General features: G+C 45.4%; 1 protein-coding gene and 2 long non-coding RNA genes across 4 annotated transcripts; 2 read left to right on the top strand and 1 right to left on the bottom strand.

Moving 5' to 3' along the window:
- Positions 1 to 425: 425 nt before the first annotated feature.
- Positions 426 to 13585, bottom strand: RCN1 (reticulocalbin 1). The gene is made up of 6 exons (XM_043481317.1): positions 12918 to 13585; positions 8139 to 8332; positions 6966 to 7144; positions 5245 to 5305; positions 2492 to 2691; positions 426 to 1614 (listed from the first exon to the last, which is right to left on the bottom strand). Exons 1-6 carry the CDS (start codon positions 13169 to 13171, stop codon positions 1507 to 1509), a joined length of 996 nt encoding a protein of 331 aa, XP_043337252.1. The 5' UTR covers positions 13172 to 13585; the 3' UTR covers positions 426 to 1506.
- A 2968-nt stretch (positions 13586 to 16553) lies between these two features.
- LOC122449574 lies at positions 16554 to 39977 on the top strand. Of its 2 annotated transcripts, none has more exons than XR_006271974.1 (3): positions 16554 to 18131; positions 32514 to 32653; positions 38492 to 39977. It is a non-coding gene; the product is annotated as an uncharacterized LOC122449574 (long non-coding RNA). The 2 variants fall into 2 exon arrangements; XR_006271973.1 differs by lacking the exon at positions 16554 to 18131 and adding an exon at positions 30090 to 30469.
- Positions 39978 to 40044: 67 nt separating this feature from the next.
- LOC122449575 lies at positions 40045 to 44089 on the top strand. The gene is made up of 3 exons (XR_006271975.1): positions 40045 to 40101; positions 41426 to 41526; positions 42096 to 44089. It is a non-coding gene; the product is annotated as an uncharacterized LOC122449575 (long non-coding RNA).
- Positions 44090 to 60948: the final 16859 nt, after the last annotated feature.

Genomic DNA, 60948 nt, shown 5'->3' with positions numbered 1-60948 from the left:
GGGACAACAGAGGATGAGATGGTTGGATGGCATCACCAGTACAATGGACATGAACTTAGACAAACTCCGGGAGATAGTGAAGGACAGGGAAGGCTGGCATGCTGCAGTTCATGGAGTGGTAAAGAGTCACCAGGTACAACGTGGCAACTGAACAACAGGCCTTCATAAGAAGCCTAGATTTCCTTCCAGCTGAAACTTGTCTCTGAAAGGTCTTACAGTTAAGATGACCTGCAGTTTCTCTAATTATCATAGAGAAGTATATGTTAAATAAGTAAATATTAGTATGTCCTGAACATTCTAGTAGCTGGATTTTTAAAATGTAGAACTTCTTTAACCTTACTCACGTCATCTCATCCCTCTGTTAAATTCTCTATCAGTAGAGAATAATGTCACAAATGGTACGTGTGAAGTCAAACACCACAGGACACAGTAGAAAATCCTCAGTGGGATCCTTTATTCATTCACTTTCTACTTATAAGGTGGAATTTCAACCTGTGAAAGTTCTTTCTTACAGTTTAGCCAGTGACTTGGAACACTACTTTGTCAACTCCGTGGTGTAAGTGGTCCCAGGGTAGGTTGGAAGGCTGTGGATTCACCGGACTGGAAGAGATGGGTTCCAGAGCTCCACTAGGCAGGCTTCCCCAGGACCCCACTCTCTATTCCTGTCAGAGATCAGCGAGGAAATGGATTGGATTTCTAGTCACTTTTTCAAAGATCAGATCTACTTCATTTGAATGTCAAAAAGAATTTCTCAAGTATAATAAAGTGTTTACCATTTTCCTATAGTTCTTGACATTCATCTTTCCTGACATTCATCTTTTCTCCCTACCTTTAAAATTCCTTTCTTTTTCACATTATCTTTCTTAATTGCTTCTTATTGTAAAAAAAAAACAAAGACAAAAAACAAAAGATGGGTGGATCTGTTGTGCACATTAGCAGGTTCATACAGAAAAATGCACAGAGGTTTATATGCCATTTACAGTAACAGCTCAGAGTACAGTCAAGAAGGAAGAATTTGAAATAATCAGCCTTGCTCTGAAAGCAGCCTGTGTAGGAAGAGATACCACTGAAGCTTAATCAGAATTTTCCCTTACCAACTATTAACAGTGGAAATGCAAAAAATCTGCAGTTAAAATGCATAGCAGTCACTCCATATACTGCCCTCTCCCCACCTACCCAACTTCTGAATAACAGGGCTTTTCAAATTTCATTCTTCTTTAGTTCAAATTTCATGGAAAAAGCTAAAAAGTCATGTTTTAGTAATGTATCCCCATAAAGCATTGCAATTTACCAAGATTTTAATGTGTTTGAAGAGAAATGTTACTCAAAGAATAGTGGTGAGTAATTTCCAGCAAATATTGAGTAAAAAACAATTTTAACCCCAATCTGAGGCGATAAATTTGCTTTCTGTGGGGACATAACTGCTGTAAGTGAGACAATTGTAGCAACCATCCAGGACAATAAAAGAAAGCCTATGACAGTCTATCATGATATGGTGAGCGTGCATCAGAGCTCATCATGGTTTTTGGTGAGGTCTTCCCCATAATTGGTAGCTTGGCTTCCAACAAACATGTTCCAGTTGTCTAAGATCTCCTCTTTAGTGAGCTTTTCATCCTAGAGGAGAGAAGAAAGTACTTTGTCACAGAAACTCCTGAGTAAATAGCTCAGCCTGACACTCATGTTATTTCATTGATCTGCAACATTTAAAATATTACAATTCATAATTAAGAAACTGCTGGGTACCTCTTTCATCTACCATCATTGCTCTGCAAAACCCTAAATGGAGCAGCCTCCTGCTATAAACACTGAGCTGAAATATATCGGAAAAGTCCTCAAGGAATTCAGAAGCCAGAGTCTGGTTATGTCTACATGCAGTGCTGGCGTTCCCAAAACAGGCCCTGAAGAATTCCACTTCCCTTTTATGGCCTGACTGCAGAACCTGACTGTCTCCAGAGAATTCGGAGCAGTGATCAAAATGGGAAGAGGCAGGACTTCTTTCTACATCTTGTACATTTGCATATTGACCAGTGGATATTGGCATTGGAGCCGGCACGGTGAGCTGGCCTGAGGATGCCTGGGCCTTCATGTGATGGGATCCCTTCTGCCTCACATGCTGCAGATGTCTGATGAGAGTCTGCTGAAGGAATGAATGGATGAAAAACTGGTCCTAGGGCGATGCAGGGCATACCTCTTAAATCCGTGCCTGCCTACAGCCAACAAAGTGACCAGCTCTGCGATCCTAGGAGATGTTAGCGAACCTCAGTGCAACCCACAATGTACTCTCTAGGAATAGGAACCTCTGGCCTAATGAGCTCACTGTGGGTGATCGCGATGTCGGCCAAGTTCACAGGTCTCAGATGCAGGGCAGGAATGAGAGAGGTCAATAAGGGCACGGCCGCACGGGCCAAGGCAAACATCAAAGAAGCAAACAGAACTGATCTTATGTAAACTGTCTCCCTTCAAGCAAAGGTTCCAGAAGACTGCGAAATACCTTGTTTTTGTCTGACTCGTACACCAGGTGCCTGGCCTCGGCCTGCGCGTGGTCGTAGTCTTCGGGGAGGATCCAGTGACGAATCTCATCTTTGTCCAGCTTCCCGTCCTTGTTCAGATCCCTGAATTCATTAAACTGCTCCCGTTCTGACAGCACCCAGTCTGGCTCAGGGCCACTCTCCTCGTGGGAAAACATATCAGCTAGAAGGGAAGGCTGTTCTTGGTTATGAAGACCAGTGGGAAGGTAAATCTAAGAAAACCTGACCTCCAGCAGTCACGAGACCTAACCAGATACCTGGGGGGCAGTCTCCTCTTAGGTAAAGAATACAATGATTTATCCACTCTAAAGGCTACTGAGTGGAAGAGAAAGAGCTGCGCTTGGAAGCCAGAAGGTGAATTCTGGCCTTTGACTTAGTCCAGTGCCTTGTCTAAAGTGGAGATGGTAATTTATTATTCAAAAGGTTATTATCAAGGTCAAATGGGACATTTCTGTGAAAGTCCTCTACAACCCAGCCTGGAACTATACAAGTGAAAACTAATAATAATGACCAATACCAGCACTTTCTATGGTCCAGATGCTGTATAGAATGCATACTTTTTAAATTTGAGTTTTCATTACAATCCTATAAAGTAGGTGTTGTTATTCCCACTTTATACATGAGAACACTGAGGCACAGCCTTAACCCAAGGAGGACCCACAGCTAGCATGAGAATGTAGTTGACTATACAGGAACACGAGCACTCGGCTTCCAACCCATAGTCTTAACCACTGTGTTTATTACTGTCACTGTTTATATCATTTCCCGAGGGCTTTCACATATATTTTACTTCACCCTTAAAGCAATTTTATAAGTCAGATCAATAACCTTGTTTTACAAAATGGCAGGGAAAGGGAAAAAGAAGGCAAAGCTTACCCACTGTTTGCTAAGCCATTAGATTTTCCAGGAAAAGAAGTGGTAGAGAGAGTAGATAGTGAATGAAGGAAAAAGAAAGGCAAGACCCTGGCTGGGTTCAGCTACAAGTAGACCCACAGCATCTTGGAAACATGGGTGCTGTGCCTTCCTGTTTTACAGATGAGGCGACTGAGGCTTACAGGCTTATATGGAGTGATTACATGACTCCCACAGGTCCCAGAGTTAGTAAGTGGAGAAGCCAAGACTCTTAATTCCAGTGTTCTTCCCAGTGTACCATGTTACCGCTTGTCCCTGCCTGGAGAGAAGGCTCCCCCCTAAAGGAAGTAGCTTGCTAGACAAGACACCTGGTCTCTGACAGCAAGTCGCTCAGAATTCAGTTTTCAAGAAGAATGCCCCCACCAGCCTCTCTGCCAGTGTCCGGTGCAAAAAATGTTTCTTTTAGGCAACGTCACTCAAGAGTTTTGCCCCCCGCAATGCACCTTTTCAATGAGGACCAGGAAGAGAGTGAGGGAGAGCACACGCTTGAAATCTTGAAATCAGAAGAGCTACATTGTCTTAATCACCCTGCCTTCCCTTCAAGTCTAATTCCCTCACCACTGGGTGTGTGGGGCTCTGAAACTGCCCTCACACGCGTGTGCACCAGGCGTGAGACAGGCTGCCCTGTGCACACTGACGATGGGGCTGTCAGCGCTGACTGTTCCACAAAGGGAACGCCACCGAGATGGCTTCAGTTACTGAGGCGAGAGCTGCCGTTACCAGACACAGGAGAACAGCGTTTGCTGCTTCAGACCAGATAGAATTCCGAATGACTGGAACTCTGCTCTTCTTTCCAGCAGGCCCTTGTTCTCGTGTTTGGGGCGGCAGAGTTACACAAGCACGAACCAGAGGCTGATGGCAACGTGGGCGCTGCTTTTATTCAAGGTCACTGACTGCCTCTATTAAATATCTGCACAAAAGTTATATCCATCCCACCCCTCAAACGATTTCCCAGCTTTTACTTTACTGACATTTGGGAAGAGAAGAGCTATCCTGAGAAGGGGGCCTGCAGCTGGGGCCATGATCCTGCAGCTGAGGATCAAACGGAAATACCCGTGCTGCCTCCTCCAGTCCCTCAGGCTGGAAGGGCTCCTGGGCGGCTGAGAAGGGCTCTAACCAGGAGCAGTGGCTTCTGACCTGGGGGCTTAACTGGAGCCTCCTTCGACCAGGGCTCGGGTACCTGCAAACGCACTTCTGGATGTTGCTCAAGTGGAGCCCTTAAGAACAAAAAACTGTGAACAGTACTCCCAATGAAAGACCAAAATCCAGAGGCATAAAACAGCTGTATTTGGGGAAACCGTGCATTCTGTGAAAGGATTTACCTCTCTAAGAAGGAATCCCTTTCTGCAGACAGCTTGCGCCTGTAAACAGTTCTGCTGACCACAGCTCTGTCTATTCCGTTTCTAGGCCCCGCTGGCGAATAGTCTGCTGTAGAGTCTGTCCCCTGAGACTGTCTGATCCAGCCCGCCTTTCCATCTCTGGGATCTCCAGGCCCCTCTCGCAAAGGGAGAAACTCCGTAGTGTCATGAAGAGCGCCTCTCAGAGCCGTGCGGTCAATGGCTGACCTGGGCTCTTCTCCACCAGGAATGCCTCCCTGAGGCATTGTATTGCCTGCAATGCAGTGCATTGACCCTGCACCCCTAGGACTGGTGTAACAAGTCCCTCTCACTGGGAAGTCAGAGGAGCGACACCAACAGACTTGCAGCTGCTGCTAAAAGACATCTGAGGAAAAGTAGCCAGACATGTGGGTGGAGGACTGGTGCCCAGTTGGGACAGAGAAGCAAGACTCCAGGCCAGCACTCACCAATATATTCATCCTGATCCACAAAGCCATCCCCATTCTTGTCAATGTCCTCCAGCGTTTCCTAGGAAGCAAAAGGGGAAGAGATGCAAGATAGCTCCGTGCTTTCGGTAAATCTAACTACTGTCCTCCTTTGTCTGGCTTTTATGGCTGGAGGACTTCTGGCTCATCTCCTGACCTCCCTGGGCATCAGTTTGTGATCTGTAAAAAACAGGCAATGGCTTCTGTCCCTCCTCCCCCAGCCTTCAATTTTAAAAGCAAAACACTCTCTGCAAATGAAAATGTACCTATAAGCCCAGACGTTCTCTTATTATGAAGCCCTGCCAAGCTAACCACCTCCACTCTCCTGCCTAATCGTCTCTGTGTACTGTGAGGAATCCAGCTTTGAAAACCACTGGACTAAAATGATCACCAAGATAGATTCTACTGCTAACTGGACCAGGAACACCGAGGTGATGTCAGAAAATTATGGAACTGTGAAAAATTGGTAAATAAAAGTATATCTGACTTGAATACATTTGGGTGGCCAATAAGTAACAGCGTACAGCAAATCCTGAATGAACTTTTTGGCCACCCAATATTATGTTGTGTATTTAGTACATTTGACCTCTAAACTAGGGTTTTTGTTTTGCTCGGGTAAGTAATTAAATGAGTCTACTGTCCATTGTCACAGAAACTCAAAGGCATCTTGAAGAAAACAGCCAACCTGAGAATTGAGTCAATCCAGAAGCACATAATCCACTTCCCCATCTTCACTGTCTTCTGGCAAATTAGCCATCACTAAGTGGATGTTGGGTGTTAAAGGAATGGTTCTTAGAGCCATTGCCCAGTCCTCGGGGTCACTGTGGTCATAAGGATGCAGCATCCATGAGTGAACCCATCCATGACTGGAAAACTTAAATAGTCCAGGGCTGGTTGTTTCCCAGCAGTAAAACAACTGGAACTGCCTCAGGATGCCTGCCCTGAAAACAGGGGATCGGCATTTGCTTTAATGTCATGGAGAATGAAGACACTTGGGACCCGACAAGACACTATGGAAAGCAAATACACTCCAAGGGGAGCACTCTTTCTAGGCATGGTCTGACTTTAAGTTTCCATATGATCTCATGTGATTCAAGTTTTCATATGATTCCAGTGCATTCCATTTCTGAGTCTTTTTCTAGTTCCCTTAAAGCTGGCATGTGGGACAGAGGCTAGTTAGTTGCTCACCAAACTCATCTGCTCTTCCTGGGCACACATCTAAACTGTCAGTGTAGGAGCCCATGGAATGTAAAAGGAAAGGAGGTGTCATTTCCTGGCCAGAACAGTAAAGGCATATTGTGCCTTCTCCTTAGTCCTTCTCTTCTTCTGTCTATCAGAAGAATACAGGGGATCGGCCAAGATGACCTCAAAGCCACAGGATGGTGGGGGACAAGATGGAAATGGCTGGGGGGCCTGCCAGCACTTGAGAACCGCCCAGAAGATCCACTGATGGGGACCGTCTGTCCTGGACTCAGTATAAGCAAGAACTAACTTTTGGTTATTGTGTTGAATAGCTGGGATTGGGGGCTGCTTGTTACAGCAGCTACCCTCCCCTGACCCATCTCCTGAATACACAGGCCTTCCAGTGTATTCTACTGCAGAGTCCTTGTCGAGTTCCCCTTGGGCTGAAGAACATTCTCACTTTGCAAGAAAGTATAAGGTTTTGGTGCTGCTTCCCAGTTCAGGCTCTTTGGATATCTTACCAAAACCACAATTTCCTTCATATGCTCAAACTCCTCAGGATGCAGAAAGGCGGTGAACTCCTCCCGGGTGGCTGTCTGGTCACTATCGAGGTCTGCAGCCTTGAACCTTCTCTCGTCCCGTGGCAGCATCTTTTTAAAGGTGTGATGATCTGAGGTATCCTGAAACTCTGTGGGGTTTCCTGCAGCATGTGCACAGAAACGCGAACGCTGGCAAGGAAACTCAAGATCACACCCTCCAGTTCACGCCCAGAGGTATTTAATATGAAGGACAGAAGGTCCTGATGTGTCGAGTTTCTGAAACATTTTATTTCAGAATGCCTCCAGTGTCTGTCCCTCCAGGCCACCCTCCAGTCCAGGCCCTAAAGGCTTGTTAGGGGCATTATAGCAAGTGGTGGAAAACATAGGCTTGAGACCATATTAATATCCTACTTCACTTTGTAATACCCTACTTTCATCATATTCTTTGACACAGAACATACAAAGGCTCCCTCGTACCTGGGACATTTGTTCTAAGTTCCTGAGAATCTTTCAAGACCTCTCTTAATCTAGCTAGGAGTGTGTGTCTTTGGTTCTCCTCAGGCCTGTCCTGTTACGTATGGCCTCTACTAGGCAGCCATCTAGCAGGTCTGCACCCCATGCTGGGCACACACCCCTCCATCATTCCTCCCAAACAAGCATGTCTTATGTCCAAACCTTGCCCGCTGCTGAAGGCATCGTTGCACCTTTGTCCCTCCAGCTGACCCAGCTTCCCCACTTGTCTCCATCTCTCCAGATACAAATCCATTCTTTAAGGCCCAGTTCCCAAACCACCCTCCACCAGGAAGCCTTCTGAGACTGTTCTAGTTTACCCAGTCCTTGCTATCTGAAATTCAGGACACATGCTTCCTCTCTGCTTTGTTCCCTGGGTATGCCTCTGAGATTGTAAGCTCAGGTTGGAGAGCAGCTTATTTTTTAGTAGACCCTCACCCCCTTCCACCTACAAGTTCACTCAGAGTAAGTAGCCCGGTGTGTTGTTAGTAGGCAAAACAGGATGTTACACTGTTCTACTTAAGCAGGTTCTACTTGGAAGATTGTGACATCTCCCTGAAGTGGGTAGATATGATGAGAGAGTAATTTCCCATAAGCTTGTTACTCGGGCCCCAGCTGTGTAATCGCTCCTGCAGCACCACTTACCTAGGTAGTAACCATAGGTGGCTTGCTTGTATTCTTCCCAGGAAATTTTATCGTCTTTGTCCCGATCATAATCCTTCCAGACTTTGGCGACATTATCGTAGATGTACCTTTTCTGCACGCGTTTGATCCAGGTTTTCAGCTCCTCAGTGGTGACAAAGCCGTCTCCATCACTGTCGATTCGATCAACAATTTTCCTGTAGTTAAAAAAAAAAAACAAAACCCACGAGGCTATTACCAAGGCTTGTGTGATCCTGATCCAGAAAGAGATCAAACACCTGCAGAATCTAAAATGCTTAAGTGCTAAAATAAAATCAATGACCCGCTGATGCTTGAAAGGACCTTAAAGTTTAAGTTTTCCAAGGATGATATGCCTCTCTCCACCCACCCAGTGTCAACACCAGATGCTTGTGGATCAGGCCATTCTGTCCTCATAAACCGTGATGTGACCTCAGAATCCTTCTCAACACAGTGTTCTGCAGATAGACACTACCAACTGAGTGAGCTGATTTGTAAGAGGAAACCTAGCAGTTTTCCCTGATGTAGTTTAACTCCCTCATTTTAAAGTAATGAGGGAGTAATTGGTACCACTGGAGTCAGAGTCCATGTCCTCTGGCTCTAAACCCAATTCAAAAGATGGAAGAGTCTAGCTTTCTAGCTAACCCAACAAAAAATAAGTGAGATTTTTATTTTCCTTTATCTCACCACTTTGGATTCAAAGACTTGAAACTTAAAGCAGGAGGAGACCAGATCGCGGACAAAGCAAAAAATGTCAGGGATGAGAGGGCCTTGACATTGTGGAACCTCATCAAGAAACCTGAGCAGCTGCAGGAACCTCAGCCTCCTGCTCTTAGGGTGAAGGCCACTATGTCCACTGGCATCCCCTGCTCCACAGCTGGCCCGGGTTCCAGCAATTCCCCACTGGACTTCACTAGGGCACCGCATACCCCTGTGCAGAGCAAATGTCAAGCTGGGAACCTCAACAGAGTCCATCTCTTAGGCCAGAGGGCCCACGCTGGGGATGCCAGCCCTGAGAGGAACTTCAAAAACTCCTGAAAGCTACTTCCAGTGTTTAAGGAAGTTTTACCATAGTAGTTCATTTACCTGAAAAGAGGTCATATAGGCTAATTAGGGATTTGTTTTCTTTGCTTTGGGCTGGAATTTTATCAACTACAACTTCCTTACTGTGAACACAAGTTCAAATTGGCAATTACTCTTTGATCGGAAATGGAGATGAGTTCATTGGTACTTAAGTCTCCATCCCCTACCTGAACCTGGGTAGCCTTCTCAGGAACTTATCCCTTCCTTGCAACTTTGACAGGCCTCAAGACTAAAAGACTAAACCTCAAGTATCTTGCTTCCAGGAAATGACAGCCAAACACAGCAGAATTCTTTGAATACTGTGAAGTGTTTAGCCTACCTACTATGTGCCAGGCTCTACTCCAGTCCTGGCAGTGGTGACATGCCCATCAGTTATCCAAACCCAACTGAGAAGCAGAATCTCAAACCAGCAAAGACCAAATGACGTCAGACAGTATACAACCTGCTTTTTGGAAACGACAGCATCCAACGTATGCCAAAGAAAGATCCAGGACATCGCTCAGCCTGACACATAGTAGCAGCTCAATACATATTTGCTGGAAGCATAAATCATCTTAACTTCTCTCTTTAAAAATCTCAAACATGAGCTATAGGAAAAGGTAGCTATGATGTAGATAAACCAAATGCTACAATCAGAACACCAGGATCCTACTCCTGAGTGATCTCGGGTATATGACTTGACTCTCTGAGTCTCTGTTTCTCCATCTGTAAACTGGACACCTACTTTACAAGGAATGTTGGGAGGGTTAGAGGAGACAGTGTGCACCTTTCCTCACTAAGGACGATAATCCCGAACACAGGTGGGTGGAGAACTCAACAAACAGCTAACAGAAGTAAGCAAAACGTCCCAGGTGGTCTGGTGACTAAGACTCTCTGATGAGCTTCCAGAGTAGGGACCCTCAGTTTGATCCCTGATCAGGGAACTAAGATCCTGCAGGCCACAACTAAGACCCAGTGCAATCAAATAAATAAGATAAAAATGTAAAAAAAAGAAGCCAGTGAAGCATCGGGGGATCGCCCACCAGCTGCCAAACAAGGCTGCCCAGCTCTGCTCCAGACAATGACCTCCATATGGAATAACAGGCCATGGGTGTCAACAGAAACCAAAAATCGGGGTCAGTATGTGAAGTCACTCCGATGCTAAATGTTGGCAAGTAATTTAAATTTTTTTCTAAGACTCAGAAAAAAAGACTGTGTACATTTGCAACTGCCCGAAGCCTATGAGTCCCTACTTTTTTGTGTCTTTGGGGGCCTTAGATCTGCCACGTTTTCAGAATCTATGCGCAGATGGTGGTGACGAAGCTGCCTGGATCCAGCCATGCTCCCCCCTCTGCAGCCCAGACTTGGAGCTGTGGACAGAAAGATGGCTTCTCACACTCGGCCCAGCCCATACCGCGCCCACCCTTCATTTCCAGCCTTCCAACCCGCCCCCCACCCCACCTCTAGCCCAGATTTACTTTGTAGGTGAGCAGTATGTCCACTATCCATGCAGTGGCTCAGGCCAGAGACCAGATGCCACTCTAGATTGCTCCCTCCTCTCCCCGCCCCTGCCACGCTGAGCCAAGAGCAAGCACTGCCAATTCCACCTCCAACGTGGCTCTGGGTTCACCCTCTCCCACCGTGCCTGATTCAGGCACTCACGGCCACCCCATGCCCGGGTCTCCCCATCTGTGCCTTGGTTACATTCTCTGCCCTACTGCCAGTCCAACTTTTCTAATACATTTTGGAATAACATTTCTACCATGTACAGAATAATGTCTAATCCCCACCTCCCAAAGGTCCCTCAGTCCTGCCCTTGGCCTCCTCGCCACTCCCACCTCCCACTTCTCCTGCCCTGTCTCTTTACTGTCCCAACACCCGGAATCCAAAGGAACAGATTTTAAAACTGTCTATAAGCAGGCTGTTCTCTCTTCAGGAATGCCTTCCCCTGTTTGTCAGCCTGGTGACCTCTGAGTCATGCCACAAGCCCTGGTCAGATGACACCCCAACCCCCCAAGCCCCTGTCTCCAACCTGAAGCTTTAGGGGGCTCCTCCTAGATGTGGTCACTGTGGCTTTTACATGCCACCATCACAGCAATTATGCATAGCATCTGCTCCAATCTCTCTCCCCTGCATATGATTATAAGTACTTTATGGCCTAGAGCATAAGGTTTTATCTTTGTAGTTGTCAGGTATCTAACACCCTGCTGAGCACATAGTCATTCAAACTAATTTTCATTAGTAAATGAATGCAGCTAAGGTCTTCATACAAGGGTCAAATGCATCACCACTATGCTTACTTGTCCTCTCACCACTAGGCTTACTTGTCCTGATGAAGGCATTAAACTGGAAGTTTTAGGACGGAAAACTAGAGTTCCCTACTCCAGTTCCTCAAACCTCTCCTCCTCCTCACTGGTGACAAATGGCTGCCACCCAGGGCCCCTGAATAAATCAGCCTCCAAGTGCCTCAAAGCAATACAATGGACTGAACTCATCAATGGTCCCCATTGTTAAGGCTCAAACTAGAAGAGAAAGTACTTCTCTGCAGAATAAAAGGTGATTGTTAAGAGGTGACTTTGAAGTTCAAAGATCCTTTCTATCAGCGCAGGCAGATGGTGCACCTACACAATAGGTGTAATTTAGCCTCACAGTCTGTCCAATCACACTGGCCTTTGGTGGCCCCCATCAGCACAGGGATGGCTGTGTTCTTTTTCTATGTAGCAGGGCAGAAAGACCCTCCAACCCTGGGAAGCAGATTCCCGGAGGCCTGGTGCCCAGTAGGCAGGGCTCTCAGGACCCTCCCCAGCCAGGTCTCCATCAGGACTCAGGCTGGCTGTAGACTCATCTGTGGAAGGGTTTCCGGAGAACCTCTGACAGCGCTCAAGTGTCTCTCCAGGGCCTGTGGAGAGGGTGCACTGAGATGTACCCACGTTTTGTTTCCCAGGTTTGGTTCCTGACTCAGCTGCCTTCAAGGGTGAAATTCACAACCTGCCACCACACCACCCTCCAGCCTTTTGGCCTCGGCTGCCAACGGACTGGGTGCCTCTGCTGCAACAGAAGATGCTGGAGACAGAAACGAAGGGGCCAGTTTCCATTCCCACCCTTCCATCCCTATCTCCTAATGCCCCTCCCTTCTTAACAGCAGGATTCTTATACTCCCTACTTCAGATATGGGGGCGACTGAGCAGAAGACAAGAACACCTCAGTCCCAGCCCTGGGACACGGGCCAGGAATCAAGCCTCCGCCTGCCCCTTCCTCTTATCTATTAACGATCATCCTTGAGACCTTAGCAGTGTCTCCTGCCTCGCCTCTTGGAATGGGAGACGCGAGAAACCAGGAGGGTGGGGGAAGAACGCCTATCACTAAAAGGCCACCGTGGACAAATTCTTCTTTTGTACGCTCCCTCCCCTCCCTTCTGATGCAACCCGGGGGAGGGGGCGGGCCCTGGCCGTCCTGGCTCCGGAGACCGCTGCCACGTTCTCGCCTCCCCGCGGGAAACCACCCCGGCCCCAGGCGGTGATCTCCATGCAGGGTCCCGGCGCCCGCGGACAAACTTTGCTTCAGCCCCTCCGCCTGGCCCGCCCGGCCCACGCCCTCGGATCCCGGCGCCCGATTTCGCTTTCGCTTTGCGGCCGGTGGCCAGCGCGGCTCCGGCCCGAGGGGCCCCGCCGGCACCTGCGGCGTCCCCGAGCGCGGCCTCACCCCAGCCTCTCCTTGCTCTCCTCCGAGGTGAGCTGGTCGAAGGTCTTGGAGTCCTCCTTGCCCAGGAAGGCCTCGTGGTCGTACTGGAAGCTCTGGTTGTCCTCGGCCGGCCGCTCGCCCAGGTCCGAGTCGGGCCGCACCACGCGCTCCTTGCGCACGGTGGGCTTGGCCCGCAGCGCCGGAGGCGCCAGCAGCAGCGCCAGCAGCAGCCCCAGGGCCAGCCCCAGGTGGCGACCGCGGCCGCCGCGCGCCATCGTCCGGAGGAGAGCGCGGCCCGCGGGAAGGCTCCGAGCGGGCGACGAGCGGCGGCTCGGAAATGGGGGCTCAGAGCGCGCGCGGCGGCGGCGGGGCTGGGGCCAGGGCCGGCGCCGGGAGGGAGGGGACGGGCCGGCCCCTCGGCCAGCGCCCGCCCCGTGCCAGAGCGGAGGGGCGCGCCCCGGGCGGCGGGCAGGGGAGCGCCGGACGGTCCCGCTCACGCGCCCATTGGCCGCCGGGCTGCGGGGGGAGGCCGGGGCCGGGGAGCCACGTCGCCCGCCCGGGTGGTGGGCGCGGGGCTCGGGTTTCGCCTGGGCCCCTCCCCGCGATCTCGTCGCGAGGGGCGGGCCCAGGCGGACTGGGCCGGAGACTGGAGGGCTCCTAAGAAGACCGGGAAGTTCTTTGTCGAGCAACAGATGTTCGGGGTAAAACTCCCTCTCTCTTTTTCCAGTTCCGGAGAACTGAGAGGAGGGAGGCGCTGCCCACCCCCTGCCCAACTTCCAACTCAGCTCTAGACCCCGCCCCAGATGTGCTCTTAAGACAAACTCAACCGCACTTAACCAAACTTGGGGTTCCCTGGTGGCTCAGACGGTAAAGAATCCGCCTGCAATGCAGGAGACTGGGTTCGATCCCTGGGTTGGGAAGATCCCCTGGAGAAGGGAATGGCTACCCACTCCAGTGTTCTGGCCTGGAGAATTCCATGGACTGTATAGTCCATGGGGTCGCAAAGAGTCGGACAGGACTGAGCGACTTTTATTCTCTTAACCAAACTTGGAGGCTGGTTACAAATTCAAGAGACTGGAAGGAGACCCGGGTGGGTGAGGTCTTCTTGAAACCAGGGTCGCAAACCTGGTGCCGGAGGAGGGCCAGACAGATGACTTCAACATGACGCGGGGCCGTCTACTTTGAGCGGAAGTGCAGGTCCCAAGCAGATCTCCAAAGAAATCAGGCTCTTGGATGTCTGCTTTCATTTCTAAAGGATGGCAGCTCACCTTACAAATGTACCGCTTGTCTTGAACAAACCTTATCTTACCTTTTCATCACTGTGTGTAGTGATGAAAATGTTCTGTATCTGGGCTGCCCAATAGGGAATGGCTAGTGGTGACTCAGTGAAGAATCCGCCTGCAATGCGGGAGACCTGGGTTCCATCCCTGTGTTGGGAAAATCCCCTAGAGAAGGGACCAGCTATCCATCCACTCCAGTGTTCTTGCCTGGAGAATCCCATGGACAGAGGATCCTGGCAGGCTACAGTCCATGGGTTTGCAAAGAGTCGACACAACTGAGCGACTTTCAGTGACTGACTTTAGTGAGCACCAGACAGGTAGCTAGTGTAACTGAGGCATTGATAGTTGAACTTAAATAGCCACACGTGGCTAGTGGCTATCATACTGGACAGTTCAGGTAGAGCAATAATTCTTCATGTGTCACAGCCTTTTGAAGCTCATTGGAAACTGTGGACCTTCTTACAGAAAAATGTACCTAGAGTTGCTGGCTTGAATGTTTGATTAAAGTGACAGAGGATGCATGGCTCTTTGGAAGCCCCACTCGTGGGCCTCAGGTTAAGAATCCCTAGGAAACTAAACTTACTTGTGGTTGAAGAGGACCCCTCCCATTCCCACCACCCCCACCCCTGACAACTGTACTCCCAGAGCTTTTCTACCATCTTGCTCTGTCCCCCATCCCTGATTCTCCAGAATCCACTGGGCTGTGTTTCTTGCTCTTGCAATAAGGATGTCAGGACATTATCAACAGCAGTATAGATCCAAGTACCCATCTTTTGAAGGCTTCTTTCAATCGATTAGTGAATAATGATTGTGTGCCCTCCATGACCTGAGCACTGGACTGGCTGCTGAGGATACAAAAGGGGAACATGATAGTCATGGTTTCTGTAGAGCTGTAGTGTATGTGAACAAATATCCATTCACTCACTCACTCATTCATTCAATATACTGAGCAGTCAGGCCTAGGCTGGGTACTGAAATAGTGGGTAGCCACAGATTACAAATCAGCATGACAATTAGGAAAGTAGGCACTCGGTATCATGGACTATGGTGGAGGGGATGGATTAGGGAAGGCCTTCTGGAAGAAGGGACATTTAAACAGAGACAGAAGGTGAGAGGGATAAGCCAGACAGCAGGGGTCTGAATATATGAGAGGATAAGGTCTTGTGTGAATTGATAGCAGCAGAACTTGAGGAGATGTCCCTGTGATCCTGTACCTCCCATCAGCTGGAAGTGAGACCTGTCAGTGGGACATATTACTTGGTGCTTCACGCCACCAGCACTGCCTTTGCATGAGACAGGAAGTGCTATGCTTGAGTAGTGAGTCCCCCACTGCCTGTCCAGAGGTTAGGATTTCAAACAATAGAGAAGCCTTACTTCGGGTTTGTAAGAGCTCCCAATGAAAAGGCATGGCCTCTGAGGCAGGTAACTTAGTACCTTCTGTGCTCTTGGGACAGGCAAGATGAGATTTGTTGAGTGGGGAGTGGGGGGGTGGGGGTAGCGGTGGGTGGAGGCAGACCAAGAGGAGGAGTGGGAGGAAGCACAGAAAAAGATCAGAACTAGAGAAAGAGAAGGATAGTTCAGTGGAGTTCAGTCACTCAGTCGTGTCCGACTCTTTGAGACCCCATGGACTGTAGCACACCAGGCCTCCCTGTCCATCACCAACTCCCAGAGTTTACTCAAACTCATGTTCATTGAGTTGGTGATGCCATTCAACCATCTCATCCTCTGTCATCCACTTCTCCTCCTGCCTTCAATCTTTCCCAGCATCAGGGTCTTTTCAAATGAGTCAGTTCTTCACATCAGGTGGCCAAACTATTGGAGTTTCAGCTTCAACATCAGTCCTTCCAATGAACACCCAGGACTGATCTCCTTTAGGATGGACTGGTTGGATCTCCTTGCTGTCCAAGGGCCTCTCAAGAGTCTTCTCCAACACCACGGTAAGGAAGGAGGAAATGAGAAAGTGGGTGGAGACTGGAGACAGTCTTTACTTATTTGCAGCATTGCCAGCAATAGGCCCTGACCCCAGGGATTGAGAATTGCACATCCTTTGCCCCGATTCTAGTTGGTTTCCTGCCAGACACTAGTAGTTTCCAACAATTAGATTGTTCCAGAGGTAGTCTTGGCTCCCAGGGGAATTGCAAAAGAATTCCAACACTGCTATGCAGTGGGAAGTTTACATCATCTCCCCTGAGCTTGCCTACATTCTCTCTCTCTGTTTGGTATCCATTTATTATTTATTTATTTGGCTGCATAGGGTCTTAGTTGCATCATGGGGGATTTTTTGCTCCAGTGCACAGACTCTCTAGTTGTGGCATATTGGTTCAGTAGTTGGGGCACACAGGCTTAGTTCTTCACAGCTTGTGGGATCTTAGTTCCCCGAGCAGGGATTGAACCCATGGTCCCCTGCATTGCAAGACAGATTCTTAACCAGAGGACCAGCAGGGAAGTCCCCTGCATTCTCTTCTTTTATATTTTCATCCCTCTACTATCCTACGAGAGTTAAGTCCTCTCAACCAGAGGGTCAGGAGTAAGTGATGATATTAAATGGTCAAAGTATTTCACTGTGTAATTGCTTTCTTTCATCTTAAAAATTGCCTTCTCTTTCTTCCTATGTGCATGTTTGGCTAAGTATGCTGTCATTTTTAATCTTTATTCTTGATGAGGCAAAGGAACCAGAAGCAAGGGGAATGACATTTAACAGCACATTGTACCAGAGGAAAGGAAAAGCAAATTTCAAAAAGGTGAGCTGGTGTGCTGATCTGCTATTTCTGGCTGCGAATAATGTCATCAAAACAACAAAATCCAGCCAGAAGTTACTGAAACAATAGGAAAACCTTGTCATCTATGGAACAAGAAGTCTTATGTTAGATCAGTTTCAGAGTGTTTCATTCAAGTGGCTTGATGATATCAGTAAGGAACCAGTTTTCTGTTTTGTTTTTTTCTCTGAGAGGCATGGGGAAAAAAGTGTTTCCTCTCTTTATCGGGAAGAAGAATCTTCCAGCAGACATCCCTTCACATCTCATTGGCCAGAATTGTGTCACAGGCCTATGCCGGATCCAGTGACAGGCAAGGGGACTGGAATTTCCAGGGCCGATTTAGGCAAATCACGATTCACTTCCTGGGGATGGAAGATATGTAGCTTCCTGTGAATCACGTGGTTAGAGTTCCGTTGGCAGGGAAGAGCAAGTCGATGGCTGTGTCTGCTAGGAGTAATCACGATTAACTGCTTTCAGGTTTAAAAGCACCTTGAGCATTCTACCTTTTTCTACTTCTCTGCTCAAAATTGCACACATTCTTCAAGGCTCAACTCAAATGTCACATTTCCCTTGAGATTTTCCCTTATACCTCTAGTCAGAACTTATTACTTCTTCCTAAATATGCCCAGAGCCTTTGTCTCTCACACATAACACTTTTCACAGTCTGCTTTGGGTTAAGAAATTTGTCTTTTTGTCTTCTCTAATTCTGAATTCCTTGAGAGGAAGGACCACATATGATTCATGTTTATGTGCTAAGCCCAGGGACCAGCACATTTACTGCCGTTCCCCACAAGTTGATCCCCATAAGACAGATTCACCTTGAGTCTGGGGACCATTATCGTTGGTTCATCATATACCCAGCACCTAGGGAAGTACCTGGTGCATGTAGGTGCCCAAAAGGTATTTTGAATAAATAGTAGAATAATAATAACTACCAGTCTCTACTTCTGGTCAAGGTGGATGAGAGAAGGGGCTGGATTTACACTTCCATTTCAAACAGGTAAACAAAAAAACAGACAAAATATATGAAACAACAGTTTCCAAGGCACTGGTCACCAGCAATGAAGGACACTAGAAATAAGTAAGGTGACTCCTACCATGGTCCCAGTTTGCTTTTCTTCACATATTTTCCAGGGTACAATTCAGAGAGGAGAAACTAAGATGAAACCTGGCAGATGCCCTGAGTTGAAAAGAGAAAGGTGAGTGTCCAGGGACCAAATCAGCCACATTTCTTAGGAGACAGAACCAGACAGCAGACAGCTGCTCAGAGAGAGACCCCAAAGATCAGCAGAGGGTCCCCTTGAGTATTCAGTAGAGGACTGATCAGTGCATCCGTGAGCCTGAGGAGTGAACCACCTGAAAGGGTGAGAAGGAATCGTGAGAGTCAGGAATGATGCCTGTTCCCAGCAGCTGGACTGGAAGGACAGTTCCTGGGGCACTGGTAGAATGTGTACTCAGGCAGGTCTTGATTCAGTGGTGGGGAATAATTAGCCGCAGACAGAGCACTACTCCAGAAAGTGTGTGATGAGCACAAAAGCAAGACTTGAAAAAAAAAAATCAAACTATTTCCAAGTAATTGAACTTCATCCCAGGTAAAAAGCTCAAGAAAAACCTTAGAGGAATGCAAAAAATATCCAGCACCCAGCAAGATAAAACAGAGTTACTAGCATCCAGTCAGATACAAGAAGGCAGGGAAACATGACCCGTAATGAAGAGAATAATCAATCAAATAAAACTGGCCCAGAATAGACACGGATGTTAGAGTGAAGAGGGAAGAACATTGAAAGTTATTATAATTGTATTCAGTATGTCTAAACGATTCAGAAGAGACAATGAAGATATAAAAATGACTCAAATTGAAAATCTGGAGGTTAAAAATTATACCTAAGATGAAAAATACACTTCATGGTTATAAAGAAAAACTATTGCCTTTGTTTACATTACATACAGTACTCTCTAAATACTACTATATTTTGTAGACTTTGACACTTCTGACCACCATGTGTCTGGGGTTTTCCCAAGGAATTCTGCAGCACCACCAGGGTCCTACAGTCTCACTCAGTTCTAACATATCTACCCAGAGATGTCAGATTGCACAGGTTAAGGGTACAATCTTACATGACTCTCCCCACCAATTTCAGATGTTGGTTACAAGTCCAAGTTGTTACATGTGCTTCTGACTACTGTCTATAGATTGAGTCCCCTCCTTGATCCAATTAATTTCCTAGAATTTTTCACAGAACTCTGGAAAACATTTTATGTACTTGATTATAAAAGGGTATAACTCAAGGACGGTCTGATGGAAGAGAGGCGTAGAGCAAGGTATGTGGGAATGGACATGGAGTTTCCATGAGTCCTCTGGACTTACCATTCTCTGAGGACTTCTGTGTCTTTGTTGTTGTTCAGTCACTAGGTCGTGTCCGACTCTTTGTGACCCCATGCAGTGCAGCACTCCAGGCCTCCCTGTCCATCACCAACTCCCGGAGCTTGCTCAACTCATGTCCATCAAGTCGGTGATGCCATCCAATCATCTCATCCTCTGTTATCCCCTTCTCCTCCCGCCTTCAATATTTCCCAGCATCAGGGTCTTTTCCAGTGAGTTCTTCGCATCAGGTGGCCAAAGTATTGGAGTTTTTCAGCTTCAGCATCAGTCCTTCCAGTTATACCCAGGACTGATTTCCTTTACGATCTCCTTTCATTTCAAAGGACTCTCAAGAGTCTTCTCCAGCACCACAGTTTGAAAGCATCAATTCTTCAGCACTCAGCCTCCTTTATGGTCCAACTCTCATATCCGTACATGACTATTTGAAAAGCCATAGCTTTGACATGCAGACCTTTGTCGGCAAATGATGTCTCTGCCTTCAATATGTTGTCCAAGTTTGTATTAGATTTTCTTCCAAGGACCAAGCGTCTTTTAATTTTTGTGGCTGCAGTCACTATCTACAGTGATTTTGGAGCCCAAGAAAATAAAAATCTGTCACTGTTTCTACTTTTTCCCCATCTATTTGCCATGAAGTGATGGGACCAGAGGCCATAATCTTAGTTTTTTGAATGTTAAGGTTTTAGCCAGCTTTTCCGCTCTCCTCTTTCACTTTCATCAAGAGGCTCTTGATGTTCCTCTTTGCTTTCTGTCTTTAGTGTTATCATCTGCATATCTGAGGTTATTGATATTTCTCCTGGCAATCTTGATTCCAGCTTTTGACTCATCCAACCTAGTATTTCTCATGATGAACTCTGCATATAAGTTAAATAAGCACAGTGACAGTATATAGCCTTGACGTACTCCTTTTCCAATTTTGAACCAGTCCATTGTTCCATGTCTATTTCTAACTGTTGCTTCTTGACCTGCTTACAGGTTTCTCAGAAGGCAGATAAGGTGGTCTGGTATTCCCATCTCTTTATGAATTTTCTAGTTTTTGTTGTGATCCACACTGTCAAAGGCTTTAGCATAGTCAGTGAAGCAGAAGTAGATGTTTTTCTGGAATTCCCTTGCTTTCTCTATGATTCAGCAGATGTTGGCAATTTGATGTCTGATTCCTCCGCCTTTTCTAAATCCAGCTTGTACACCTGGAACTTCTCAGTTCATGTACTGTTGAAACCTAGCTGGAAGGCTTTTGAGCATTACCTTGCTAGCATGTGAAATGAATGTTCAAAAGTAGTTTGAACTTCCTTTGGCATTGCCTTTCTTTGGGACTGGAATGACAACTGGTCTTTTCCGGTCCTGTGGCCGTTGCTGAGTTTTCCAAATTTGCTGGCATATTAAATGCAGCACTTTCACAGCATCATCTTTTAGGATTTGAAATAGCTCAACTGGAATTCTGTCACCTCCACTAGCTTTGTTTTTAGTAATGCTTCCTAAGGCACACTTGACTTCGGATGTCTGGCTCTCTGTGAGTGACCACATCATTGTGGTTATCTGGGTCATTAAGACTTTTTTTATATAGTTCTGCTGTTTATTCTTGCCACCTCTTCTTAATCTCTTCTGTTTCTGTTAGGTCCTTGTAGCTCACCAAACCCTTTCCTTTTGGGGCTTATGGAGGTTTCATTATATAGGCATGGTTGATTAAATCATTGGCCATTAGTGATTCACTCATGTACCAGCCCCTTTCACCTCCTTGGAGTCTGGAAGTTGGGGGATATGGCTGAGAGTTCCAATCCTATAATCTCACGGCTAGTTCCCCCATCCTTTGGCACTTTACAAAATCATCTTATTAAATTAAACTCGAGGTAGGTGAAAGCAACTTGTTACAAATAACAAAGGACACCTTTATTACTCTTACCATTTAGGAAAATCCAAGGGGTTTTAGCTCCATGTCAAGAAGGAGACAAAGACTGAACATGCATTTCATAAAACAAATCACAGTATCACAAAAGCATTAGAAAATATTAATGCACTTGAAGGCATAGCAATAGAAACTATCCTAAAGGAAACACACAGAGAAACATGAATTTAAAAAACAGAGAATCAGTGATACCTGGGACAATTTCAAGTGGCCTATTATATGACTCTGGTTTTGCTAAGTTTTCGGCATATGACTGACTCTTAGTGAAGGCCCGGTGGCTCAGATGGTAAAGAATCTGCCTGCAATGCAGGAGACCCGTTTCGATCCCTAGGTCGGGAAGATCCCCTGGAGAAGAGAATAGCTACCCACTCCAGTATTCTTGCCTGGAGAATTCCAGAGGAACTTTGAAGGCAGTAGTGCATGGGACCACAAACAGTTGCCACGACTGAGCGACTAACACTTTTACTTTTCACTTAGGAACTAACCTGAGCAGTTTTGCTAAATATTCAGCACAGCCCTGACTCCTAGTGAAGACATGAAACATACCCATTCATCACGTTATCTTGAAACCCAGTGTCTGAGGAATTTGGAGGGGAATTTTTGCAGCTTGTCAGCATTGTTTTTGAGATTTCTGGAGGACTTTGCTTTTATGGAGCAAGAATACGCTTACATGACCAAGCAGGGTGCTCTTTGGGGCTCCTTTGTTCTGAGGTATTCTGTACCTACAACAGTGGTTCCTGGCCCAATAGATTAATTGAATTTGGCTATGACTTTTACAGAAAGGGGGACAATAGGCGATTATTTCTGACTTTTCCAGACCCATTCCTGTGAGATAGCCTTTGGTTGTTGATGCATGTCTTTAATGTTGTATATTGCATCCTTTTCCTGTAGGTTTTTATGAACATTGTCATTTGGGGTCCTGTGAATGTTCTTTAGCAATCAGCTCTGTAAACGTCCATTGATAGTGTGAAAAAATGTGCTTTCAACCCTGCTGCTACTAAGTCACGTCAGTCGTGTCTGACTCTGTACGACCCCAGAGATGGCAGCCCACCAGTCTCCGCCGTCCCTGGGATTCTCCAGGCAAGAACACTGGAGTGGGTTGCCATTTCCTTCTCCAATGCATGAAAGTGAAAAGTGAAAGTGAGGTCGCTCAGTCTTCGCGACCCCATGGACTGCAGCCTACCAGGCTCCTCCATCCATGGGATTTTCCAGGCAAGAGTACTGGAGTGGGGCTTTCAACTTTAAAGCATTTATGCAAAATTATGAAAGCAAAGAGTTAGAGCTATGGTCTAACAATGGTCTGGAACAATGGTCACAGAATGGAATTATAAAAAGTACTCAATTAACCCTAAAGCAGAAGAGAGAGATATGATTTGTTGCCATTTCCTTCTCCAGGTAATCTTCCCAACCCAGGGATCAAACTTGGAGCTCCTGCATTGCAGGCAGATTCTTTACCAACTGAGCCACCAGGGAAGCCCATATGTGTGTGTGTGTGTGTGTGTGTGTGTGTGTGTGTGTGTGTATAGAGGATATATACATATATATATATGTGTATAAAATGCAAGCAACATTGAAAAAAAAATCCCAAAGCAAGTAGACAAAGAGAAAAGGGGGGGGAGGGACCTAGAAAAGATGAGATAAAATTAGAAAATAAATAGCAAAATGATAGAATCAAATCTAGTCATGTTAATGATCACATTAATGGTAATCATATGAACACCCCAGTCTAAAAGTCAGAGGCTGTCAAGTTGTGTAAAATAGTGATATATAGTTGTGCTGCTACAGAAAATACACCCTAAGTATTGAAAAGACCCTGATGCAGGGAAAGATTGAGGGCAGGAAGAGAGGGGACAACAGAGGATTAGATGGTTGGATGGCATCACCAACTCAATGGATGTGAGTTTGGGTAAGCTCCGGGAGTTGGTGATGGACAGGGAAGCCTGGTGTGCTGCAGTTCATGGGGTCGCAAAGTCAGACACGACTGAGTGACTGAACTGAACTGAGCTGAACTGATAAGGACAAATGGGCTAAACAGTAGAAAGATGGGAAAAAATAACATACTGACACTAATCAAAGGAAAGTTGGAGTGACGACTATATTTGTATCAGACAAAGTACATTTCAGAACAAAGAACATTGCTAAGAAAAAGGAAGTCTTATCATAATCACATAAGGATCAATTAATCAAGAGAGCATAACAATCCTAAATGTCTATGTACCTAATGGCAAAACTGCAAAATAAATGAAGCAAAAAAAAACATTGCAAAGAGAAACAAATACACAATTACAGAAATTTTTAAAAATGCTCTCTTAATAACTGATGGAACAAGTAGGCAGAAAATCAGCAAATAGTGGACTTGAATAGCCCTAACTATGCTTGAGCTGATTGACATTTCAGAAAATTCTACCCAACAATAGTAGAATATACATTATTCTCAAATTCACAAAATTTGCCAAGATAGTACATCTTCTGGCCCATAAAATGTCTCAATAAATTTAAATGGATTCAAGTAACATAAAGTATGTTCTTGGAGTGGATGGGCTGGTTAACTACCAACTGTTGGGTTTCATAGTCAAAGCAAAACTAACTAAAGAAAAGACTAACTTCAGGCAATCAAAAAAGTTAGCTTGCCTTGGGACTCTCAGTTTCAGATCCAAAAATAAAAGAGCTTGGAAGTTGTCACTCCTGACCTTACAACAAGAAAAAAGTTGAAAAGCAGGGACTTTTCTTGGACTCACCAGAAAACTGAGGTTTCAGAGCAAACCACCACCATGAATCTGGAGAGACAAGTGGCTGCAGATATTCAAGGTCAAGATCAGCTTACCTGAGCAGAAGCCGCCAGAACCAGAACCTGGTAGGAACAGTAGAATAGTCATGAAGATAAATTGCTGAGGCTGTGTGTGGACTAACAGGAGAGTGGGACTCCCCTGGGGGCAGTTATCCTGAGAGCAGGGGGCAGATGTTTTGTGGTTTTACCTCCAAGAACCATACCAGGCAGTTAAGTGCCAAGAAAAAAATCATCTTCTGTCTCAGCAGGTAGACAAGGAAAGTAACCATTTTGAAATATGCCCAGAATATTCTCCATTACACAGGATTGACTACTCCCCAGTGAAAAAAACTTTTCAGAGCCTTATCTCATCTTGGGAAAGAGCATTTAAAAAAAAAATACTGGAATATATTTGATTTAAAATGTTGCGTTAGTTTCTGCTATACAGCAAAATGAATCAGTTATACATATACATGTATCTGCTCTTTTTTAGATTCTTGGGGAAAGAGCATTTTCCTGTCTCCAGCCCCTCTAGCTTTTCTGTATCACCTAAGAGGGAAGGGATAGCAAAGAAACATTTGTTAAAGGATGCAAGCCCACAGGAAGACTGAAATTTAATTGTTAAGTTTATAGAATGCTTCCCTTCCCCCACTCTTTGCCACCACATTGACAGGGCTCCTGTATAAGTGAATTACTGCTGAAAGAACTGTAAGGCTCAGACTCTTTTTAAGAAGGAGTTCTTAGGGAAACCCAAAGACAACAGAGGAGATTTTTAAAAAAGAACTCTAGAGAAATTTGAAGCCCCTGGTTTCCTTATGGTTATAGCAAATGTGAAACACAACCCAACTTCTGGTTGGATTTACATAAAACTTCGCTAAATGGTTATTTGCCTTAGTTCCTATTACCTAATAGTTCATGTCTGCCTTTCAACGGAAAAGCACAAGACATGATAAAAGGGAAGAACAAATAGTCTGAAGAGGCACAGCAAGGATCAGAACTGGGTATAGATATGATGCAGATTGTGAAATGATTGATAGGCCATTTAAAACAAGTATGACAAAAATGTAAAGGCTCTAGTTGAAAAAGTATACAACATGCAAGAACAATAGGTAGTAATGGCAGAGAGAAAACCTTGAGAAGAAGGGAAAGGAAGTGCTCACACACCAGGGAGTCCCTCGAAGACTCTGCATACACAGGATCAGAGCAGAAAGAATGCTCTGTGTGGGCAGCTCATTGCCAAGAAGCAGAGGAGAGGAAGGTCCTGGATCACTGATGTGGGGCTCTTTGGGGGGCAGCAGAGAGTGGAGGCTCGGAGTGTTACCTAGTGGCTGCTTCTCCACATAGCAAAATGCGTCAGAAGTGAGGAAATTTATCCCAACATGGTGATTTTGCAAGGTGTGCTTGGCTACAGCGTGAAGGGCAGGTTAAAAAGCAGAAAGATAAGTTAGAAAGCTGTTGCCAGTGTAACAAAGATCACAACTTTGATATCTTAAATCAAGTTATTTTTATCCTTGGTGCTATGGACTGAACCATGTGCCATCCCCCCAACACCCTGTAAATCATATGTTGATGTCCTAACTTCCAGTGTGACTATATTTGAAGACAGGATCTTTAGGAGGTCATTAAGATTAAATGAGGTTTGAAGGGTGGGGCCTTATTTCAGTAGGACTGGTAGCATAATAATAAAAAGAAAAGAGAACTTCCCTACCGCCACCCCTGTATGCCCACCCCTTGAAAAGGCCACGCTAGGATATAGTGAGAGAGTGGCCATCTGCAAGCCAAGAAGAGAGTGCTCACCAGAAACTAACCATCCTGGCACTCTGATCTTGGACTTCTTGCATCCAGAACCATGAGAAAGTTAATTTCTGTCATTGAGGCCACCCAGCCTGTGGTAGTCTGCTGTGGCAGCCAGCATAGACTAATACACCTGGTAATTCTATTTCATGGTACAGCCAAGTTGTGTGTAGACAAAGAGGACCCCAGTCAAAAAGGTAAGAGCCTAAAAAAAGCAAGAAAGAGGAAGTGAGTGGTAAAAAGTCCTAGGTTGGCAGAGTCCTGTGGAAAGTAGATGAAATTTAGAGACTCTCAACTAAAAACTGGCTAAAAGACAAAATTCTGCATTCATTTCAAAAGATTCGTGGATCACCTGGAGTGCCTTGTGGACCCAACATGCTCTTCTGAACCCTCACTTACAGAACCACTGTCTTAGAGACTAACCAGGTGGGCTGAGACCACCCTTCAAAGAGCTTTGAAGGGAGCTGCTGGGGCTGGGTTGGGGTTGGGGGGATGTTGATAACAAGAAATCAAATGATAACATTTGGAGGAGGAGGAAGGGCAGTTATTGGACCTCACGTGTTAGGAGTCAGGGTCTCCATGGAGTGTGAGGTGCTGGGGCATGACAAGAATGGAAAAGGTTAAGATTAAACTCGCATTAGGGAACAAGAAATAAGTAGGAATGAGGAAAGGAAATTCAGTGTATAAGCACAGTCAGCTGAAGTCGGATTATATATGACTGCTGTAGAGTTCATCAGCCTGATGTGCAATTTTCATCAGCTCTAGCTGGAGGGTTTTAGCAACAGAAATAGTGGCAGGAAAAAAATAGATTGGGGTTTACTGCAAATTAAGGATTGTCCAGGAAAGTATAGGGATAGATCTGCTATAAACTAGTAATTATTTTAAATGAAGGCCTAACTCCCAAATATTAGATAAGGAAAGAAAGAAAATACAGAAGGAACTCTCCAAGTGATTGGGAGGGAGAGGAAATGGGGCACGGAAGGAAGGAAGCTTAAAGAAAGAAAAAGAAAGAAAGTCCTTTCAGCCTTTGGGAGGATTAGCACCTTAGGTATCCTTGGCCTGCCCTGGGGCATTGAATTTCTTATTCTGAATGTATGACATTTGACTCCCCGTTAGGAAGAACTTAGAGGAAGATTTCCTTTGTTTGCCCAAGGCATTTAACTAAGCCCCACAGGCAGGAAGTTTCTAGAGGTGTTCTACTCTGCTCCCAGTTTCCCCAACCCCTGTCTCTGAGGCAGGGACTTATAAGGCTTCCCTGACTCTAATGGTGGGCTGGGAAGACCACTGGTGTGAACTTCTCTTCTCAGGTATGCCAGTAGAAATTAGACAGGTGTCTTCTTATACTTGCAATACTTAGTGAGTCCTGGAAGAGGTGCAGTGTCCACACGGCCTGCACAGGATGCTGCAAGAATAACTTCTGGCGCCCTCCTGTGCAAAACGTAATCAAAAAACTTTCAGGATTTTTACCAACAAGCCAAAGGATAACCAAACCAAATGTACTATACAGCAAAGACTTTTTCTCCCTTTTGAACATTATATGAGTGACATAAAATGAAACTTCAGTTCAGTTTAGTTCAGTTGCTCAGTCATGTCCGACTCTTTGCGACCCCATGAATCGCAGCACGCGAGGCCTCCCTGTCCATCACCAACTCCCGGAGTCCACTCAAACTCATGCCCATCGAGTCGGTGATGCCATCCAGCCGTCTCATCCTCTGTCGTCCCCTTCTCCTCCTGCCCTCAATCCCTCCCAGCATCAGGGTCTTTTCCAATGAATCAACTCTCCGCATCAGGTGGCCAAAGTATTGGAGTTTCAGCTTCAGCACCAGTCCTTCCAATGAACACCCAGGACTGATCTCCTTTAGGATGGACTGGTTGGATCTCCTTGCAGTCCAAGGGACTTTCCAACACCACAGTTCAAAAGCATCAATTCTTCTGCCCTCAACTTTCTTCACAGTCCAACTCTCACATCCATACATGACCACTGGAAAAACCATAACCTTGACTAGACGGACCTTTGTTGGCAAAGTAATGTGTCCGCTTTTTAATATGCTATCTAGGTTGGTCACAACTTTCCTTCCAAGGAGTAAGCGTCTTTTAATTTCATGGCTGCAATCACCATCTGCAGTGATTTTGGAACCCAAAAAAATAAAGTCTGACACTGTTTCCACTGTTTCCCCATCTATTTCCCATGAAGTGATGGGACGAGATGCCATGATCTTAGTTTTCTGAATGTTGGGCTTTAAGCCAACTGTTTCACTCTCCTCTTTCACTTTCATCAAGAGGCTTTTTAGTTCCTCTTCACTTTCTGCCATAAGGGTGGTGTCATCTGCATATCTGACGTTATTGATATTTCTCCCAGCAATCTTGATTCTAGCTTCTGCTTCTTCCAGCCCAGCGTTTCTCATGATGTACTCTGCATAGAAGTTAAATAAGCAGGGTGACAATATACAGCCTTGACGTACTCCTTTTCCTATTTGGAACCAGTCTGTTGTTCCATGTCCAGTTCTAACTGTTGCTTCCTGACCTGCATACAGGTTTCTCAAGAGGCAGGTCAGGTGGTCTGGTATTCCCATCTCTTTCAGAATTTTCCACAGTTTATTGTGATCCACACGGTCAAAGACTTTACAGCAAGTCTTGCCACAAAGAGATAACCATGTCGGCATCTTGTTGTGTATTAGACCTGATGTTTTCATATGCAAGTATAGAAATGCATGTTTTATGAAAATGGTATCATATTATACACATTGTTTTTCAATCTTCTCCTCCTTCTGCAGTTTATCAGTTTGTTGTGAACACTTCAAGTCTGTTTACAGTCAGCCCTTCCGATCTGTAGGTTCTGTGTCCAACGAATTCAACCAATAGATTGAAAAATACTTAAACATTTTTTCTCAAAAAGTTCCAGAATGCAAAACTTGAATTAGCCATGTGCCAGCAACTATCTATATAACATTTTCATTGTATTACTTATTATAAGTAACCTACTGCTGCTGCTGCTAAGTCGCTTCAGTTGTGTCCGACTCTGTACAACCCCATAGATGGCAGCCCACCAGGCTCCGCCGTCCTTGGGATTCTCCAGGCAAGAATACTGGAGTGGGTTGCCATTTCCTTCTTCAATAAGTAACCTAGAGATGATTTAAATTACACAGGAGGATATGCATAGATTATATGTAAATACTACTCCATTTTATGGGGCTTCCGTGGTGGTGCAGTGGTAAAGAATCTGCCTGCCAATGCAGGAGACATGGGTTTGAACCCTGGGTCGGGAAGATCTCTGGAGAAAGAAATGGAAACCCACTCCAGTATTCTTGCCTGGGAAATCCCATGGACAGAAGGAGCCTGGCGGGCTACAGTCCATGAGGTCACAAAGGAGTCAGACACAACTAAGCAACTAAACAACAACAACACTCTGTTTTATACAAAGGACTTGAGTATTCTCTGATTATTATATACCTGGGGATTTGGGAACCAATCCCCTCACTGATGCTGAGGGATGACTGTACATCTACACAGCATCCTTTTTATATATTCATTTATTTTTATTAGTTGGAGGCTAATTACTTCACAACATTACAGTGGGTTTTGTCATACATTGACATGAATCAGCCATGGAGTTACATGTATTCCCCATCCCGATCCCCCCTCCCACCTCCCTCTCCACCCGATTCCTCTGGGTCTTCCCGGTGCACCAGGCCCAGAGCACTTGTCTCATGCATTCAACCTGGGCTGGTGATCTGTTTCACTATCGATAATATACATGCTGTTCTCTCAAAACATCCCACCCTCGCCTTCTCCCACAGAGTCCAAAAATCTGTTCTGTACATCTGTGTCTCTTTTTCTGTTTTGCATATAGGGTTATCGTTACCATCTTTCTAAATTCCATATATATGTGTTAGTATGCTGTAATGTTCTTTATCTTTCTGGCTTACTTCACTCTGTATAAGGGGCTCCAGTTTCATCCATCTCATTAGAACTGATTCAAATGAATTCTTTTTAATGGCTGAGTAATATTCCATGGTGTATATGTACCACAGCTTCCTTATCCATTCGTCTGCTGATGGGCATCTAGGTTGCTTCCATGTCCTGGCTATTATAAACAGTGCTGCGATGAACATTGGGGTGCACGTGTCTCTTTCAGATCTGGTTTCCTCGGTGTGTATGCCCAGAAGTGGGATTGCTGGGTCACATGGCAGTTCTATTTCCAGTTTTTTAAGAAATCTCCACACTGTTCTCCATAGTGGCTGTACTAGTTTGCATTCCCACCAACAGTGTAAGAGGGTTCCCTTTTCTCCACACCCTCTCCAGCATTTATTGCTTGTAGACTTTTGGATAGCAGCCGTCCTGACTGGCGCTACACAGCATTCTTAAAGGTTGCATGACATTGCACCTTTCTTCAATTGTTGAGTGTTTAAACTGTAGTGTATTGGATATCCATTGACAAAATAATGCTATGTAGTGAGAAAAGCACAAAATCTCAGTGGCATACAAAAGTAAACATTTGTTTATTGTGCCAGTTCACAGGAGTTCAGCCGTTCTGGGCTGGCTTGCTGCTCTCTACTGGTCTTGCTTCTGCCAGCTGTGGTTGGCTGAGTCGTCCTCCTCATTTTGACTTGCTCATGTGTCTGAGACTGGCTGGTTATCAATCCCTTTAGGATGTCACAACTGAGACAACTAGGGCAGCTCCACTGTGTGCCAGGTGAGTCATCCTCCAGGAAGCTGGAGAATTCTGGGAGAGGCCCCGTTTGAGGGCAGTGGTCCATTTTAAGTTCAGATTAGACATGCTAAATTGGGTACCTTTGGTATCTTCAAGGGGAGGTTTTGAGAGGTGGGGTATGCTGTTCAGAGGACAAGTTTGGGCTGGAATGATTAATATTTTAGTCTTATGTATTTTAGGAATTAATTGAAATAGTAGGTCTGAATTAAATGACTTAATTTAATTTGAGAAGAGATTAAAGAGATGTAGGAGAGAAGAAATATAGGAGAGAGGAGACTTAGAGCCCAGCCTGGAGGACTGAGGCAGAGGAGACCTACAAACCCCTCTCTCTTGTCAGAGAAGTAGAAAGAGAACAGAAAAATGGTTTGTTATGGGAACAAGGAGACAGTGTTTCAAAAAGTGGATGTTCACAAGGGCTTTGATAATTTTAAAAATTTATTTATTTGGTTGTGCCAGGCATTAGTTGCTACAAACGTGATCTTCAATCTTTGATGCAGCATTCTGGGTCTTTAGTTGTGCCATGTGAGATCTAGTTCCCTGACCAGGAACCGAACCCAGACCCCCTGCATTAGGAATGCAGAGTCTTAGCCACTGGACCACCAGGGAAGTCCCTCTGATAGTTGTCGAAAGTCAAGTAGGAGAGTTGGTCTCCAAAGATGGCCCCCAAATGAATTATGCCTCCTGAAATTCACACTTCATGTAGGACCCTCCTATACTGAATGAGACCTGGGTTTGTTCAACTGATAGAATTTGTAACTTTTGAGGATAGGTCATATGAAGCTTGCAGCATCAATCTGGGTCTCTTAAAGTGCATGCTCAGAGGGATGCCAGCTACCATGTAAAAAGTCTGTTTACCCTTAGACCATCATGTTGTGAAGAAGGCTAAACTGACTATGTGGATTCCACATGGAGAGAGAGAGAGAGAGATGATGCCTGGCCACCTCCTGGTTGTGGCAGCTGTTCCAACCTGGGTACCTAACATGTAAGGAATGAGCACCTTAGTGTCAAGATGACACCAGCCCTTTGAGACAACCCAAGTAAGACCTGCCCAGCTTATCCCAGTCAATTAGTAAAATCACAAGACAGAAAAAATTAATTCTTAAAAAAAAAAAAGAAAAAAAAATTAATTCTTGTTTCAAGCTACTAAATTTTATACTAGAAGAAGATGGAATTGAAAAAAAAAGTCTGCTAGATTTGGTAGTCATTATTATTTCTAGGAGCTACAGGTGTAGAAGCCAGACCAGACCTAAATGGGTTAAGAGTGGGTAGAAACTGAAGAAATTAAGAAGGCATAGAGGACTGCTTTCTGGAGAACTTTGGCTATGGATGGGTAAGAGATAGAAAGGTTGGTAGTTGGAAGAGGAAATGAGACAAGGCAGAGTGTTTCTGATAGTCTCTACCACACACACACACACACATGCACAGACACAATGGAATGTTACTTAGCCATAAAAAAGAATGAAATCCTGCCATTTGCAACAGTATGGATGGACCTTGAGGGTATTATGCTAAGTGAAATAAAGCAAAGATAGATACCTTATGTTTTCACTCAGATGTGGGATCTAAAAAAATGAATGAACAAAATGAAAATAAAAACAAACTTGGACACAGAGAACAGATTAGTGGATACAAGGGGAAAAGTTGGTTGTGGGGGGAGGCTGTGAAATGGGTGAGGTGGGCCAATTGTATGGTGACAGATGGCAGATAGACTTGTCATGGTGATCACTCTGTAGTGCATATAGATGTCAAATCATAATGCTGTAACCTGAAATATATATATATATGTGTGTGTGTGTGTGTGTGTGTATAAGTTGCCCTTGCATGCTGGCTCAGTCATTTCTGACTTGTGACCCTGTATAGCTTCTCTGTTTTTTAATATATTTGAAATTTTCTATAATCAAAAGGCTTAAAAACTGTTCTGAAACATATTCTTCATTCTAGTAAGTATTTATAGATAACAAGTTAACATTCAGTTGCAGTAACTGAGTTTAAAATATGTCCTACTGATGCATACTTCTCCTCCTAGGATATTGGAGAGAATTCCCCATTCCAGTGATACTCTACAATGGAAGGAAAAAAGAGCCAGAGGAAAGGGTTGGGTTGAGAGGACAAGACTGAACATATAGGAGAGAGGAGGCATACGGCACTGCAGAAGTTCTGAGGAGGGTGAGGTGGGATCCGGGATCCAGGTCAAGGTGAGGGATGGGTCCAGTGGAGAAAGGTGTGTGAGGGTGGGTGGGGGCAGGGGGTTGAAGTCTAGAGGAGGAGGCAATTCTCATTGTTGTTCAGTCACTCAGTCGTGTCCAATTCTTTGTGACCCCATAGACTGCGGCACACCAGGCTTCCCTGTCCTTCAGTATCTTCTGGAGTTTGCTCAGATTCAAGTCCATTGAGTCAGTGATGCCATCCAGCCACCTCCTCCTCTGTCCCCCCTTCTTCTCCTGCCCTCAATCTTTCCCAGCATCGGGTCTTTTCCAATGAGTTGGCTCTTCACATCAGGTAGCCAAAGTATTGTAGCTTCAGCTTTAGCATCAGTCCTTCCAATCAGGGTTGATTTCCTTTAGGATTGACTGGTTGGATCTCCTTACAGTTCAAGGGACTCTCAAGTGTCTTCTCCAGCACCACAGTTCAGAAGCATCAATTCTTCGGTGCTCAGCCTTCTTTATGGTCCAAGTCTCACATCTATACCTGACTACTGAAAAAACCAGAGCTTTGACTATATGGACCTTTGTCAGAAAAGTGATGTTTCTGATTTTTAACTTGCTGTCTAGGTTTGAAATAGCTTTTCCTCCAAGGAGCAAGGAATTCTCAGTGGACAGCCTCTAAATTTTCAGAGATTAGGAGAAAAGTCAAATGCTACAAGGTGATGGGATTGGTAATCAGGAAATTGTAGTTAGAAGAGAATAGAAGAGATATGATAAAGTTATTCAGGTGGGTGGGGAGTGAACTTACTGGGACAACAGAATGGAATTACAGGAAACTTTAGAACTGAACAATAGACCAGGGACTTTTAGCAGGCTAAGGAGAACAATGGAAGGAAAATGCTAATGGACTGGGAGGGAAGAGAAGCCTTGCTAATCTGACTGTACTGGTGGTGTTGATGAATGAACCCACTTTGAGGGATGTGGTCTCAGGAAGGGGGTATAGGGATCAGCCACCTGCATGTTTCAAGAGTCCAGGTGATTTGGATGCAACTGCAGTTGGTTCTTAAAGCACTGTTTGAGAAACACTGCCTTAGGGGCTGGAAAGGGAGTGAGGCTGGATTGGGGCAGGAGGACTGTCACATTCCGGTGGGGAAGCCTGCTGGACAGACAACAGGACAGAAGTCTCTGTCGTTCCAGGTGGCCCTGTAGCTTCCTTGGCCCCTGGGAGGAGCTCAGACCCAAATGTGGGTGGCCTTCAAAGTAACCCTGCCTGTGCTTGCCCCAGGGGCTTCTCATCCATGGACGGTCACAACTGGAGTTTTTGTTGTTTGTTGTTTGTTTTTGCAACTTTTGATTCCAGAAATAAAAATGGGCTTTCAAAATCAACCAACCGACCAATCAACACTGTTGAAGTTGGCACATTTGGGCTAATTGTTTTCCTTTTCATTTAGGCTTATTTCCTACCGAGTGTGCGGTAGCACTTTCAAGTAAATCTTTGGTAATTCCTAAGCATCATGCAATTGCCTTCATTTCCCAGCAGGACATCCTAAAGTGGGCTCATTTGGAGAGAGAACGGGAATAGCAGTTTTTATAGCTTAAAGCCTGAAAGAAAACTGCTTTTTTTTTTTCCTTGACAGTCATAATCCACTCATGGTTTAAAAATGCATTTCAAAATCAAAAGGACTCGGAGAGTCTGGAATGTGCTAGAAGGATGTAACAAGACATTTTATTAGCCGGTTTATCTATAATCTGGATAAACTTACGTCTTGTGTCTCTTCTCTTGAAACTTCCTCAGCCATACACTCTCTGTGTTGCCTAGATGTCAAAGAATTAAGCCTGTGTTGAATTAACAGAAGTAACAGGGGTACAGAGGGAATTGCTTTCTTTTATCACGGTCTCCACTGTGACTCTCTGATTTTAATTTCCAGTGGCAGGATGAAGGAAAGGCCAGTACTCCGGGAGCGGAGCACGGCCTGAATAAAGGCCTGGAGGCCGGCAGGTCATGGGGCTGCTGTCGGGGCGGCTGGACTGAGGCAGAGAGGAAACAGGGCTGGCTTGATAGGGGAGCTGGATTAGGAAGCTGAGCAGGGGGGGCTTTGAGTGGTGCCTGGGGAAATCCTGAGCCATTTAAATGAGCCATTTAAATCTGACAGGCAAATTGGTGTTTTAAGAAGATTTACCAGGCAGTGATGTGCAGGATGAGCTAGAGTGGGTGGGGGCAGTGTGCGTGTGTGTGTGTGTGTGCATTGAGGGGGTGGGGTGACAGAAGAGAAGGGGGAATGAAGCTAGGAGAATAAAGTTTCTGCTTTGAGGCACACTTACTGAGCACCTACCATTTATCTTGCCTTGTGCCGAGCACCAGCTTTACATGCGCTGTCTTTCAGTGAATACAACCAGCATCGGCTCTCTTGTCCAAGCTGGAACCTCCGAGTCCTCCCTGACATTTTCCTTTCCTTTTCTCCGCAGTCTATCAAGCGGTCCCATCAACTTCACACTTCTCACATCTGCCTCTTCTCTTGCGTCCCCACCACCTCTATCCCACTTCAGCCACTGCTCCTCTCCCTGATGAAGGGCCTCCCTGCCTCCGTCTCCCCTCTGACTCCTGCTCCACCTGCTTGCTAGTGGTGGTGAGGATGGTCTTCCTGAAACACGTAGAATCAGGCCACGTCCCCCAGCAGAAACCCTGCAGTGGGCTCCCCACCGCCTTCAAGGGAAAAGTCTGAATCCTCAGCAAAGCCGGGAGGTCCTTAGAATGTGGGTTTTGCTTAGTTCTCCCTGCTTCCCAGCGCTCTTGCCTTCCCACCTTAAAGCCTGGGCTGTGGCCATGCGGAAACGTTGTCAGTGATCCTGAGAAGTCTCTTCTCCCTTGTGATGACATCCTCCATTGTACCCCTCCCCTCTGACTCATTCTTCAGAATACATTTAGCCATCCCTTCCTCTTGGCTCTTTTTGGCCACCCGGACCTCCTGGGTGCTTTCAAAGAACTGTTGCTATTGCTGTCCTAGAGCTTACCACAACACACTGGGAGTTCTTTCCTCGGTATGTGAACTTCAAGAGGCACCTTCCAGGGACCGCATCTTCCTCTTCACCCAGCACCCTCCTGACACATAAAAGGTGCTTAGTAAATATTCAACGAATGGGAATGGATGAAGGTACAAGAATCTGGGTGGTGGGGGTAGGGAGGGAGTGTTGGTCCCATTTTACAAATAAAGAAACTGAGGATCAGGGAGGGATTTAATAATCGGTCCAAGTCTTCTCAGCTTCACAGCCCAAAATCCACTTCAGGGTTGCTAATTTATTGTTTAGGATTTTTTTCCTCTTTCTTGCAGTCACAAAATGGAAATCATCAAGGAAAAGAGCTCTGTGTAGCACCTTGGCTGATGGTTCAGAAAGCTAGCAGTGGGGCCACTTCAGGAGTGAGTGTAACAATAGATGAAAGGGCGTTGCTATATTAGTAGGGGATTTCATAAACTGGACTATTATTAGGTTTGGGGATTGCAAAAGGCTAAAAGACCAAATGAACCATTTCCAACATAAATTGAATATTTATTTCACTGGAAATTATTCAAATCACAAATCCTCCCTGTTTCTGAAAGCTGAAGGAGGATCTGGTTGCGTGTGTTCATTGCCATTTTTTGTTTCTCCAATAAAATGTTCGTTGCCTACCTTTTTTTTTTTTTTTGATTGACTGGAAAAATCACATTGCAAAATGATAGATATTGTTCATTTAACTCCAGCATTTACTTTTCCCCTAAAGTAGAGTTCTGTTTATGACAGATCAGACTTCTCCCCCATTTAGCACCCATGTAAAACATTGCAAAAGATTGGGTCTGCGGCTCGAATGACATGTTTGCCGCAATCTGTTCAAGCCGCAGTAGGCATGGAAGCTCTTAATGAAACGTCGGCGGATATTAGGGTTTTATGGACTGGAAAACAGTACAAATCAAAGCACTTTGCTTACTGTTTATCTGTTTAGAACATTTTTATTTTCTAAACCTAGCAATGTTCATCTTTTTCATCTGGCACTTCGGTTTGGTTCTTTACATATTGATTTTCCCGTTCACTGGCATTCTCTGATGAAGTTGGAGCACCCAGGTGTGCTGTCTGAGTGAGCAGTGGCTAGGGGTGCAGGACGGGGGGGCATTCTCTGCCCTGACACCCCTCAGTTCAAGGGCTGGGAGAGAGCAGGGTTCACTGTATAAAAAGATCATTATAAGGACTTCGCTAGTGCTCCCAGGGCCTGGGGCCTGGATTCCATCCCTGGTCAGAGAACTGGATCACTGCAACTAAAACCCTGCATAACCAAGTAAGTTTTTAAAAAAAGGATCACTACACCTTTCTATCCCCTGTGTGGTTTCCCCTTGAACCAGCAGTATTGATCTATATTAGTTTCTTCTCAAAAGTTAGGTACAAATCTTATAGTAAAAGTAGCATTCTCTTCTTAAATTTTATGAGGAGATAAAATAGAAAGGGTCCCAGCAGGAAGCAGAATCCATCAGAGCTGGTTTATCCAGGGGTCAGCGATTTTTTTCTGTGACGGGCCAGAAAGTAAGTATTTTGGGCTTTTCAGGCCGCCTACAGTCTCTGTCACAACTGGCCACAGACAACACCTAAAGGATGGGCGGTAGGTGTGACCGTGGGCCAGTAAAACTGTCTTTACAAAAAGCGAGGGGGTGGTTATTGGCTTGTGGGCCAAAGTTCACTGACTCCTGGTTTAGATTAAAAGATTTTAAGGGACAATGTGCAGATATGTGGGCAGCGTCAGGGGAACAGACAAGGGGCATTGAGGTATCAAGATCACAGCAGCAGGAAGCTGTTACTGCCTCAAAGGCTGGAGGGGCAGGGAGATAGGAGGTGGTGTGAGCTGTGAGATGGGGCCGTGGGAGGTAGTAGAGCAGTGAGCGGGCAGGGAAGAAACACCCACCTCTTTTCCCCCCACCCGCAGACCTGCTGTGCTTCTGGTTTGTCTGATCCAATCAATGGTCAGAGGCAAGGGGCCTGGGAGGAAGCCTTGCAGCGACAGCATCTCAGAACGCAGAGTGTGGATCAGGTTGAGCAAGGGTAGTGGGGAGAAGAGATGCGGGGGTGAGGGGAGGCAAAAGGAGAATAAGCAGCCCAGGTGATGTCTCACCACTAACTTCTTAGATCCCTCTCCTTTGGGGAGAGAAAGTAAGTTTGGCTGGCTGCGTCCCTTGACCCTGACTTTGTTCTAGAGCAGAAGTCCGCAGCCCTTTTGGCATCAGGGACTGGTTTCATGGAAGGTGATTTTTCCACAGATTAGAGGGTGGGGGATGGTTTGGGGATGAGTCAAGCACATTACATTTATTGTGTACTTTATTTCTAATCTAATGCCGCCGCTGATCTGACAGGAGGTACTGGTCTGTGGCCTGGAGGTTGGGGATCCCGGTTCTAGAAACGTATGCTTCCCCGCAGTACTGCTTCAGCTTTGGGCATGTCCCCGGTCACAGTGATAGGTTCAGAGATGGGCTTATGTTATGATCTAATTCAGGCTGAGACCAAGGTGCAGACCTTTTGTTTGTTTGAACTGTTGAGGAGATAAGCTCTCTTTTTTTCCTGGTCAATCCAAGGCTTGAAATTTGGCAGCAAGCTGACCACGTGGTGAGGCCTTCACAGGGGAACTCAGGAGAGCAAGCAGATTGCCTAGGGGTGGAGTGCCATGAGCTCAGTCGCTCAGTCGTGTCCAACTCTTCTGCAACCCCACGAACTGTAGCCCACCAGGCTCCTCTGCCCATGGGATTTTCCAGGCAAGAATACTGGAGTGGGTCGCCATTTCCTCCTCTAGGGGATCTCCTTGACCCAGTGATCGAACCTGCGTCTCCTGTGTCTCCTCTATTGGCAGGTGGATTCTTTACCACTGAACCACCTGGCAAATCCTGATCCTGAGTCCCTGGATCAAGCCGTACCTGACACAAACACTCATTTCTCAATGAGGTGAGCCAATACACTCTAGTTTAAGTGAGACCAGTTTTTTGTTTGGAGCCAGAGAATCCTGGCCAAGAGAGTAAGTCCAGATTTATCACTGGAGCCAAGCCAAGACCTGCCTTCCTATAACTGTGTGAACCTCATGTGAAGTCCACAATCTAACCACCAAAGCACGCAAGAGACGATGATTCTCCTGTGCGTATGAGTATTTTCACGTGTGTGTGTGTGTGCAGCTGTGTTTGAGCAATGCCATTTATTGTCAGCATGCACACTTCTCAGACACAAAAACCTTTCTTTTTTGAATATCTGCATGGCACGGACCTCATAAGTCTCAAAGACAGCAACTTCCAAGGTAATTACAGAGATCTGGTGATAACCATAGCAACCCAGTGATTCTGAAATGTAATGTCATGCAGACCGCTGAAGCTCAGAGACCCTGATGGCAACAGAGTACCTGCCCAGGTTGTGGGGTCTTGCAGGGCTTTTCTTTTCCTTGAACAGAAGGGCTTCTCACCACACAACACCTCCCACAATGATTCTTAAAGTTTTGAATTTTTTACAGACCAGAAAAATGTCCAAAACAAAAGTACTGACATAAAGTTGCCAACTTTACTTTGCTAAGAACAGTTCACAAAAGAGATAAAACAAACAACTGCCATCTACTATTAGCATCATTTCATAAAAGAAAGGATATTTTCCCATGTCTGAAAGGAGAGAATAAAAGAGAAGCCCTTCAACAGAGCACATTTATCTTTAAGAGAAATGCACGACTTTGGGGATGCTGCGCCTCGTGGGGCACATATACATGGCGAGGCTGCCCGGATGAGGGAGGTCTGCAGGGCCTAAAGCCACTCACTCTGCCTGCCAAGGCATGAGGCCAGCATGGGCTGCGTCCACTCGAATGAAGGGGCACTTTTTTACTTGACACAAAGAGTCTTCTCGCTTGCCAAACTGTGTGCTGACGGGGCTGTATCTGCCAGAAAGGGCAACCTTTTCTCATCTGCACAAAGCACTTTTGGGGCTGGCAGTGGCTGTGCTTTAGCCAGCACTTGGCACGTAGTAGTTGCTCAATAAACATGTACTTACTGGATGTTGCAGGGCTGACAGAAGTTCCATCAAGGGCCGTTCCTGGTCTGCTTGCTGACTTCAGGGGCCAGGCAGTCCTTGGCTGTTCAGCTACAGGAAGGTGTTTCATGTCTTTTCTCCTCTCACAGTGCCTAAATGGACGTCAGCGGAGAGGAAGATTACAGAAGCCTCTCCTGCTTTGTTCTTTTAGAGGACCAGAAAGAAACCAGCCTTGTTTTTTTTGTTTGTTTTTATAAATTCAAATCTTTATTGAATTTGTTACAATATCGCTCCCATTTTTTTTTTAATGTTTTGGTGTTTTGGCTATGATGCATGTGGGTGCTTAGCTCCCTGACTAGGGATCAAACCCACACCCGCTGCATTGGAAGGTGAAGTCTTAACCATTGGACCACCAGGGAAGTCCCCGAAACCAGCCTTGTTTAAGTGCCTGCTCTGTGCCAGGTAGGACTTCGTCCTGTTAACCTCTTCAGCATGTTTTAAAGCTCAGGTGTGGAGCCTTTGAAGGGTTAAATAATATGCTCCGGGGCACCCAGTAGCCCACTGAGATTTTGACTGCAGCATCTGTATCACTAGGACTTGTGGAGTTTTGCTCTCCACACTGGGGTTTCGCCCTCAAGAAGTGCTCAGTGAGTACGTGGAAGACTGTCCTATGTTCCTTGGAAACTGCCCAGTCATGGGGTTCATGGTCAGCTTCCCATCTCACTTCTCCATGTATCTGTCACTGCTCCACCTCTACATCAGCTCCCCGCCCCCATCCACCCTGGGTCAGCATGCTAAGTCTCTTCAGTCATGTCTGATTCTGTGTGACCCCATGGACTATAGCCTCTAAGGCTCCTCTGTCCTTGGGGTTTTCCAAGCAAGAATACTGGAGTGGGTTGCCATGCCCTCCTCCAGGGGATCTTCCTGACCCAGGGATCGAACCAGGCTCTCCTGCATTGCAGGCTATTTCTTTCCCATGTGAGCCAACAGGGAAGCTATTTAGGAAGCAAGTTTAGGAGTTAAATCCAGGTAGATTCTCTCTAGACCACATCTTATCACATAGCTGTTCTGCTGAAAGACCAGCAACCCAAACCAGTATTTGCATCAGAGAAGGCCAGGACTTGTGATCCAGACACGGCTATTCGCATGAAGCTATTACATTGCCTGCAGTATTGTTGGCGGTGACGCCAGAGGGAAGAGAGTTCCTCTTTTTGTAAAAGTGAATTTAACCAGCTCAGCCCTCTTTGCGGCTATGCCACGTCTCTGTCATTTTATACAGAATGTCCTTATGTAGAGGAAATATTGGTTTGCTTTATTATGCGTAGCTCATCGTTGGACTTGGGACCTATTAATAAATTTGAAATATCTGATAAAGGGCTAAAGAGGGGAAGGAAAGGAAGGCTCTTAAGGAGGAGTAACAATATATACCCAGGGAACTGCATTTTCTTCTCAACCACATCTTGACTCTCAGTTGAGGTCAGGGGACTCTGGTCTCATGGGGGCCTTAGTGCTCCTGGGTACCAATGCTGCACAGAGTTATCTGTGGTCCCTTCACTGCTTGGCCAGCCTGGAAACTCCTTTATCAGATACTTTTCTTACCTTGCTGTGTGTTTGCAAGCCAGAGAACAAAGTGCAGAGTGAACAGACGGGGTGCAGTCTGATTGATATAAAGATTCTGGTTTTAGAGGAAGAGAGAACAGGAGAACAGTTCACACCTAACACTGATCACAAGTCTACAGTTGTCAGACATGTGTTATATATTAATCTCCCTTATTCCGTTTCACAGCTGAGGGAACTAAGGCCCAGAAAGGTGAAGTAACTTGCTTAAAATAAAACCTCTAGCAAGCAGGAAAGCAAGAACTTGAATCCAAGTCTGTCTGGCTCAAGGTATGCCCTATGTGATTGATTTCAGAAGGCCCTAGTTCTCCTCTTCTTGTCCCATCTGTTCTTTAGGGTAGAGGTCAGGTGCCTGGGCTCTGGAGGCAGAGTACAGGGGTTCAATTCCTGGTTCTACCATCTCCCGGTTCTGCTACCTGAGCTCCAAGTTGTGTAGACAGAGTATCACTATGGGTCACCATCACTATAGGTCAATGTGGGAATGTGTCTAGGGGAGGTAGGATCTGAGCTTGATTGACACTGGGAGACCTGTTGGGATTTGGATAAAGAAAGAGCTCAAATGAAAGATACTGCTGTGGGAGGGGGACGAGAATCAGCAAAGATGCTGAAGGTGGGAAACTCACACTGAAATTCACACTGAAGTGCCTACTGTACTGGGCATTCGATGGTGTTTCTTCATTCATTCACTTGCTCAGTGTTTCCATCGGAAACCTCTGGTGGTGAGTCACAGACAGACTTTTCTCAGACTGAACTAAGCATCATGTTTTCCTGTTAGTAACTCAAGGGTTGGATTATTGGCTCAGGTAGCCAGGCATCCAGCAGTAGAGTGGGATTCACAGTTCTTACAGGAGGGAGATGAATTAGGCTAGAATGACGGGAAAGCAAACCGAGAAGAATGTGGGGAACTTGAAGAAGAGAGCTCAAGAGTGAACCAAGAACTTAAAACTGCAGAAGACAATGAGTAAGTGGAAGACCTATTTTGCAAAAGTCCTGTTGTGATTTGTTTTTGCTGGTTGCTTCTCACCTGACTGGAGAGTTAAGGAGTTTATCCCCTGTTACCCTCTCTCTCTGGGATCCATCTGTCTGTAGAGAGCATATGTGTGGCTTTGCTCTTAGGGGAGACAGGGCAGTGGGACAAAGCCCGTGGCTTCTCCAGTGAGGCCTGCTCTGGGAGAACACATCTCTCTAGCTCTGGGGCTCAGGGTAGGGGGTCCGTAGTAATGGAGCTCACATGAGGCCAATGAAACATGAGCAGAGGGGATGTGGTCACCCCTGGGTGGAGGCTCTGAGAGTCAATGTGAGGCTTGCCATACTAACATTTCCCTCTCTGCCACCAGGATTGGCAGTTTTGCAACTGCTGTGTTCCTGAGTGAAGCTGACATGGAGCAGAGCTTCAGCTGGCCCAAAGTGGACATGTGATGCGGACCAGAAATAACTCTTTGTTTTTAATCTGCCACTCCTGGGTTGTTGCTGCAGCATAAGCTACCAGTCCTAATACAAGGCATACTTGTTACTGCGCATCTAAGCCACACTCTCCAGCAGTCATGTCAGAGATGGATGGACATCTCCACTGCCCCACTTTTTTCCCCCTTTCCTCAAACTCTGATGGGATAGAGGCTCTTATTTCAGCTCCCTTACACTCTGATAATGTCCAGTTTGCAGAACTACAGGTGATAATGAATCCTGCACTTCAGTCTACAAAAAGGAAGGTTGGAAGCATTGGTAGAAAATGTATTGGTGAGTTCTGATGTTGTGAAGTGAGTGGAAGATTATTTAGATAAACGGATTAATCTGATTGAAACGGTTCCCAGAAGTAAATGTCAATGAACCAGACGTGGTAATTTCTTGCTCATGAAGTAGTGTTAGTATGCATGTGATTTGAACTTTATGTTAAAACACAAGCACAAGATTGCCTCTTGGACTATGGATGGTATAAATGGGATGGGGCCACCATGAATGAGAACGGTTTGTGTCAGATATGGTTAGCTCAAGCAGGATGATGAGTGAGAGTGGAGGTTCCTAGAATGTGGTGGTGAATCACAAACAATACGCCAAGGCCAGAAATATATATATATTTTGTATAGAAATTAACACAAAGCTATCTGTAAACATCTAAGCAGATTCCAAATGTGCTGGAGGTTTTGCTTCAGTGCTTCAGAATAACAAGTGTTGCCTTCAGAGGGAACAATTGTCCTCTTAAAAGTATGTGTGGGATCTAAGGAGAGAGAGAGTTACACAGTCATGTACATGTTTCCCAAATTGGATTGCTGTTAAAATGTCTGCTCAAAGAAGGGTTCTGTGATTCAATAACAAAACAAACAAACAAGCAAAAATCAAGGAAATATGGAGTTAAAGAAGTTTCTTTACTGCAGAACTTCTCAAAGGCTTTAATACATTAATGTTGATTGTGATTCTCCAAAAGTAGGCAGTAATCACAGCTTCTGAACTTTTCTGACTGTGGAACTCATAGCTAGATTAAGAGATGGACAGAGGGATGGAAGGATAGAAAGATGAAGGGATGAATATGGATATAGATATATAAATATATTTCTCATTTCACTCTGCTATTTGTAAATAATGAAGAACACTAAATGAACCTGTAAGTATACCTTTGACTGGATAAAGAGACCTCCTTTGATATGAGCTCTTAATGAAAATAAAATCAGCTAATTCGATTAGGATGCTTTTGAGTACAGGAAACAGACTTTCCTTTAAAAGGACTTAATTTCAGTTTTTTGCTTCCCTGATGGCTCAGCGGGTAAAGAATCCCCAGGCATTGCAGGAAACACAGGAGACAGGAGATGGATGTTCAGTCCCTGGGTTAGGAAGATTCCCCCGGAGTAGTAAGTGGAAAATCACTTCAGCATTCTTGCCTGAAAACTCCCATGGACAGAGGAGGCTGGCAGGCTACATTCCAAAGGGTTACAAAGAGCCAGACACGACTGAGTGACTGAGCACTTACCCAAACAATGAGAATGTCTGTTATGTCACATAAGAAATCTGGAGGCAGGGTGATTTCTGGATGGTTAATTCAGCCGCTCTACAGTATTCTCGTGAATTCTGAACTCTTGTGTTTTATTTCTTTCTGCTCTGCTCTGCTCAGCACAAAGGCCATGTCTCCGTCCTGATGGCTAGACCTTACTGAGGTTTCCGGCACTGGGCAAGTGCAACTCTACCCAGAGCTGGAGGAAAACATTTCCCCTTTGGTGGCTTCTTTTCTAGAAACGAAATGTTTCCTTGTAGCCCCTGGTAAACTCTCCTTTAGGTTCACAAGGCAGCGTCTGCGTTGCTCACCTGTGCTCTGAATGTACTGGGAGCTGGGAAGGTGAGGGTTTGGCATTTTGAGTCTCCGTTGGGAGAGGTGGGTCCTCCTCGCAAGGGAATGGAAAGGGGGGGGCGGGTCTCTTTGCTGAGAAGTGGCGGGGGGGTGGGGTCTCAGCAAACTTGGTAGACAGGCAACCAGGAGTGCTTATCATACAATTGTGTGATCTAAGTTCTTAGTCTGGGTTCTCCAGAGAAACAGAATATGATAATACTGTACACACACACGGTCACACACATACATGGGCACACACACATACACAGCTACACATACACATATGTGTGTGTGTATATATATAATATACACATTTTGGGCTTCCCTGTAGCTCAGCTGGTAAAGAATCTGCCTGCAATGCAGGAGACCTGGGTTTGATCCCTGGGTTGGGAAGATTCCCTAGAGAAGGGAAAGGCTACCCACTCCAGTATTCTGGCCTGGAGAATTCCATGGACTATAGTCCATGGGGTCACAAAGAGTTGGACACAACTGAGCAACTTTCACATATATACGTTTTAAGTGTGTATTTAAACACATGGGAGAATCCCATGGACAGAGTAGCCTGGCAGGTTACAGTCCATAGTTTCACAAAACTGAGTTCAAGTTGTACATGCAAAGAGATTTCGTACAAGGAATTGACTCACATGATTACAGAGGCTAGAAGTCTGAAGCCCTGCAGTTGGCAGTTTCATTGACTCGCTCTTATATGCTGCCAGAGCCTCTGTTCCCTACAAATGCTGAGTCAAGGACTCCCAGGAGGTATCACACATAGACTCAGAAATTTGTCGTCTTTAAATTGCCACACAGCCATGGTCATTCTCTCCTACCCTGGCCCCTTGCAGATGTCAGTTGCCTGCACATTCACTTGAGGTAAGAATATTGATATCCATGCCAGGGCTATGTCTCTGCTGCTTCCAGGATGGCATCCTCAAGGACTCAAGAGCTGGGTTTTAAGCAGAAGTGAGCAAAAATCCCTTCAAGTTACATAGAATCTTCCATGAAAGCCACTCCTCCAGTTTCTTCTGCAGCCCTTCTCTCCATAGCCCACTCATTTATTTAACAAACATTTAATGAGCATCTGCTATATTCTAGCTGTATATTCTAGTGGCTCACAGATGGTTGGCAGCTGGGCTGAACCAAAGGTGCCTATTGTGTTGGCATTGGGATACTGGAGAGTCAGGCAGATGTTGCCTCTTCCTCAGACCCAAGTGCCCGGAGGCCACAGTTCTTGCTCTCCTGAAGCCTTGGCAGCTAAAAGGATGAGGGCAGGAGGACACGTAAGGATTATGCAATGATGACCTTTGACAGTAAGAACCATTGGATCTTCATTGGATCCTCTGCTGGCTTCTGGCTAGTATGTTATTTTGGAACAGAAGTAGATTAAAACAAATAGAGCTTCTCCCTCTTTTCTTATCTGCCCTCTTCTGAGATTTTCTATCCATGCCTGAGCCTAAAAACACCAGAGGATGGGGAGCTGATAAGCTCTTTCTACCCAAACAGGACTATGTATTTTAAAGGAAAACAATGTTTTTGTTTCCCCATATTGGTCAACATAGCCAGGGATGGCACAGCTTAAGTTAGTTGGGTTCTAAAGTTAGTGAGCAGAGTAAAGATCACTGGCCATTAAACTAACCCTTGAGAATTCAAAATCCCATAGGTATGGTTTTGTGGACCCCAAGCTATAACTTAATATGTCCAACACAACAGTTTTTCTGTGAACATGGGAACTGTTTCCTATTTCTATACTTGCCCACCAGACGAGATATTCGGCTTCTGTTTAGGAATCATAATAAATGCAAAGTAGCTCTGCTTTTTGTTCTTTGTTTTATTTTGGCTAAGTGTGAGCAGTTTGCATATATTTAAATAAGTGTGTCAATGATGTGAACTCGCTGTAATGTCCACTGATGAATAATATGTCAGTTATTTGGTCATGTAACATTTAAAAAATAATTCAAAATCATTCCTATTTCCCACCCACCCAAGTTTTTACTTTCAAAAATTTCAAACCTAGAGAACAGTTAGAGAACAATATAATGATAATGCATACTCACAGATCCTTCCCCTAGATTCATCATCTGGTGGTATTTTGCCACATTAATGTTATCTCTCTCCCTAATACACACACACACACACAGAATGGACTCACTGTAATAGGCTTTCACAAAGGGAATAAACTCTTGTAACAGGCACTGAGGTAAGAAATTGAACATCATCAGCATCCTGGAATTCTTTCCTGGGTGCCCTTCCTGACATCACTCCCTGAGGGAAATCACTGTCCTGGCTCCTAACACTTAAATGGGTTTTGTCTTCCAACTTTATGGAAATAGAATCATGTTTTATATACACTTCTTGAACTTAGCTCCTCTTATTCAACACTGTGAGATTTATCCAAGTTATATGCAGTACTCTTTTATGTTTAGTCCCTCTTAGTGGTTGCTGCTGTCCAGGGCACTGACTTTTCTGAAGAGTGCCCTGTGGTCTGGACTTCCCTGGGCATTTTCTCTGAATTAGACTCAGCTTAAACATTTTGGCGGGCTTCCCTTGTGGCTCAGCTGGTAAAGAATCCACCTGCAATGTGGAAGACCTGGGTTCAATCCCTGGGTTGGGAAGATCCCCTGGAGAAGGGAAAGTCTACCCACTCCAGTATTCTGCCCTGGAGAATACTGTATAGTCCATGGAGTCACAAAGAGTTGGACACAACTGAGCGACTTTCACTTTCTTAAACATTTTGGCAAGCACACAACAAAGGTGAGGTTGTGTACTTCCCATTGCATCTCATAAGAAGGCGTATAGTGTTGTTGTGTCCCTTGATCGCTGAGTGATGCTAAGCTTGATGGCTTTGTTAAGCAGCTCTCTGGCAGATCTCTCCATTGTAAAGATACCTTCCCTTTGGTAATTAACGAGAAGTCTTTGGGAAGATACTCTGAGATCATGTAACATCCTGATGACCAACCAACATTTTGTTGTTGTTGTTGTTTAGTTGCTAAATCCTGTCCGACTCTCTTGCAACCCCATGGACTATAGCCCGCCAGGCTTCTCTGTCCATGGGACTCTCCAGAAAAGAATATTGGAGTGGGTTGCCATTTCTTCTCCATGAGATCTTCCTGATCCAAGGATCAAACAATGCAGTCTCCTGAATTGGCAGGCGGATTCTTTACCACTGAACTACCAGGGAAGCCCAATCAATATTTTATTTAATGGTTTTAGCATCTGTGGATGATCCCTGCTTGAGTCAATTACTTCATTGAAGTTGAAGTTCTTAGGAAATTCTCTTATAAAATTAAAACACTCAAGTATGTTCACTCTTCCAATCCCCCAACTCTTGCAGAGATACAAGATGAATACAAGTTATTCTCTTTCTCCTCTGAGTGTCACTTTCTGCCTTAACTGTCCTATTTTGTCACCATGGGAGACTGACCCTGAACCCTGCACCACCTCAATTCCCTTGCAGTTGGGTTTCTGGTTGGGTGTGCCCATGGAAGCATGTTACTGGCAAGTCATCCAAGGGGAGGAGAAGAGAGAGGTCAGGATGCCCCCATCCCCCTACTTCAGCCCTCTTTGCTGGCAGTAGCTGTGTCCCTGATCACTGGAGGCCCCACCCTGCACTCTCCACAGTGCAGCTACTTCCTCCTCTTCAGGTCTGGGTGCTTCAGTATTTCTTGTTTGTATACAGTGAACACTGTCCATGAGTCCTTTTATTAAAAATCTCCTTAATTAAACCATCGGGGAAATCCTGCTTCCTGCCAGGACTCTGATTCAGTGAATTTCACTTCAGATCCCCAGTTCTGATCTGAATGATAGAGTTTTAATTTTGTTTCAATCAGCATCACTTGACAAGGCTGCATCTGTCAGAGGAGTAAAGACAAACTTCAGGGACAAACAAAGAAAAAAAAAGGAAGAGCCGCTAGTCCCAGTGGTGGAGGTCTTGAATCCTGACTCCCCTGAGCTTGGATCCACACATTTTTTTTCCCCACAGTTGGAGTCCATGAACCAGTAAGTTCACTTTTTTGATTTACGTCCATAAATTGACTTTGTGTCATTGCATCCCAAGAGCCCTGATATTCAGGGACAGCACAAGCAGTCAGCAGTTTGCACGAGCAGAGAGATGGGAGGTTCGGGAAACACGCCATGTTCTCTTCTATTTGCTTAAAGAGTGTAACATTATAGCTCTTTACTCCTGTCTTGACCTTCTCTAGGAGCTTAAATAAAATATTAAATGACTTTCTATCTTCCATCTTTCTTGTGTCCATTTCCTTGAAAACAACCTCTGCCTGGTTGAACTGGGGCGGGTCTTCCCTGCGTTGTTCATTGCTCACAGGGAGGACAAGCAGCAGGGGAACTGCCAGAAAGGACAGGCAGCGCCCCAGGGCTGGTAATAGTGGGCACGTGACCACCCTGAGCCTGAAGGGGCAAGGAGAGGTGCATCAGTAAAACCTGGACGCAGAGAGGGCAGTGTAGCCCCTTGGCGGGAGCTGTGACCTCCAGGTGGAGGGCATGGCCAGCTCCTGACAGCTCTGAAGTGAGGAAAGTGAAATGAAAGTCGCTCAGTCGTGTCCGACTCTTTGCGACCCCCTGGATTATCCAGTCCATGGAATTCTCCAGGCCAGCATACTGAAGTGGGTAGCCTTTGCCTTCTCCAGGGGATCTTCCCAACCCAGGAAGTAAACCAGGGTCTCCTGCACTGCAGGCAGATTCTTTACCAACTGAACTATCAGGGAAGCCCAAGGTGAGGAAACTAGAAGAATAACCTCTCCAGCCCCACATGCCTCTCTCCCTCCTATTTCCTGCCACTGGAGCAAATTGCCCCAGAAAATATCTTGAGGTTGAAAGAATACTGGCTTTTTAACCGGAACACTTGGGTTCAAATCCTCCACCATATATGCTCTTCCTGTACGCAATCTTACTTCTTCTGAGCCTCAGTTTCTTCACTATAATGGAGTGCAAATACCCGCTTATAGACTTAGATGAAGACCAATGCAGATGAGATAAGCGTACAAGAAATTGTTTTCTAACACACAATCGCATTCTGCTAATGTAAGGAATTATAATGATGAACCCAGCAAAGAGTGTTCTGTGGCAAGCACTTTTCTGGTGATCTCGCTTTCCGCTCTCTTGTTGACTCAGTACTCATCAACAGATGACTCCATTTTAACCTAAGTGTCCCTTGCCCAAGCTAATTGCTAATTTAGACTTAAATTGTGCCCAACTCACGATTAGAATTCAAACCTTGGAACTCCATTAGGGATGCATAATGCTACATTTTCCTTCACTGAAATTAATCAGCTGCAAATGATTAAATTACTATATATAGTGTGAAACACAACAAAGCTGTAATTTTTATATAAATTCCAGAATGTTACATTATTTCCCTTCAGCACTGACATCAGAATAATTCCTCCACAATCATTGCTTTGTCTTCTGTAAAAATAAAACTGTAAAAACCCATTGCTCTTCAAGCGTACCAGAGTCTGCGTTCAATATTTAATATGATTAATGTTTACTGTATTTGTTGTGGGGTTGTCTGCTAATTGTGGCGTTAAGCCGCACCCCCTTCATCATCTTTGGGGGCTGAGGGATGTTGGTTCAGAACCACTGTTAGAAAAAGTATCAATTAAAATTCAGCTTCATTGAACACATGAATCTTTTTTGTTGTTTGTTGTGGCACAGGCCTATCTGGGGGCAACACTCTGCTTCTCTCTCCCTCTCCTCGCTGCAGGAAGAGATTGAGATTCTAGGCAACTTCTCAGTGCGATGTAGCCTGTGGAAAAGCCCCAGGCTTGCTCAGGAGGCATGCAGGCACCAGGGTATCTAGCATGAAATCCCAACTGCGTGCTTCTCCAGCAAAACCCTCCACCACTAGAATGAGACCAGTGATTAAAGAAAGGTCTGGATGCAGGTGAGTCAAGCAAGGCATATCCAGGGGCTAAAGCTGAGACGGCCACCATCGCGCATACGTGACCAGGTGGGGAGCCACTTCACAGCCACCTCCCTCTTAAGGACCTCACCTCCTTACATACTGCTCCCCAGGAACTTCACTTGATTCCCACTCTGATTAAGAGGACCCACTTGAGAGTCAGGAAACCTGAATGGCAACCCTGTGTGCCCTGGATGGCCTATCACCGTCACAGACCTCAGATTCATCTCTCAACCTCTCTGGGTCTTTGCTATTTTATCTAGAAAGTGGCAGTGATCATCTCTGCTGGAAAGATTTAGGATTGAGGCAGCGCTTTGTCAGCTGGAGGATGCCCTCCAGATGAGGGGGTCATGGTCAGGACTACCAGTCATTTCTCTGGCTAGCTTCCCCATCAGAGCAGGTCCACTCGTTCCCATCTCCAAGCCCCTACAGCTTTTTTGGGGGGCAGCCCTGGACAAAATCTTGAAAAGGCAGCTGACCAACAACTCTCAGCCCCTAGATGGCCTCAAAGCCCAGGGAAGGGTCTCCCATGGCTGCTGCCGCCCACAGCACCTTCCGGATAGTGGGGCTCCATCCTTCTCTGCCTCTGAGGCCCAACTGTGCCAACTATTCCTGGGGCCATGGCAGAGGTGCAGTGATCTCTTCTCTTGCCCTCCCCCTTTCTTGTCAATTCCAAAGGAAAACTGCCTTGCTCTCCCAGGCTATCTCAAAGAAAACATGGACAAATTTCTCTTGGGAGCCTCGCTTACTCCAGAGCCCACACACACGACCAGGAAGGCTAGCTTCAAAGTCTTCTCTCTCATGAGCTTGTTCCTTCCTCTCATCTCCCTTACCTCTGTTGAAACTTGCCCCCAGGTACACGACCACTCCTTTCCACCCACCACTTGAGTTCCACATTTTGGTCTCACTGAGTATTGACTGGGTACTCTCTGATTTGGGGGTACACAGAACCAGTCCTGCTTCTCACCCAAAGAGCTCACCACGCATAGGGTAGGCCCTCGTGATCCCTGTGACTCACCAAGCCCACCTCAGAAGCTCTTCTCTGCATTAGTGGGCTTTCCTTTCATCCTTCCTCCCAGACTGTCAGCATCTAAAAGACAGGGCTTTGGAATATTTTAGCCTCCATTAGCTATAGAAGAGTAAGAACCAACCCTCTGCCTTTTTGTCATTGATTTGTCCTTCCAGAATTAGGGAGAGCTTTCTTCTGAATCTATTCATTTATTCCCCACTGATCTATTTTGCCAAAGAAGACATCTTTGTAAACAGGCTGTTCAGTCTGGCCAATGAACTGATCCACATTTTGTTGCCCGGTCATGTCCGACTCTTTGCAACCCCGTGGACTGTAGTCCATTGGGCTCCTCTGTCCATGGAAATTTTCAGATCGGAATACTGGAGTGGGTTGCCATTTCCTCCTCCAGGGGATCTTCCCCATCCAGGGATTGAACCCGCATCTCTTGTGTCTCCTGAATTGCAGGTGGATTCTGTACCCACTGAGCCAGCTGGGAAGCCTAATGGACAGATGGGTGCCACAGGAAAGCCAGCCAGGTGACGATGTGACTGAACTTTACACCTTGACCTGGAACTGATACTCAGCCAGGGTGCACCAGCCTGTCCACACAGGTTATTAACATGCTGAAGTACTTCTGCAGTTGATCAACAGCCACTGCCGAGCATCTGCATCTATTCTGCCCAGCATCCACTGGGTCCCCTGGGTTTCCCACAGTCCAGCAGAAGGGGCCTGGCCCCCCAGGGGTTCTCTAGGACTCTGCTCCAGCACTGCCGCCTGTGTTTTTTCCCATGGGCTGGTGCTCCTCCCATGTGGGTTGTTAATTAGTCTGAAGATCATCGAAACCCTCCCGGCTAACTTATCACACAACTGTCCCCCAGACAGCCACTTGGAAACTTGTGACAAGAAACGCATTGAATTCTCCTTTGAAGCATACTAAATGTCTTAAATTATTTCAGTGACAAGAAGTATTGTCCCTGGACACAACTGCCTCTGATGAACTTTCCCCTTGGTGAATGAGCTCCAGTTTAGCAATTTCAAGCTGCCCGTTTATTCTGATGCTTTCAGAAGATAATAATAGTCAACATGTACATAGTACCACTCAGTGCCTGGCACTGTGCTAAGTGCTCCGTGGGCAGAATCTCACTGAATCCCCTCTGCAATGCTGTGATATGTAGGTATCTTTATTATCATTTAACAGGTGGAGCCTAAGATTCACAGAACTTTAGTAATTTGTTCAAAGTATCATGCTAGAAAGTGGCAGGGCTGGAACTCAAACACAGGCTGAGTGACTTTGAACTCTTAAACCTGAAGCTAAATTATTTGGTATATAGTCTCATTAGTTATCTAAGTTAGTTATCTTCTTCTTGTTATATGATCTTTTCTATTCTAGTGCCGTTAGGAATGCCTCTGTGTGTGAGAGAGAAAGAGAGAGAGAGAGAAAGAATAAGAGAGGAGAGGAATGGACATCTGTGTGGTGATGTTGTATATGAAAGAAACTGAAAGCGTCTGTTAGTCTCTCAGTCATGTCTGACTCTTCCACAACCCCACAGACTATAGCCTGCCAGCCTCCACTGTCCTTGGGATTTCCCAGGCACGAATACTAGAGTGGGTTGCCATGCCCTTTTCCAGGGAACCTTGCAGACCCAGGGATCGAACCTGGGTCTCCCGCATTGCGGGCAGATTCTTTACAGTCTGAGCCACCAGGGGAGGCCATGTTGCATATACACAGACAGTTATTGCCAGGTCCCTGTTCCCCATCATTTTATGCTGTTCCTTCCAATTGCCTGGGTTGTCTGAGATTGAAAGCAACTCTATGCCAATGGCTTTGACTCACTCAGAGCCCAGATGGTGCCACATGAAAGCCAGTTGGCTGTGAAGGCATCGGGACCACAGCTGGGCTGAGGACTCAGTAAGTGAAAACATCTGGGACCAAGCTGGAGAAACCCACTTAGCTTCTCTCTGCAAAGATGAGCTGAGATGGTCTTTTCCCTCCCTTCCTTCTTTTTCTCCAAGTCAACATCAAGAAGGACCCTGAAGGCTTACTGAAGAGCTATGAGAAACAGCAGCAAGGACCCAGAACACTCCATATCTCCAGACAGTGTGCATCTTTGCGGGTCTCGGTGGAATGGGGACCCTTTTGGTGGACTCTGATGGGTTTTATTTACATCCTGAATTCCCTTCAGAGTAGTTTTCTTGTGGGCAGTCAATTTAAGATGTAAAACAAAAGTGGAAAAGATGAAGTGGAGCTGGTTCTTCTGAGGGCTCTTCCCCTTCTGGACCAGGCAAAGGTCATGCCTCAGCTGTGACCCATTCATTCCCTGGGGGTGTCCAGGCCTGGAGGGACTCTGTCCCATTCAGTCCCTGGAGGCTGCTTAGCCAGGCTGCCAGGCTCCCTGCTTTCCCTCCCCCATGACTGACATTGGTCCAGAATGTCCATTATCTTTGTGAACAAGGTTTGCTGTTCATTAAAAATTGCCTTTCTTGTGAACAAGAAAAATCACTTGCTTTTTTTTTTTTCCCCCACCCTTTAGCTGACAGGCTCACTTATCATTAGGACTTGAATGAGCTGCAAACCCAATCTAATCCAGAAATGCCCAATAAGACTAATTTGAATTTTGTCCCAGGCCAAATGATGGGGCGGAAGTAAGTGGAGAGAGGAACAGAAACCGCATCTCATTGCATTTCTAATTATGTTGTTTCTCCTAATGTGGGAAGAATGGAACCCTGGGCCAGGCAGCTCCTGGGTCTGGGTGGTTTCATCCAGAAATTGAGTTCATCTGGAGTGAAACTCAGATACAGGCTCACATTGTCATTGCGCCACCTGCTGGAAGTTTGGAAAAAGAGTCTGAAACTCGGGGTTTGGTTGTAATTGGTAACTTCACAATCCTAGTGATGGTACTACTTCTCATCTTGTTTTATTACACAAGTTACACAGATTTTTTTGGAAGACAACTTAGGGAGTTCATATAATTAAAACAAAACAAGTAGTTTACAATCCTGTCACCTAGAGATTACCACTGTTTATATTTTGTTAGCTTTCCTTCCATCCTTCCAGTCTTTTTTCTATTCAGGTATATGTAAATTCATATACACTGTCTCATTCAATATACATTATTCTGTAGCCTAATTTACAGGCTTAACATTATGTATTAAATCTTTTTGCATGTCATTAATTATAATCTGTAACCTGACTTTTGCTGAGAAGTTTTTAAATATCTCTTTATCATAATTCTATTAATTACAGTTGTCTATGCTTTGAGTTTTTGCTAAATATTTCCCCTCTCCCTTTTCTTCCCTTCTTTCTTTTTCCTTCATCCCTTCCTTCCTTCCTTCCAGGTTTTCATCTTTACTTTTGTTTTCCCTTCAGTAGAAAGCTTTTTCCACAGCAGATGTTGTTTGGGGCAATTCCTGGCAGTATCTCTGGCCTCCCTCACCCCTTCATATGAGGGGCTCTAGAGTATGTGGATCACAATAAACTATGGAAAATTCTGAAAGAGATGGGAATACCAGACCACCTGATCTGCCTCTTGAGAAACCTGTATGCAGGTCAGGAAGCAACAGTTAGAACTGGACCTGGAACAACAGACTGGTTCCAAATAGGAAAAGGAGTACATCAAGGCTGTATATTGTCATCCTGCTTACTTAACTTATCTGCAGAGTACATCATGAGAAACGCTGGGCTGGAAGAAGCACAGCTGAAATCAAGATTGCCAGGAGAAATATCAATAATTCCAGATATGCAGATTACACCACCCTTATGGCAGAAAGTGAAGAAGAACTAAAGAGCCTCTTGATGAAAGTGAAAGAGGAGAGTGAAAAAGTTGGCTTAAAGCTCAACATTCAGAAACTAAGATCATGGCATCTGGTCCCCATCACTTCATGGCAAATAGATGGGAAAACAGTGGAAACAGTGGATGACTTTATTTTTCTGGGCTTCAAAATCACTGCAGATGGTGATTGCAGCCATGAAATTAAAAGACGTTTACTCCTTGGAAGGAAAGTTATGACCAACCTAGACAGCGTATTAAAAAGCAGAGACATTATTTTGTCAACAAAGGTCCATCTAGTCAAGGCTATGGTTTTTCCAGTAGTCATGTATGGATGTGAGAGTTGGACTATAAAGAAAGCTGAGCACCGAAGAATTGATGTTTTTGAACTATAGTGTTGGAGAAGACTCTTGAGAGTCCCCTTGGACTGCAAGGAGATCCAACCAGTCCATCCTAAAGGAGATCAGTCCTGGGTGTTCATTGGAAGGACTGATGTTGAAGCCGAAACTCCAATACTTTGGCCACCTCATGCGAAGAGCCGAGTCATTTGAAAAGACCCTGATGCTGGGAAAGATTGGGGGCAGGAGGAGAGGGGGACAACAGAGAATGAGATGGTTGGATGGCATCACTGACTCAAAGGACATGAGTTTGGGTAAACTCTAGGAGTTGATGGACAGGAAGGCCTGGTGTGCTGCAGTTCATGGCGTCGCAAAGAGTCAGACATGACTGAGTGACTGAACTGGACTAGACTGAGAGACTTTCTACTGAGCCCTGGGTCTCTCTTCTGGGTGGGCGCTGCTATCATGCCTTGGTAGACAAGGCCCTTTAAACTTTTGAGCTGGGCAAGAAAGATGGGATCCCAAGTTAGTGCCTTCTCCAGTGTCTAAAAAACCCCCAAAGCTAAGAATTACTGATCACTTACTCTGTGCCAGCCAGGTTCCATCCTAAGAACATTACATGAATTATCCAGGTAATCATCATAAAACCCTTATGAGATAGAGTACCTCTCCTTTTTTGTTTCCATCTGCTGAACAATTGAGGACCCCAAGCCAGAGAAAAGCAAATGAACTTGCCCAAGGTCACCAGTTATTAGTCCCAAACTTCAATGTGCAGTGATTGTCTATTAAAAGGAAGCAAACCAAAAAAGGTTTCCAGATTCTCTTTGAAAAATTGGAACATCTAATAATGTGGATTTTGTTTCCCCCCTGCCCCAGCAATAATCAGCTCAAGCAGAGTCATGGTGCCCACTTCAGACTAGCATAGGCTGTCCAGTTGGACTATCTCCACCTTTCATATGTTCTCCCCAAAACAGAGGAGGGAGGTCTACAGCCAGCTACACTGTGACATGGGCTGGCTTCACCAAACAGAACAAGGGAGCTTACAAAAGGCAATCATAGGCTTAGGGTTTCACAATTCCTGGCTTTCTCAGTCTGAGAACCAGGGCGTGCCTATGGTTTCCCTAAAACAGCCTCTTAACTCTCTCATCCGTGAGTATGGGGATGGATTCTGAGGATGCTGGACCAGGAAAGGAGGAACATCATTATCGGTAAGAGTGGTTGCTATGGGTATTATTACCAGGGCCACTGGAGTAAATGCACCACAGACACAAGTGATTGCCTTAGCATGGTTTGGTTGACTGGAACCAGAAAACATCTAAGGAGAACCTACTCAGTGCTCTGCGGTGATCTAAATGGGGAAGAAACACAAAAAAGAAGGGATAGATATATACACATCTGATTCACTTTACTGTACAACAGAAACTAACACGGCTTTGTAAAGCAAGTATACGCTACTAAAAACTAATTAAAAAGTAGAAGATGGAAATGCAAACAGAAATAGTTACCAGTGCTACGTAAAGTTGATAAAATAGCACGTTGGTAAACGTTTTCTATAAAGGGACAGCAAGTAAAATCTTTAGACTCTGCAAACCACACTGCCCTGCTTGCAATCACTCAACTCTGCTGTGGCAGCCGTAGATGATGTGGAAATGAACAGGCGTTGGCTGTGTTCCAATAAAACTTTATTTACAAAAACAAACGGTGACTTTCTTTACAAAAGCAGACCATAGTTTGCTGTGCCCAATAAAGAAGAAGGGATATACAGACCTAGGAACAGGAGTGTCAGAAGGGGTTTATCCTGTGAAAGCCCTGCACTAGTTAAACTAGGTGGATTCTGTCTCCCAGGGTAGATTCAATTTTCTTCAACGGAACCTTCGCCCGCACATCGTTTCTCTATTTTTCAGTGACTTTTGAAAGCAGTCAAAATAACACGACTCCCTGGAAACGGTTTGGGATTGGGGATGGGAAAGCAGATATGGATTCTCTATACCTGAGTTATTTTCTAAGCTGTGTTAGTGATTCGATTCCCAGAAGATCAGCAGCCTCCTGGGGGCTACACAAGTTATTAGACTGATTGAGCCAGATGAGGCAGAATCACCCTCACAGAACTGTACCTATTAGCTACCACTGTCCTTCAGATGCTTCCTCCAAGGACCTGGCTGAACATGCCATTTTAACACAGCAGTTCCTAAGCACCAAGTCAGATGAGAGGGAAGTTAAACAATGACTCAGAAACCTGAGGAGCCTAGGCGTCTCTCATAAGTCTAGAGACTCCAGACTTGAGGGTGAGGCTCAGAAGATGAGAAAGTGAGTGAGGAGAAGACCAGCCAACCAGAGAAAGACATCAGGAGAGGACCCTGTGTTTTACTTGATAAAACACTTGATACATCAATGATGTGTGTGGTATAGAATAGACAGGGGGAAAGACTCTTATATGCTAACTTAGGTAGGCAAAGGTAGGTAGGTAGGCAAAATTCTGTAAAGTTAGAGGGGAAGAGGACTTAGGAATCCAGAAATCTCCTCCATTACAGGGAACTCCCCCTCCCGTGCCTGTGGAAGATGTAGATGATTATGGCATTCATTTCCAGTGAGCACTGATGTGGTCTCATATCCTTGTCAACACAGCACTCCAGGCAGCCTCCTGCAATCTGTCAGGGTCAGAACTTAATAATAATAACAATAATTATAGCTAATAGTTATAGAGCATCTGTTCAGTCTCAGGCACTGGGCTAAGTGTAGTTTATGCATTATCTCTTCTAATCCTCACAACCCTACAAAGTAGCTGCTGTTATTTTCCCTATTTTGCTCAAGGTGAATTCCATTTTTACGCATCCCACGTTCATTCCAAATGCCTTATCTTACACAAGAGGAAATTGAAACCTAAGGTCACATTTTAGCAAGTTATAGAACTAATGAAAACCCAGATCTGTAAATAGCCAGTCCACTGTCTCACAATGATTCCTTGGTGGATACATGGTATGTTAGCATACAGGCTAAGCTGCTATACTAAAGAAACCCAAGAACACAATGGCTTAAATAAAAGTGTTTCATTTACCTCAACACATGGCTGGAAGATGAATCATTCAAGACTGATGCGTTGTCTCTGCTCCATCAGATAATTCAGTGACCCAGAATCTTTCCATCATTTTGGTCCACCATCTCCTGGGCATAGTCTTAGGAGGACTGAGGCTGGTTCAATCTGCCTTCCAGTCTAGGAGAAGACAGAAAAGTCCAGGGCATGCAGTGTCAACTTTAAGCATAAAACCAAAAAGTTGCACAAGACACTTCCCCACATGCACTAACCTGACGTTAACATGTGACTTCCTACACCACACCCCTCCCAGCCACGAGACAAGCTGAGAAACAGAGTGTCTTGCCAGGAGGCCATGGGTCCAGCGAAAACTCATGTGTTCTGTTACTAAGAAAAAGTCAGACAGGTAGCAAGTAGCCTAAAATTACAGCCTGTCTAATGAACTTGGTAGCAGTCAGAATGTTAGCTTTTGACTAGCTTTCTTTCCCAGTCTCTCATTCATGTCCAACCCTTTGCAAACCCAGGGAGTGTAGCTCACCAGACTCCTCTGTCCATGGGATTCTCCAGGCAAGAATACTGGAGTGGGTTGCCATTCCCTTCTTTTCCAGAGTCTAAAGCTGTGATGCCCAAGATAGTAGCCACGATGACATGCAACTTTTAAAATGAAAATTAAAGTTAATAAAATAAACAGTTTACTTCCTCACTCACAATAACCACATTCCAAGTGCTCATTAACCATGTGCAGGTAAAGAATATTTACATCATTGCAGAAAGTCCTATTGCAGAGCACTGGTCTACAGACTGTGGCTCCAAATGTAAATTACCTTGAAGCCACTGGAGTTTTATTTAATGGAGAGCATTGTAAAAGGAGATGGAACTTGTTGAGGGATGAGGCTTAAAGATTCTCCGCTGGGGACTTCCTGGTGGTTCAGAGGTTGGGACTCCATGGGGACTTGGAATTCTACATGCCTTATGGCACAGCCAAAACATTAAAAGTAAAAATGCTCTGGATAAATTCCTGAGACTGGAGAAGCTGAGTCAAACTTGATATGTGGTCAGGCCAATGTTTTTAGCTGCTGTGTTCCAGGTACACCCACCCGCTTCCCCCCTCCCCACCCGCTCCCACTCCCACCACACACACACTTTTTGAGATCAGTCACTGTTATCACAGATAATTCTGCAGGATTTGGTGAAATGGAAACCTTGGCAGGAGTTTGTGGCTAACATAATCTAGTCTTCCCAGGGGCAGCATATTAAGGCTGTTTGTAAACATCGGTTGTTTTCACCCTCCCACTGTCAACCCACACTTCTTTTGGTAACAGTAGTCTTATTTTCTTCTGGAGCAGGCAATGGCACCCCACTCCAGTACTCTTGCCTGGAAAATCCCATGGACAGAGGAGCCTGGTAGGCTGCAGTCCATGAGGTCACTAAGAGTTGGACACGACTGAGTGACTTCACTTCTTTTCACTTTCATGCATTGGAAAAGGAAATTGCAACCCACTCCAGTGTTCTTTCCTGGAGAATCCCAGGGACGGGGGAGCCTGGTGGGCTGCCGTCTATGGGTTCGCACAGAGTCGGATACGACTGAAGTGACTTAACAGCAGCAGCAGTCCTATTTTCTTCTAGGGAATCATGCTCCCCTTCTCAGTGAATGTGGGTATGATGGACTCCAGGGTTGGTCATGTAACTCAGGCCTGGCCAATCAGAGTCATGCTCATCAGCCCAAGGGTGGGCATGTGTCCCAAGAAGGAGCAAGGAGAGTCAACCTTGGATTTCTGTGGGAACCAGGCACTCTCCTTACAATGGAGCTGCTAAACAGATAAAATATGGGTCTTGAGTGATTCTGCCCATTTCTACCATCATGCAAGGAGACCCTGAGAATAATAAGAACAACAGGGAAAACCAGAGTCCAGAAAACAGGAGAAACAGAATCCCAGTGATTTGAGCCCAAGAATCTAGTTTATGAATGAAGGCAATCTACTTCTGGACTTTTAAATTTTGTAAGCCAATAAGTTTAATTTTTGTTTAATAATTTATCTATTTATTTACTTTTAATTTTTAGTTGTGTTGGGTCTTCACTGCTGTGTGGACTTTCTCTAGTTGCGTTGAGTGGGAACCACTCTTCCTCATGGTGCACGGACTTCTCATCATGATGGCTTCTCATTACAGTGGCTTCTTGTTACAGTGGTTTCTCTTGTCGCAGAGCCCTGGCTCTAGGCACATCGGTTTCGGTAGTTGCAGCCTGCCATTTCAGTAGTTGACACTCGCAGGCTCTAGAGTTCAGTCTCAATAGTTATGGCATAGGGGCTTAGTTGCT

Source organism: Cervus canadensis, chromosome 11 (assembly GCF_019320065.1).
Source record: "Cervus canadensis isolate Bull #8, Minnesota chromosome 11, ASM1932006v1, whole genome shotgun sequence".
NCBI lineage: Eukaryota > Metazoa > Chordata > Mammalia > Artiodactyla > Cervidae > Cervus > Cervus canadensis.
The sequence above is the reverse complement of the archived record's forward strand: the minus strand, read 5'-3'. Positions and strand labels throughout refer to the sequence as shown.

What these genes read in the sequence shown, in the direction of transcription:
- RCN1 (XM_043481317.1), bottom strand. Translation starts at nt 13,171, where the DNA reads ATGGCGCGCGGCGGCCGCGGTCGCCACCTGGGGCTGGCCCTGGGGCTG. An exon ending in TGAAGGAAATTGTGGTTTTG is followed by an intron (nt 5,306 to 6,965) that starts GTAAGATATCCA and finishes TTTGCTTCCTAG; the next exon opens with GAAACGCTGGAGGACATTGA. An exon ending in GGATCAGGATGAATATATTG is followed by an intron (nt 2,692 to 5,244) that starts GTGAGTGCTGGC and finishes CTTCCCTTCTAG; the next exon opens with CTGATATGTTTTCCCACGAG.